A 65961-nucleotide genomic window follows, 5' to 3' on the forward strand; every position below is an offset into this window, starting at 1 on the left:
GATGATGTCTGCCCTTTTTTAGACTCCAGCCTATGCTTCTGAACCAGCTTCGTGGAATTTAACCCAGGATTTTAAAAGATTTATCCAAATTGCCAATAGGGCTGAGGTGTTTGCTGGACAGGTGATTTGGTTCCTATTTCTATGAATTTCTATCCTAAAGAGCCATTTTGTCAGTCTAAACCTCATCCTTGGAGGGCTGCCACTCTGGGGCTTGGGCTGACACCTTCGTCTCCAAGGCCTGGCCCCCAGGGCCTGGGCAGCTTTGGGTAAAGACCTGCAAATGTGGTGGGGGGTGCCTTGGTGGCTCAGTCAGTTAAGCATCTGACTCTTGATTTCCACTCAGGTCATGAACTCAGGTTCATGAGAACTCATGAGATCGAGCCCCACTTTGAGCTCCACAATGAGCATGGAGCCTGCTTAATATTCTTGCTCTCCCTCGCCCTCTGCCCACTGCTCACAGTCCCCCCGCCCCCCCCCTCTCTCTCACACACACACCCCTGCAACTGCAGCCACCAGCTCAATCTAACCCTTCATTCCTGCAGATGGTGCAGGACTGGGAGAGACGGCAGTCTGCCTCCCCACCATGAGGTCAGAGGTCAGGGTTGGCCCAGAAACCCTCCAGCAAAGGGCAGCAAACAGCACGTGTGAAGACACAGATAAGATGCATTCCAGGAGCTGCAGGGATCCAGGTATCTGGGAGATGCAGGCAGAGGCAGGTGAGGAGGGGTCTTTCTTGAGCTCCAAGGAGTCTCCCCCATACCCTCAGGGAGCCAAGGCTGACTTGGGATCTGCACAAGCTCCTGACTTTTCTCTTTGGGCCCCCTGAAGTTCTTGAGGGTGGTTAGTGTTTGAGGTTTTTGGCCTGAGGGTATCCTGCCCACCAGGCAGGCTGGACAAGGGTCCTCGGCCTGACACCCAGGGCTCCACCTTGTCCACAACAGCCCAGGAGGAAGGGGCAAGAAGAGCTGGTCCAGGAGGGATCAGGGAGTTTAGGGAATCTGGCCCTTCCTTCCCCCCCCCGCCCCCCCGCTCCACTCCCCGCAGTGGCCTGAGTACTCACTAATCGCTAGCAACCCGTCCCCGCCCCGCCACCTAACCCCCAACAATTCCAAGAGTGGGCTGTGCTGCCACCTGGTGGTCAAGCCAGGATACGCGCCCCTGGATCCCATTCAGTGTCCAGAACTCACCCCTCCGCCCCAAGGTGAGCTCCCGGCTACCCACTACCTTGTTTCACGGAGCAAGTCAGTTTCCTCCAGGGACCAGAAGCATCGTGGAATAAAAGTCCCTATTTCCTGCAACCCTTTCTCATGCCATCATGGACGTTGACCAACTCTGGAACAGGTTGAGAGAGACGTGGCTTTGCAGAGCTCCCACAGCAAGCGGGTAGCAAACCCACGCTCCAGATTCCCTGTTCCCAGGCCCTCCCGCTGCCAGGCTGCCCTCTGGCTCTTTCCTGCAGGCTCTGGGAGCTGCCTTCAGAGCCCATCTCCGCCCACTGGCTGGCCCAGGGCTTATCAATTAGCCTCCCTGAACCCTGCTTTCTGGGCAGATTGTGGGAAAAGCCAAATAAACCAAATATCTATAGAGCCAAAACTCTATAGATAAGCAGACACGTATTTGTTATTAACTATAACTGATAATCACTTTTTTAATTGCCAACTAGAACTAACTCAGCCTCTTTCCACCTAAAATGGCCTTCTTTGGTGTCATCTAACTCAAAGTCCTCATTCCTCGGAGGGGCTGATATCCCCCGTGGCTTTTCAGAGGGTCTCCCTCGTTTCCGTCCTGGCCAAGAGGATGTCTGGATTCAGGAGCTGGCTTCTGTGTGGGGCAAAGGTGAGGTCTCATGTCTCCTGGTTTCAGGTCATGAGCCTTACCCTACCTTCCGGCCTTCCTGAGTCCCTCCTTCAGGGGTAATAAGGGTCTGCTCTGGGCCCCAGCCAGATTGGGGGGGTCCCCCTGCAGCCCTCAGCCCTGGGGCCACTTGGTCCCTCCTTGGTGGCTGCCTAATGAGCTCCCAGCCAGGGTCCTCCTCCATCTTCTTGTATAGGCATGCGGGGACCCTGAATTCATTCCTTTCTGGGCCACAGGGAGAGCCAGGATCTTGGGGGCCACCTTGGCCTCACCAGCTCAATGGCTCCCCTGCTTGTGAGACTAGCCTCCTCAACCAGCTGGGTTGGCTGCTGGAATTGCTATCATGTCTCTCCCACACCTGACACACATTTGCTAGTGGGGGGGGGGGTCCCTTTCCAGGAACCCTGCTCATCCTTGCTCTATCTGTGGTCACTTTCTCCAGCAGGTCACTTTCTCTCTAGTGGGGACTGACCCAGGCCATCTCCTCCTTGCTCACATCATGCGTTTTCTGATCTAGACAACCTGTGCCTGACTTCCCTTGGGACAGTGGGACTCCAGGCATTGCCTGAATGCCAGGATGTAGGGGAGGACCACAGGCAAATCAGGTCCACAGGTCATGTACCAAGTGTCACACATGCTATGTTACATTCGTTCTTCTGCCTGGCTTGCAGGGGAATCAGTGAGCTCCCCCTCCACCCTCCCCTTCCTCTTTCTCCTTTTCTTTCTACCTCTTCCTCTTCTCCCCTCCCCAGCACCCCTTTCCTTGGGCTTGTGACTGAGGGCCAACTTGGCCAACTCTTCTGACTTCTAGGCAATGCACAGGTCTGGCCTGATCCTTTCCCACCTCCCATCAGGTCTACTCACCTTCAGATAGAGGCCCATCCCTGGACCACAGACATGGTTTTCCCACGGACACCTGAGCCCTTAGAGAATTCTGGATTGGAGTATGGTGTTATATAGAGGTCACAAGCCCCAGAGCACAGACACCTGGGCTACAATCCTGGCAGCACCAATGATGCGGCACAGCCTCGGTCAGGATCCCAGACTCTGCTGAAACCACAGCCCCGTCAGTCAAGTGGGAGTGACCCCAAGGGTTATGAGGCCACAGAATATGCCCATCAGCTTAGGGTCAGTGCTGAGGAAATGATCATTACGACAGTTATGATAGTGGAATGTGTCCCAGTGGGGATAGTGTGACCCAGAAGAGTGAAGGAACTGTACTGAGTTTTTTTTTTTTTTTTTTTTTTGCCTAAAACCCCTGGCTGACCAAGAGCTCGTCACTCCTTCCAGGGGCTCTGGTCCTAGGCCCCAGACCATTTCCAATATTTTCAAAGGGGTAAATCTCCACTTCTGACCAGGGCCACCTCATCTCAGGGCAGGACAAGCTGGCTTTCCTACTGGGAGGGCGGACTTCCTTCCTTGTAGGCCATGCAATGGTTCAAAAGCAAAACATATGCCTCTCAGGCTTCTAAGAAAGTCACCTTCATCCCAGTTGTGCGTCTCCGTTCGGCAGCAAGAACAAAATCACGACACCATGCAGTCCTCGTGTCTGTCATTGGCTATTGCAGGTGTCCCCTGCCCCTCCTAGCATCATGAGGGCGGCGGCCAGCGCCTTGGCAGAATGAGAGCCACCGGGTGGGCAGCCATCCGTGCTGGTTTCAGCCCAGGTTCCACCTCCCACCTCCCCTTTATCTTCTCCAGCTCCCCGTTCTGCGGATTCCTCCCTCCTGTACTCACTCCTGCTCTTTGGCCACACTCTCCAGCCCCAGGACCTCTGCACGGCCTTCCCTCAGGCCAGAGGGCTCTAACCTCAGCTACCCAGACCCCAGCAGTGCCCCCTGCCGGAAGGGGCCTATCCGGGACGTCAGGCAGACCAGGGTCCCACTTTGCTTGACCCCGCGCAATGCCCAGGCCTCTCCTGGACCGCTGGCTCTAATTACAGTGAGTTCTGGATGGCCTGGGGGTGGGGGGCACTTTCCCAAGCACTAACTACAGCAACTTTGCCCCGCAATTATTTTTTCTCCTTTAAACGAACGAGGCATCTGAAGTGGTGAGTGTTACCTCAGGGCGAGTGCGCCTTGAGGAGCCAAGAATGGATTCAGCCATGTGTAGCTCTGGAGTTTTTGGACTGGCCTTTAAAGCTCCTGGTGCCCATCAGCTGAAAAGGGAACGCTCTGGAAGACTCAGAGCACTGCGCTCTTGCCGTAGCTCCATGAGGAGCAGACCTAGAATCAGGCCTCTCACAGGCTGGGAGCGGACAGCAGGGGCTGGCAGATGCAGGGGAGGGAGACTCTGAGAGGAGGCTGTGACCTGGCCTCCAACCCCACCCCTCCTCAAGCCCATGGCCCTAGATCTCTCTCTAGGAGCCAGGAGCAGGGGGAGGAAAAGCTGCAGGAGGTGAGCAGGCAAAGAGGTCTCCCTGCCCCCAGCAGGGTACAGTCGGGGCAACTGTTTCCCTGTGACCGAGGTGGCCCATCCCCCAGACACGGGGCCCTGAAGCTGACTTCGGGGAGACAGGCGATGCCAGTGCCAGCACCCATGGGTCCATTGACACCAGAGCGAGGATGAGGAGGGGGTTCCCTTCACCGCTGCCATCACTACACCGAGAAAAGTGCCCCCACATCCAAACATACCCACCACTCCATACTGGGGCCACTCCCCAGAGAATCTCAGATGTGGTTGAGAAAAGCCTGATGGGGTTATGTTTCCGTCCTCAGCAGAACGAGGCCCCAGGACAGAAATGAGCAAGTGGCTTTTTTGTTTTGAGGGCGTTGGGCTGGCTGGGTCTGGTCCGCTGCAGTAGCCTTGAGCTAGCCCAACCCCACGAGCGGCAGGTGCTCTGCGGGTCATCCTCCCAGCCAGAAGGTCAAGTCCAGGGAGATGGTGGTTCTTGCCAAGCCAGCAGCTGTGATGCCTTTCCAGTCCTGGGCCATGGAACCCCAGGGGGTCCCTGCCCGACCACCAAGTGGGAGAGGATCTTAGGAGAGGGCATGAAGGCTCAGTGGGCAGGCCTCTGCCCGCGACTGGGGCTGGAGGCCACAAGCCCCAGACACAGGCAGAAAGTACATCATGCAGGTGACATCGTCTCACGGCTCTTAGACAGTGGCCTGGTCCTCGAGTGGGCAGCAACAGAGGGTCTCCGGGGAGCAGCTGGGAGCCAGCCTTCCGGGTCTAAGTTCTTCCCAGAGCCTCAGGCTGGCCAAGACCTGCCCACCCGCCCCAGACGCTGCCCAGCTTGGTCAGGTGACGCAACCCCGAATACACTCCTCGTAGGTGGGGACCTGTAGAGCCGCTCGCCACTGCTGGAGGGATACAGCTGACGTGGGGTCAAGGTGGGGCCGTGCCACGGAAGACTGCCTTTGACCCAGAAGACTGTGCTTCCTCCTCATCAGGATGGCCAGGCTGGCCCGAGAGCCACGGAGCCAAGACGGTCAGCCAGCCCGAGCCTCGGAGACTTTCTCTTGATGTCACCAGAGACCCCACCCGCTGGGGCAGCCCAAGTGTGCCCATGATGGGACAGTTAGGGGTTCTCTGCAGGGCAGTGATGGGGAGGATAGCAAGGGAGCAGCAGGGGGGTAGCAGGGCGAAGGCCTGAAAGCCTGGGCAGGTGAGGATGGGTTCAAGTTGCCACTTCCCAGTGGGCTGAGAAGAGAGGCCGGAAAGAACAAAAGGAAGATAATAACATCACCCAGACCCTCCCCACACAGCTCTTGGGATCTCAGGAGGAACTTGGTGTGGGAGGGGAGCAGAGAGTGGGGGGCCTGCTCTGAACCGGGCAGGGCAGGGGGGCTGGAGGCTGGAGGGCGGGGCATGCATGGGAAGGAGGCATGTTGGTGGGGGGACAGGTCAGCGTGGTGGGGGGCCTACCCAGGGGACCACCATGGCCACCAGCTCCTCCTTCAGCCGCTTCCTCCTCGGTCCCCCGCAGCGCCCGTGGCAAAGTGGGCGGTGAGGCCGCACCCTGCTCAGCCCCCTCAGGAGTGCAGGGGGCCACCCAAGCACTTACAAGATGTGCAGCGCAGTGCCCGGGGGCCAGGGACTAGAGGGGGCCACATTATGGGGCAACACTTGAAACCCATTTATTTTGCCAGCTTTCGACAAATGTACAAGGCTGCTGACTGCTGGGCCCAGAGCAGGGCCCCCGGGTCATGGGTACGAGAAACTTCTGAGCGGGTCCAAAGCAGGGCAGCCTGTGGTGCCAGCACAGAGCCTGGCATGCCCTGGAGCTCAGGGAGTGTTTGCTGAATCCATGGTGGGCCCCCGCGGGGAACGGAGACCGGGTGGGAGGGCAGGGGAGGAAGGGGTCGCGGCCCAGAATGTGGGGGCTCGTCCCATCCGCTCCTGCTTGTAGCCCTCTCACCCCGGAAGCACCTCACTGCTGGCTCCCTGGCCGAGGGGCCGCAGATGGGGGGACTTCCCTGAGGGACGGGAAGAGGCCTACCGGCCCTCCGCTCCTTGAGGTCTGGAGCCCCTAGTCCCAGCCTGGCCATGGCCTGAGGTCGGCCTGAGCTGCCTGGCTGGATGTGTCCTGTCCAGGGACCTTGGGCGAGCCAGCCCTGCCCCGAGATCAGTTTAAGGCCTGGCAGGGCTGGGGAGAGCGGAGAGACATGCAGTGGGCCTGGGCCATGTGAGAGGGAGCCCCCCGCCACCCAGGGGCCAGAGTTCTAGGCGCCCCCCACCCCCCACTGGGGCCCTGAGCTGGGAGCCCTGAGGTCCAGGGCCCCCTGGAGAAGCCCAGAGCACAGTCCAGCTCAGCGGGGCCGCTTGCTGTCCAGAATGGCCTTCCAGTCGTCTGCCCACGAGTGCAGCCTGCGGCCGGGGGGCTGCAGCTGCACGTGCCGGTTGTGGCAGGCCGTGAAGAGGATGTGCTCCCAGCTGGGGTTTGGCTCGGCCCCTGTGGGCAGGAAAGCAGCGCTTCAGTCCCCCGAGTACAAAAAGTGTCCTCGTCTCCATCATGAAAGTGGTGACTGAGCTCGCACCTGTCTTGTGGCAGGTGGCCCGGAGTATGGGAGCTGGCCCACGGGAAGCAGGGGGGTCGGGGAGGGCTGTACCCAGCGGAGGCACAGCACACGGGGACTTCTGTGCCAGCCACCACGGTGGCCAGCATCAGAGGCTGAGCCCCGCTGATGCCCGGCCCGTCCCCTCTGGCAGGCTCCGCCTTCCTGCCCCGGCCAGGGCCAGCTCCCGCAGCTTCCCTGCTCTTGGTCATGAGCCCCACGAGCCCCCCTAAGCTCCCATCCCTCATATCCACCTGTCTACACTGGCAAGCCGGTGCTGCTCCTGCTCCTCTCGTTCTGGCCTGACCCCCCGCCCCCATCCCCACCCCCATCCCACTCCCCGTGGCTGGACATAGAAGCGGCTCAGGGCACTGTGCGCCCCATGTGCTCTGACTCTCCTTGTGAAACTACGTGGTTTGGGAGGTCACGAGTGGGCACGTCCATGAATTATCCCCTCTGGACACTGTGACTAGTGCAGAGATGGACATGCTTCCAAAAGCCATTAGGGAAGCAATATTCTGGAATCTTCCACTGAGGTGTCCAAAAGAATTGGATTTATCCCCCAAACTGCTAATGGCTGCCGAGAGGAGAGAGCTGGCCTGCGTACAAAGAAAGCAGAGCACAGTTGGGAGACAAAGAAACTGAATTTAGACTGATGTTGTTTGAGCTCCTAGATTCATCGTGCCCAAAGCCTTCCTACCTCACCTTGCCAGGTAGATGCGCTGATAAATTTCCCTTCTCCTTTCTAAGTCAGTTTAAGTTTTGTTTGTTTGTTTGTTTGTTTGTTGGGAAGGAGTCACCTATAAGGGATAAATACAATTCCAAAACCACCTTCAACTAAAGAAATGAGGCTTTGGGGGCGCCTGGGTGGCCCCAAAGTGGGTTAACCCCTCAGTGGGTTAAGCTTCTGCCTTGGGCTCAGGTCATGAGCCCAGGGTCCTGGGATTGAGCCCCGCATCGGGTTCTCTGCTCAGCAGGGAGCCTGCTTCCCTTCCTCTCTCTCTGCCTACCTCTGCCTACCTCTCTGCCTACTTGTGACCTCTGTCAAATAAATAAATAAAATCTTTTTAAAAAAATTTTTTAAATGATGCTTTGCATTTCCATTTTATACAGTAGGTTCACTCCAAATTGCTCTTGGAGGGGAAATGGCTTTGAGGCTAAAACCAAATGTTTGGAAGCCAGTCTGGCCCTCATTTTACATAAGAAAGGCAAGGCCTAGAGATATAAAGGGAACTCATCCTAGGCCACCCAATGAGTTACCCCAGGAGCTAGGACCTGCTTTTCCTGACTCCTAGGAGCACCCCTTCCAAGGCTGGATGCTGAGAACAGCCTTGTCTTCCTGGTAGGGAAGGTGGTCAGTGCTGGGCTGGAGGCTGGAGGCCCACTACACTGCTGGTAGCCAAGTGGGGACCACCCAGGACAGGGGCCGTGAGGCCAGCCCCATGTGCTGTTTGTCCCGGTGGCTCTCAGCTCCACGCTCACTCCTCACCTGCCGCAGGCCACTTGCCTGTGATGTCTGGCCGGTCGTCTATGAGAAGGTCTGCAGAGACCACAGTCTTGTCTGCGGCCAGCACGACGTGATCCAGAAAGTCAGGGCCAAAGTGCTTCTCCACCCAGGCATACTGGAACACAAACAGGTAGGGGGGAGAAGAGAGTGCCATCAGACCTGGACGCAGAGGGAGCGGGGGCCCAGCCAGGCTTTCTCCAGGAAGAAGGGCCGCTGTCTAGGATCTGTGATGATCCCACTGGCAGCAGAGCAAACGGACACTCTGGAGATGCTGTGACTTGTCCATGGCCCCACAGTTCCAGTCCTACACAACACCATCTGCCCAGGCCTGGTCTACACAATCCAACACTCGTGCCAGGAGTGCCTCCTCCATTCCCCATGTGTATGCACTCTGTTGGGCTCCAGGGACAGAGACAAGGGGGGACGAAGCTTGAAGACACATTGAAGCAGTTCATTAGATGACACAAAGGAGACTGCCGCCCAGCAGTGTGGGGCAGCATGGTGGGAGGCAGTCATGGCCTGGGGTCCGTGTTTCCAGCATACCTACTCCACAAACTCACCTCCCATCACCGTATCTAAGCCTCACACAGCCAATACAGCAGGCAGCGCTCTCTGCATTCCATCCTTATGCACTAGTGCTACTGGGCATCCACTTGGATGTGGGAGCCCATGGTGTGTGGGAGAGATGCTCTCACACAGTCCGCACTCTAAATGCAGGAGACACGGCACAGAAACAGACAACCAAGTTCAGGTGGGATGAGGGCTCCAAAGGAATACAGCCAGGAGCTCTGACAGAGGGAGGCGACAGGAGGCCTCTCTGAGAAGGGACACCTGCCATTGACTGGGCAGGACACGGTGGCGACTGGGTATTAAAGGTCTAGAAAGTTCCATAAAGAGAGAACAACAAATGCAAACGGTGCAGGGCAGGAACATACTTTCATGTTTATCTGAGTGGCTGGAGTGCAGAGAACAGAGCAGCAGGAGGAAAGAGAGAGGAGGGGGGCGCGGGGGCAGGCCAGGTCCCGTGGGGCCTCGCAGGACTTGTGGAGAGAGACCCCTTGTTCTAAGTCTGCCAGGTTATCTATTAGAGCTCCGTTTCACAAACTGCCTATGGCCGAGGACTGGCTGTTTTCTTAATTCCCAATTTCTTGTGGACCCCTTTGTCTGTGAGATATGAAACCCATGTCTTCTGCCCATTTCTTGATTGGACTTTTTGTTTTTTGGGATGCTGACTTTGATAAGGTCTTTTCTTCAAAGAAGACACACAAATAGGTCAACAAGCACATAAGAGAATGTTTCACATCACTCGATCAGGGAAATACAAATCAAAACCACAATGAGATACCAATTCACACCAGTCAGAATGGCTAAAATTAACAAGTCGGGAAACAAGAGATACTGGCGAGGATACAGAGAAAGGGGAACCCTCCTACACTGCTGGTGGGAATGCAAGCTGGTGCAGCCACTCTGGAAAACCATATGGAGGAGGTTCCTCAAAAGGTTAAAAATAGAGCTACCCTACGACCCAGAAATTGCACGACTAGGTATTTATCCAAAGGATGCAAGCATAGTGATTTAAGGGGGCACTTGCACCCCAATGTTTATAGCAGTGATGTCCACAAGAGCTAAAATATGGAAAGAGTCCAGATGTTTATCAACAGATGAATGGAAAAAGAAGATACAGGGTGTGTGTGTGTGTGTGTGGCTGGATACAATGTCAACACACAATAACTACTTGTATTTCTATGCATTTGGATATTGAAATGAAGGAAATAATACCTTTTATAATAGCACCAAAAATATGAAATAGGATGATTACACACTTAGAAATAGTTCAGATGATACATTCCATGTTATACGCACTTTGCCACAATCATCAAACATTTGTGGGTTTTTTTTGGAGATTTTATTTATTTATTGTAGAGAGAAAGAGAGTGTGAGCAAGGGGAGGAGCAGAGGGAGAGGGAGAGGGAGATAATTTCCTGCACACTCTGGGATGGGTGCGGAGCCTGATGTGGAGCTGGATCCCCTGACCCTGAGATCATGATCTGAGCCGAAACCAAGAGTTGGATGCTTAACCGACTGAGCCACGTAGGTGCCCTGACAATTTTTAAAATGAAGAATAAAGCTGAAGAATTCACACTGTTTTTAAGAGTCGCTATAAAGGGGCACCTGGGTGGCTCAGTCAGGTAAGCATCTGCCTTTGGCTCAGGTCAGGTCCTGGAGTTCCAGGATCAAGCTTGGGAATCTGGCTCTCTGCTCAGCAAGAGTCTGCTTCTCTATCTCCCTCTGCCCCTCCCCCTGCTTCTGCTGTCTTTCACTCTCTCTCAAATAAATAAGTAAAATCTTTTTAGAAAGTCACTATAAAACTACAATAACCAAGAAAGAGTGGGTCTCACAAAAGGATAGGCATTTAGATCAAAGGAACAGAATATATTTAAGAAACAGACCCAAAGATGTCAAGGTAATTCAACAGAGAAAGGGAAGGCTTTCCAACAGAAGAACTGCTGGGTACCCATGGGCCAAAAAAATAAAAAAATAAAACATAAAACCACACACATTAAAACATCTATTTTTAACTCCTACCATGTATAAAACGTAACTCAAAATGGACCGTAACCTAAATATAAAACCCAAAATTATAAATGCTGCTCTTCAAAGGCCATGGTTAAGAAAATAAAAAGATAAGCCACAAAAAAAAAAACCATTATCTGACAAAGGACTTGTATCTAGAAAAAAGATTTTCCCCCCACTCAAACTAAGACAAACAGCCCAGTGAAAAAATCAGTCCAAAATGTGAACCCTTTATCAAAAAGGACAAATAAGCCCATAAGAGATGATCAACATCGCTATTTAGGGAAACACAAATCAAAACCACAGTGAAATATCATGAGGAACCCACTAAAACAGCTGCAGTAAAGAAGACTGAAAAGGGGCACCTGGGTGGCTCAGTGGGTTAAGCCTCTGCCTTCGGCTCAGGTCATGATCCCAGGGTCCTGGGATCGAGCCCCACATCGGGCTCTCTGCTCTGCAGGGAGCCTGCTTCCTCCTCTCTCTCTGCCTGCCTCTCTGCCTACTTGTGATCTCTGTCAAATAAAGAAAGAAAAAATCTTAAAAAAAAAAAAAAGAAGAAGAAGAAGAAGACTGAAAATACTAAGTGCACATAAGAATGTGAAGTGGCAGGTGCCTGGGTGGCTCAGTCAGTTAAGCAGCTGAGGCCATGGTCATGATCCCAGCATCAGGGATCGAGTCCCGCATCGGGCTCCCTTCTTGGCGGAGAGCCTGCTTCTCCCTCTCCCTCTGCCTGCTGCTCTACCTACTTGTGCTATCTGTCAAATAAATAAATAAAATCTTTTTTAAAAAATGTGACACAGCTAGACATCCCATGCCCTGCTGGTCGGCATGCAAGATGGGACAGTTGCTTTTAAAACAGCTTGACAGTTACTTTAAAAGCTAAACACACATCTATCATACAAGCCAGCCAATCCCACTCTCACTATCTGCCCTAGAGAAATGAAAGCATACATCCACCCAAAGATGTGGACCTGAATGTTTATAGGAACTTTATTCATAAAAGCCAAAATCAGAGAACACCCCCAAATGTCCATCCATTAGCAGATAAACAAATGATGCTACAGTCATACAGTAGAATTATATTCAGCAATAAAAAGGAATGTGCTACTGATATTTACAGCAACAATGAATGAATCTCAAAAATATTCTGTCTTTAAATGAAAGCCAGGGACAGACTGTGTGAGTCCATACTATATGACACTGTGTAAAAGGCAAAACTGTCACAATGGAGAATACATCAGTAGCTCACTCATACCAACAACACCCAGAGAGGGAAAGCACAGGGAAAAAGGCTGATTGAAAAAGACACAAACGCACTTTATTTTTTTAATTTTATTTTTTAGAGCGATTTCAGGTTCACAGCAACTGAGCACAAAGTACAGAGAGTTCCCATATAATTCTTATCCCCAAATATATACAACTTCCCCCTTACTGACATCCAACAACAGGGTGGGACATTTGTTACACTCAAGGAACCTACACTGACACATTGTTATCACCCAAAGTCCATAATTCATATGGGGATTCCCTCTCAGTGTTGTACATTCTTTGGGTTTGGACAGAGGTAAAAGGACATGCATCCACCATGAATAATTTCACTAATTGGAAAATCTTTTGCTCTCCATTTATTCATCCCTCCCTCCCCACTAGTCTCTGGAAACCACTGATCTTTTTACTGCCTCCATAGTTTTGCATTTTCCAGAATGTCTTATAACTGTAATCATACAGTATTATAGCTTCTTCAGATGGGCTTCTTTCATTTAGTAATATACATTTAGGTTCCTCCATGTCTTTTAATGGCTTGAGGGCCATTAAATGGCTTAGTGTTGAAAACAGTTCACTACCTGGGCATAACACAGTTTATTTACCCATGCAGGACATCTTGGTTGCTTCCAAGTCTTGGCTATCATGGATAAAGCTTCTATACACATCTGTATAGAGGGTTTTTTTGTTTTGTTTTTTAAAGATTTTATTTATTTATTTGACAGACAGAGATTACAAGTAGGCTGAGAGGCAAGCAGAGAGAGAGAAGGAGGAAGCAGGCTCCCTGCTGTGCAGAGAGCCCGATGCAGGGCTCGATCCCAGGACCCCAGGACCTGAGCCGAAGGCAGAGGTTTTAACCCACTGAGCCACCTAGGCGCCCCTGTATACAGGGTTTTGAGTGGACATACATTTTCAACTTAACTGGATAAATACCAAGGGGTGTGATTAGCAGATCATACAGTTAAGAGCAGGTTTAGTCTTGCTAGGATGTGCCAAACTATCTTCCCAAGTGGCTCCACCATTTTGCATTCCCATCAGCAATGAGGGACAGTTCCTGTTGTTCCACATCCTCTCCAGCATTTGATGTTGTCAATGTCCTAGATTTTGGCCATTCTAATAAGTGCACAGCAGCATCTCACTGCTGTTTTAATTTGCAATTACCTAAGACATAGGATATTGAACACTGTTATGTGTGCTTCTTTACCATCTGTAAATCCTCTTGGATAAGGTGACTGTTTAGGTCTTAAGACCACCTTTTCATCAGGCTGTCCATTGCCTTGTCATTGAGTTTTCAGAACGCTTTGTATATCTTAGGTAACAGTTGCCTGTCAGTTGTCTCTTGCCAATATTTTCTCCCAGTCTGTGACCTGTCTTCTCATTCTCTTGACATCATATTTGGCAAAGCAGAAGTTTTTCATTTTAATGAAGCTCAGCTTATCGATGATTTCTTTCATAACTTGTTCCTTTGGTGTTGTATCTAAAAAGCCATCATCATGTCCAAGGTCATCCAGACTTTGCTATACATTGTCCACTAAGCACTGCTTTCACTGCATCCCACAAACTTTGAAACGTTTTCACTTAGTTCTAGTGAAACATTTTCACTTAGTTCTAGATATTTGTCTTATCTTCTATTGAGCTCCTTCTTTGTTATTTTTAAGTGTGTTGTTTAATCTCCAGGAATTTTTGGATTTTCCAGCTATATTTCTATTACTGGTGTCTCGTTTGAGAACATGTATGATTTCTATTATTTAAATTTGTAAGGTGTGTTTTGTGGTTCAGAATGTGGTCAACCTTGATGAATGATGGTGCCATGTGAGCTTGAGAAGAAAATGTATTCTGCTGTTGTTAGATAAAGTAGTCTATAAATGTCAATCATATCTAATTGATTGATGGCATTATTGAATCCAACCATATCTTTACTGATTTTCTACCTTCTGGATCTGTCCATTTCTGACAAAGGGATGTTGAAGTCTACAACTGTAATAGTAAATTCATCGAATTCTCCTGAAGTTCTATCAGTTTTTGCCTCACATATTTTGACATTGTTGTTAAGTGGATACACTTTACACTTTAAGGATTAGCATGTCTTCTTGGAGAATTAACACCTTTATCATTATATAATGCCTTTATTTATCCATGATAATTTTCTTTGGCCTGAACTCTGTTCTGTCCTAAGTTCATATAGCTACTCTCACTTTCTTTTGACAGTGTTAGCATGATATCTCTTTCACTATCTCTATAGTTTCAATCTGTCTATGTCTATATATTTAAACTGTGTTTCTTGCAGACAGCATAAATGCGGGTCCTGGTTTTTTGATCCACTATCAAAATCTTTTAATTTAGACCATTTAGACCATTGATGTTTAAAATGATTATTGATATAGTTGGATTAATATCTGCTGTATTTGTTACCATTTTTGACTCTGCCCTTCTGTCTTCCAGTCTTTTCTGCCTTTTATGATTTTAATTGAGTATTTTATATGATTCCACTTTCTACCCTTTCTTTGCATACCGAGAATCATGTACTTTTTCTTTTTTTACTTTTCTGAGTGGTTGGCCCAGAGTTTGCAGTATACATTTATAACTAACCCAAGGCCATTTTCAAAAACAAGTGTGCTGCTTCACAGACAGTGAAAGTACATTATAATAGCAACAGATTTCTAGTTTCTCCCTCCCATCCCATGAATATATCATTGTTGTAATTCATTTCACTTGAACAGAAGTTAAAATCATCAAATACATTGTTGCTAATGCTATTCTGAAAAAACTGTTAGATGAACTAAAAATGAAAATTTTTATTTTACCTTCATTTATTCTCTAATGCTCTTTCCTCCTTGATGTAGATTTGAGTTTTTGACATATCATTTCTCTTCTCTCTGAAGAATTTCTTTTAAATTTCGTGCAAGACAGGTCTATGGATAATAATCTATTTTTGAAAGTCCAAGAACATATTTATTTCTCCTTCACTTAAAAAAAATATTTTTTTTATTTATTTAACAGATACACAGCAAGAGAAGGAACGCAAGCAGGGGGAGTGGGAGAGGGAGAAACAGACTCCCCGCCGACCAGGGAGCCCCTCGGCTTAATCCCAGGACCCCAGGATCATGACGAGAGCTGAAGGCAGATGCTCAATAACTGAGCCACCCAGGCGCCCCTCTACTTCACTTTTGAAAGAGGATTTTCCTGGAGAAAGAACTATAGGTTGGTTGGGTTTTTTCTCTCAATGCTTTAAATATTCCACTCTACTCTCTTCTTGTTTGCATGATTTCTGAGGAAAACTCAGCTAAAATTCTTATATTTGTTCCTCTACAACTAAGGATTTTTATTCCTCTGGCTTCTTTCAAGGTTTTGTCTTCATCTTTGATTTCTGTAGTTTGAATATGATATGCTTAGGTATGGGTTGTTTTGTTTTGCTTTTCCTATTTATCCTGCTGGGTGTTCTCTAAGTTTTCTGGATCTGTGCTTTGGTATCTAATACTCATTTGGTGAAAAATTCTGTCTTATTGCTTCAAGTATTCTGTTCCTGTCTCTTTTTCTTCTCCTTCTGGTATTCCTATTACATGTCTGTTATACCTTCCCATGGTTCTTGGATACTCTGGAGTTTTAGTTTTGGTTTCTTATACTCCTTTCCCCATTTGCGTTTCAGTTACAGAGTTTTTACCAGGATATCCTCCAGCTCAGAGATTCTTTCCTCAGCTGTGTCCAGTCTATTTAACAAGAACAAAGGCATTCTTCATTTCTGTTACAGTGTTTCCATCTCCAGCATTTCTTTTTTTATTCTTTCTTAGACTTGTTTGCTCTCTCTACAAACTCTGTTCTTTGCCTTTTAGTATGCCTTGTAACTTTTCCTGAAAGCCACACAGGATGTACTACGCAGAAGGACTTGTAGTGAACAGACCTTTAGCAATGTGGTAGTAAGGTGTGCAGGAAGGGGCAGTGTTCTCTAGTCCTGTGAGGAGGCCTCAGTCTGACCATGAGCCCACGCCCCTGGATTCTGAGGTTCACCTGTGTTTCACAGTACTTCCCTCTTAAGTGGGATAGGATAGCTAAACGGGTTGGAGAAAGGTCAGGTAAGTTCTGATGAAATTGCAGCAATTTGGACTTTTGTAAAAGTTTTTCTTGCAGGCAGGCCTTGTTAAGAAGAACAGAATATCCTGGTGTATTTCAAAATAGTTACTTTTTCCTCCCCCTGCCAGAAGCACAAGGGAATTTCTTTTACTCTGAGGTTTACTGTGAGAATCTAGCAAACCTCCTAAAAGCAAAACTCACAACAGTGTGGGTCCCCCTATGACTGGGGCCCAAGAGGAAGCATTTTGTTGTGCTGGGCATTTTCTCTATCTTGACTGTGGTGGTGATTACCCTTTAAGGAAGTAAATTTGTTGAGTTTCAATTATATCTTAATAAACAAATGCAGGGACGCCTGGGTGGCTCAGTTGGTTAAGCAGCTGCCTTCGGCTTGGGTCATGACCCAGGGTCCTGGGATCGAGTCCCACATCGGGCTCCTTGCTCGGCAGGGAACCTGCTTCTCCCTCTGCCTCTGCCTGCCTCTTTGTCTCCCTGTGCTCGCTCGCTCTCTCTCCCTCTGTCTCTGGCAAATAAATAAATAAAATCTTTAAAAAAATAATATAAAATAAACAAATGCAAAAAATACAGCAATAAAGGCAAATTTGAAGGCAATTGAGATCTCTGCTAAATTGCCACCCAGAAAGGTTTTATATTTATTTCCATCAGCCATATCTGAAAATGCAAACATTTACCTAATACTAGTTATTATAATTTTTAAACAATTATCCCTAATAGCAAACAAACGAACGAATAAAAAAACAAAACAAAAAAACGATTGAAGTGTAATTTCTTTCTTAATAAAGTTAAGGGCTCTGTGTGTAAGTTCACTGTAGGTTTTTGCTTTCTATTCACCTCCACAGTCCATTTGTCTCTAGGGTGTTCACTGTTCATTTTTCTCTATGGGTGTAAGAAGCCTCTCAAGTCATCCCCATGGTAACAGTTAAGTCTGTGTGGGTCATTGTCACTGTCTTAGCTTGGGTCTTCCTTATAGCCCATCTGGGTCACTGCAGCAAGCTCTATGTGGCTTCACCGATGAATCCCCTATACCACTGCAGTGAGTGTTCAAAGACATCCATTACAACAGCTTTGCATAAATATCCTTCAAAAGCCTCTCAGATCCTGTGGCCTGAAGTACAAACTCTTGATTACCAAAGGCCCTGACTCTTAGTCTCATCTCTAGCCTCTCCCCTCTCAACCCAACTGCTCACCCCTGCCAGCACCATCTCCTTCCTTCCCATGCCTCTCTGTCCTTACCCCTGCACACCCCATACCCACACCAAGATCCCTGGAATTCCTCTTTGCCTTTGTGCGTGCTGTTCCCACCACTCAGAGCTTGCTCTCCCACTTCTTTGTCTTCTCATCTCCACGACTCAACTCAATTCTTCTTTTCCCCAAGAAGCTGAGCCTAGCCTCCTCCTCTTGGGTGACCACAGAACCTGTGACGCAGTGATAACCACCTATCTTCCTAAAGCAGAGACGGGGCATTTTGTAAGCACTGAAGCAGATTGCTCAGTAAATGTTTGCTGAATGAATGCCAACCAAAAAAGCATTTACACTTTTTTTATTGCAAAAATAATGGCTTATCAAAAAAAAATTTGGAAAATCAAGAAACGTTAGAGAGAGAAACATCTATAGCTGGCTGTACTTCCTTCCTTCTTATTATTTATTGTTTTTAAAACACAGCTGTAATCAAACTATATAGACAACAGATAACTATATACAGAACTTGGAGCCAAGAATGCAGAAAAACTAATCAACCATAAAATTGTTTGACTTTCTGGTTTGAGAAATGTATGTTGAAGTTCATTCTTTCTTTACTGCTGGGCAGAAGCATTTGGGGACAGACAGAAACAAGGGGACGACACCTACTGCTATCAAGCATAGTGCTAGGTGGTTTGTGCAAATTTCTTCTTCGGCTTTGTTTTTTAAATTTATATTTATTGAGATATGATTGGCATGTAACACTGTACAAGTTTAAAGTGTATAATGTATTGACTTGATATATTTATATAATGCAATTTGATTTCCAGTCAATTTTCTTTAAAAATGCCCATGAAGGTATTACTACAACTGTGCTGACAAAGAAGCCAAGTCCCAGAGAGGTGAGTTGAGAAGTTCACAGGTAGGTCCACAGACCCAAAAGTGAAAGTGTGATGCTCAGGTTCAGCCAGGGTTCAGCAGTGTCAGGTGTCTGAGGGGCACCTTTAAGGATAAGTCAAGGCTTGGGCAAGCGTCTTTCATTACTTTTACTAGCTGCTGTTGTGGAAGAAAGGCATTATTCACTAGTCACCTGATCACAACTTCAGTTCCTAAAAATACTTGGGGGATAAAATAGTTTGGCCCAGAGGAATGTAGAGCTATTCAAGTATAAAACTGTGTTGCCATTCCTAAATCAGAATCAGTCAAAATGACTGAAACTGAATCCAAACTACATGTTAGCAAAAGAAACACCAGAAGGATCTCTCAAGACATAGGTCATGAGCAGCAAGCTCATAAAACTGGCCACTGCAGGAGTGAAGAATTCAGTGTGAAGATGATAAAGGGGGGTGCATGGGTGGTGACGAGGCTGGTGCTGAGAAAGGACAGGGGGCAGAACATCCAGGGCAGTGACAGGAGCTGGAGCAGCTCCCTGACACCTCCTCAAAGCCCTCTCAGAGCCATGTGGGTCCACATGGCTCAGAAATGAAGATATGAAAGTAAGACATGGTCCTTGCTCTTCAAATGTTGGGTGGACTTCCCCCAAAGTCCTCCTCTGCTCAAGTGAGCAGATCCCAGGACAAGCCCCAAATGAGGGAAGGGATGCAAATCCTGGGAGATGGTGGGGACATGCCATTACCCAATGACAGGTGTCATCATTACCAGTCTACTTCATTTAGTGGAAGATGTGAAAAATGTTGCCATTAAGCCCAAGATTTTCAGGGAAATTGGCTTGACCCAGGGTCCTGCACAGGTTATCATGCACTTCTGTCCACAAACCCAATTAAGATGATAAAATAACCACATCTAAGCAGAAGAATAGAGTTGGTTTTGGAACTATCAGCCATTTGAATGGCCAAATTTCTTTAGATATAATTCATATACCATAAAATCTACTTATTTAAAGTATATAATTCAAGGGCTTTAGCATATCTGCTATACCAAAACATGGCTTATCTTGCTAAATGTTCTGTGTGCACTGGACTAGAACAGGTATCTACTGTTGTTGTGTGAGGTGTTATATAAATGCCAACTTGGTCCAGCTGGTTGCCAATGCTTGTTCAAGGCTTCTACATCCCGACTGATTTTTTGGGGTGGGGGATGTCTACGTACTCTATCACCTATTAAAACAGATATATTAGTCTCTGTAAAAATTATGAATTTATCTATTTCCCTTTGCAGTTCTATTATATTTTTAAAATTTTATTTATTCAAAATAAAACAAACAGTTCACCCATCTCTCCCACCCCTCACCTCCAACCTCCAACAACTGCCAATCTGTTCTCTGCATTTATAAGTTTGGGTTTTTTTTTTCTTTTGTTTTATTGTTTTTTTGTTTTTATTATCTTTTTTTTTTTTAAGATTTTATTTGTTCATTTGAGAGAGACAGAGAGAGCACAGGCCAGAGAGATACAGAGGGAGTGGGAGAAGCAGTCTCCCCACTGAGCTGAGAGCCCAGCCTGGGGCTTGATCCTAGGACCTGGAGATCATGACCTGAGCTGAAGGCAGATGTTTAACCATCTGAGCCACCCAGGAACCCGTATGTTTGTTTGTTTTCAGATTCCACATAGAAGACATCATACAGTATTTGTCTTTCTCCATTTGTCATTTCACTCAGCATAATACCCTCGAGGTCTATCCATGTTGTCACAAATGGCAAGATTCCATTCTTTTTTATGGATGAAATCACATTCCTCTGCATATAGTAACAAAATTTCTTTATCCATTCATCCATCCAAGGATTCTTAGGTTGTTTCCATAGCTTGGCTATTGTAGATAATGCTGCAGTACACATAGAGGTGCATATATCTTTTCAAATTAGTGTTTTTGTTTTCTTTGAATAAATACCCAGAAGTAAAATTGCAGGATCATATGGTAGTTTTATTTTTAGTCAGTTGAGGAACCTTCATTCTGTTTTCCACCACAGTGGCTACATCAACTTATATTCCCACCAACAGTGCACAATAGTTCCTTTTTCTCCTTATCCTCACCAGCACTTGTTACTGCTTGCCTTTCTGATAACAGCCAAACTAACAGGCGTGAGGTGGCAACTCATTGTGGTTTTGATTTGCATTCCCCTGATAATTAGTGATGTTGAGCTTCTTTTCATGTACCTGTGGGCCTCTGTATACCTTCTTTGGAAAATGTTTATTCAGATCCTTTGCCCAGGTTTTACTCAGATTGTTTGGTTTTGGGGTTGTGTGGTTTTTGCTATTGAGTTGTGTGAGTTCTTTATGTATTTTGGATATAAGCCCTTTATCAGATATAGGATATGTAATTATTTTTTCTCATTGAGGAGGTTGCCTTTTCATTTTGTTGATGGTTTCCTTTGCTGTGCAGAAGATTTTAGTTTGATGTAGTCCCATTAGTTTGTTTTTGCTTTTGTTTCTTTTGTTTTGGTGTCAAGTTCAAACCACTGCCAAGAGCTATGCCAAGGAACTTACCACCTATTTTTCTTCTTGGAGTATTATGGTTTCAGGTCTTATATTCAAGTCTTTAATCCATTTCAAGTTAATTTTGTGCATGGTATAAGGTAGAGGTTTCATTCTTTTGCATGTAGCTGTCCAATTTTCCCATCATCATTTCTTGAAGAGAATGTCCATTCTCCATTGTATATTCTTGGCTCCTTTGTTGTAAACTGACCATAGATACAGGGGTTTATTTCTGGACTCTCTTAGTTCCATTGCTCTATGTGTCTGTTTTATGCCAATACTATACTGTTTTGATTACCACAGCTTTGTAATATAGTTTGAAATCAGGGAGTGTGACATCTCCAGCTTTATTTTTCTTTCTCAAAATTACTTAGGCTATTGGAGTCTTTTGTGGTTCCAAATTTTAGGATTGCCTGCTCTAGGTCTGTAAAAGTTACTACTGAAATTTTCATAGTGATTGCATAGTGAATCTGTGGATTGTTTTGGGGTAGTATGAATATTTTAACAATATGAATCCACAAGTACAAAACATGTTTATGTTTATTTCTGTCTTCTTTAATTTCTTTCATTAATGCCTGATAATTTTTAATATATAGGTCTTTCACCTCCTTGGATAAATTTATTCCTCAATATCTTATCCTTTTTGATGCAATTATGAATGGAATTATTTTCTTAATTTCTCTCACAGTTCATTATTAATGTAAATAAATACAACAGATTTTTGTGTATGGTTTTGTATCCTGTAACTTTACTGAATTTATTAGTTCTAATAGTTTCTTGATGGAGTCATTAGGTTTTTCTATATATAATATTATGTCATCTACAAATAGTGCTAGTTTTACTCCTTCCTTTCCAATTTGGATACTTTTATTTTTTTTTCTTGCCTAACTGCTATGACTAGGACATCCAATATTATATTGACTAAAAGTGTCTTGTTCCTGATCTTAAAGGAAAAGCTTTCAGCTGTTCACCATTAAATATAACATTAGTTGTGCATTTATCATGTATGACCTTTATTAAGTTGAGGTACATTTCCTCTATATCTGCTTTGTTGAGAGTTATTTTAAATTAAAATGGATGTTCAGGGCCACCTGGGTGGCTCAGTTGCTTGAGCGACTGACTCCTGTGTTTCAGATCAGGTCATGATCTCAAGATTGTGGGACTGACCTCCATGTAGGATTCTGAACTCAATCTGGAGCCTTCTTGAGGTTCTCTCTCCATCTTCTTTTGCCTGTCCCCCTGCTCACACTCTCTGCCTCAAAACAAATAAATAAAATCTCTTAATATAAACAAACAAATAAATAAATAACAAAATGGATGTTGAACTTTGTCAAATGCTTTTTCTGCACCTATTGAAATGATCATATAATTTTATCTGTTTTGTTAATGTAATTTATCACATTGATTGATTTGCAGGTGTTGAACCATCCTTGCATTCCTAGAACAAATCCCACTGGTTATGGTGTATGATCCTTTTAAAGTATTGTTGAATTCACTTTGCTAATATTTTGTTCAGAAATTTTGCATCTTTGTTTATCAGGGATATTGGCCTTGAATTTTCTTTTTTGTGGCATTCTTGTCTGGTTTGGGTATCATGGTAATGTTTCATAAATGTGTTTGGAAGAGTCCCTCCAGCCCCCTTCTATTTTTTTGGAAGAGTTTTAGGAGGAAGGGGATTAATTCTTCTTTGAATGTTTGGCAGGATTCACCAGTGAAGTAATCTGGTTATAGATTTTTATTCATTGGGAAGTTTTTGATTCCTGACTCCATATCCTAGGTAGTAACTGGTCTGTTCAGATCTTCTATTTCACCATGATTCAGTCCTAGAAGGTTGTGTTTCTAGGATGTATCCATATCCATTTCTTCTACAATGTCCAATATGTTGGCATGTAATTATTCTTAGTAGCCTCTTATGATCCTTTGTATTTCTGTGATATCAACCACTGTTGCATTAACTCTCTCATTTCTGGTTTTATTTGAGACCTCTTTTTTTTTTTTTTTTTTTTTTTTTTTTTTTTTTTTTTTAAGTGTATCACTTTTCTATACTATAAAAGGCTGCTTCCTTTTATTTCACTTTATAGTCATTTTTATATAAAATTTACATACCATAAAATTCAGCAACTTAGAGTGCACATTTCAGTGTTTTTTTTTTTAAGTAATCCTCTATGTTGTACAACGATTGCCTATCTAATCCCCAAAAGTTTCCATCATCTTACAAAAAAACCCTATGCCAATTACCATGAACTGCAAATTATTTTATAAATAGTAGTTTGAGCCAAAACATAGCATGAGCCCCAGTTTTAGACACTGGGTAGCACACAAAGTGGGAGGTACCACCAGAGGAAGTTCCTGGAAGGCTGGAGTGTGGCTCTCACTGCTCCTAAAAGAATCTATGGTTTCTGCTGGTGGCAAGAGAAAGTGATGCATATTTTAGTGTAAGTCTTAAAAGAAGGTTCAAGTTCTGGGAGCAGCTGGACAGGTTGGTGTGAAATGTGATGAAATTTAATTCATTATCTACATTTTTTTACTTGAGTTTAAGTGGAGAGGCTTGATGATGTGATGGAAATGTTTAACATTTATTCTTTAATCCAAATACAGCATCTGGAAGACATCATCAGGAGACCAGACTTCAAATGAAAAGAACATGTCCCACTGTTACATCCAAGCATCTCACTTAATCCCACTTGTGATCACTCACTTGTGGAATCAGGAAAAGGAACAGTAAAATGTCATGCTCAAGTATGGAGAATTTAACATGGATTTTTAAAAAATCTCTTTGGGGGATAAACTAGTAATATCGTGCAAAGTTCTGAGTGAGGTGGAATCAGAATAGGGGGTCAGCATAGCACAGAAGTGCAGAGCACAAGCTCTGGAGCCAGACTGCCCAACCCTGACTCACCATGTCTTGCTGCCAACCTTGGGTAAGTGATTTAACTGCCTCAGTTCCCTCATCTGTAGAATGGGGATAATAATAGCACCTACTTCACAGGGCTATTATGAAGGCTAATGGATCAATACAGGTGAAGCCCTTGCATATATTACTAACTCATGAGTTAGCTACTACCGAGCCGGTTTGGCTTTAAATTGTCAGTAAGCTCCAGCCAGAAAGAAGGTTCTGATAAAACAAACAGCACTTAAGTCTGACTTCTTGGGTGTAATAAAGAAGCTGAACTCTTAGCAATTAGGCTTCCCTCCTTTGACTGGGTCTCAAGAGGAATCAACTAAGGAGAAAAACTCCCACTTCGGCTGCCCAAGGCTGATGCTGCTCTGGGGGGCAGGAGCGGAGGGAAGAACTCTGTGAGAGGTCCGGTCTTGTGCCCCGACTGAGACCACCATGAGAGCAAACATCCATCTCCAGTTGATGTCCTGAGAACCAGCCCAATACTCCCCCACCACAGGTACCAGGCAAAACAATCATCAGCCCCCATCTACACCCAGCCCCAACTAGCCAAGGACACAAGGTCTACTAGGGATGGGAGGGTGCGTGGATGGTGGGAGAGGATGTGGCTGGGGCTATTTTCATCTCTTCACAAGACACCCTCCGTCTGTCTTCTCCACTGAATTAGTTCCAGTATATGTGGGTCGGGGGAGGTGAAAACATGGCTGGGAGAGACACTTGCAACCCAACCTGATCCCAACTCCACAGGCTCTAAGGCCACCAGCCAAAACAATTCACCCAAAGTTCCTCAAACATACTCCGCATTTTGCTGTCTTCATGTCTTTGTTTGATGTCCCACTTCCTCCACTGACCGACCTGGTGGCCGGTCTGGCCCCTGGGTGGGGAGGGTGCTCGGCCGGCCACCAGCACAGCGACAACAGTATATGCCCCTCCCTGCAGTGTCACGATGTGCCTTCCTTGTGGGAGCCAGGAATTCTATCTCCTGGAATCTGTCCTATGGACATAATCGCACGAAGATGTTGGTACAAGATGACTTCAGCTCTTAGCAATCAAGTTTTTGAAGAATATTTGGGGACAGAAAAAAGACTAAAACTCCATTAAGGAGAAAATGGGTGCTAAGCTACATGAGTTTCAAGTTTTGTTAAAATGTATGTATTATATTTAATATGCATCAAAGAAAAACTAGAAAGAAACACCTCAAAATGCCAACAGCGTTTCTAATGCTAAGTGGTAGGTCTGTAGCTGGGGTTTTGTTGCCCCCCCCCACGCCCCACGTTCGGTCAGGGCATCCACCATCCACTATCACTGTGCCCCTTCCTCTGATCTCAGCACCTTGATGTTTCTCTGCAAAGACCCCTGTCCTTAATGGGACATCAGTCAGGATGCCCACCCTCCCCTGGCCAAGGGCTGGGAGTGTGACCTGAGCTCAGCTGGTAAGCTTCCCTCCTGGGAACGTGAATCCCAGGCAGAGACACCCGAAGATAGAGAATGAACCAGTCTGTGGTCTTCTGCGAGCACGTATGCTTGGGGAGACCGCCTACCGGCTCTGGCTCCCAACCTCCTTGTCAAGGGGCTGCTCCCTCAGATTCTGTGATTCTCTGAGCAAGCCAACAGCGTCCTCGTAAACTCTACTTTTGTTCAAGTTGGCGGAATGCCATTCCTGTTGCTGCATCTTAGGGGTCCCAAGGGATATCCTCTTCCCACGTGTTCACTGGACTCCAAACTCTTGGCAGTGAGCATGCGCAGCTCGTGGGAGGGGCTCAGGGCGCAGGCTCGGGGATGCATGGGTCAGGACGAAGCCCCGCCACCTGTAGATCACTAGACCCAGGAGACCAGTTGCCTTGCCCCTCAGGGCCTCCTTCCTCCTCCATCAGACCAGAGGGGTACTGTTTCACAGGGAACTGCTATACTGATCAGAAAAGTATAAAGCAGGGCGCCTGGGTGGCTCAGTGGGTTAAAGCCTCTGCCTTCGGCTCAGGTCATGATCCCAGGGTCCTGGGATCAAGCCCCGCATCGGGCTCTCTGCTCAGCAGGGAGCCTGCTTCCTCCTCTCTCTCTCTGCCTGCTTCTCTGCCTACCTGTGATCTCCGTCTGTCAAATAAATAAATAAAATCTAAAAAAAAAGAAAGAAAGAAAAGTATAAAGCTTGGCACATCGAAGGCATTGGATAAATGACAAACATTCTTACTAAGATATGTTTGATAAGTGTCTGTTGAGCTAATTAATCTATTCATTTGACAGCATGCCAGGCACCAGGACCAACAAGATAGACATGCTCGCTGCCCTCATGGGGGTTGCAGTCCACTGGGGAGACAGACAGGTAACAGGACAGAGACAGAGATGCAAACCCATTTCAAGTGTTTATACAGGAAACAAGGCTGATGGCTGGAACAGCAAGGCTGTAAGCTTTAAGATACGGTCAGGAAATGGGGCTGGGGCAGCTGAGTGAGGCCCGAGGGATGAGGAGGAAGGAGGTACACAGCGGGCCCCACAGGTTTAGGGGTACAAAGCATGTTCAAGAAACAGGAACATGGAACATCATGAAGGCAGAATCAGGAACTCCGGTGATGCGAGAGGTGGCTGGGAGAGGCCTTGCAGGTTTGGGTGAGGAGTGTGTGTGTGTGTGTGTGTGTGTGTGTTTAAATTCCATTTTAAGTGCAGTGGGGAACTGTTAAAAGGTTTTCTAGTAGGGGGCTGACATGATCTACTTTAGGAAAGACCTTTACTGGCTCTGGGTGGGAATGAAATGATCAAGCAATGTAGAAGGCTCTCTTAGTGGTTCTGGGAAGAAACGCAAAGGTGGTGTGATGGAGAGAAAGTAGGCAGACACCAGGTACTCTGAGCAGGACACACAACTTGCGGATGCACTGGGTGTGAGGGGTAGGAAGGGTGTCACCAGGATGGCTCCCTGGCTTTCAGCCTCAGAGGCTGGTGGACAATGCCAGTCTACCGAGAGGGGAGGGACGGACATGGGACGGGACGTCAGGAGCCCAGGGACAGACGCATCGGGTTCGAGTTGTCCAGAGCTCAGAGAGCAGCCCTGGGCTGAACTGCACATGTGGGATCATGGGCAGAAAGATGGAACCTGGATCCACAGAAATGCCTGGATGACAACCAGCGTGTCTCTCTTCCCTCAACAAGCACGGGCCCCACTACAACCACAGCAGAAGCAGGTGCTCCAGCTCGACAAACACTTACACTCAAAGGTGCACCTGTGGGACTTGTTAAAACACACCTCACAGCTCAGACGTTCCCAGGAGGGTCTAGAGAACATCCATTTCTATCAAGTGTCTGGGGGACGTGGATCCCACTGGTCTGGGGACCTGAGTTCAGATCACTGCTCTAGTAGAAACCTAGGACCAGGGAGGACCAAACCTCAGTCCCCACTCCACACTTACTGATGGTAAGTCGTTAACTCCCCTGAGTTTAGCTAACTCCTGTGACAAGACACAGGAAATGGGCGCGGGAGCATGAGATGACTCAGTGGCCGCCAAGCACCTCTCCAAACTCTCCGCTTTTAACTACTGAGTAAGGGCGAGTCCCCGTTCCATTCAACGCAAACCAAAGGCATTAAACATTGGCGGACTGTGTGCATTTTGTGGAGTTGGAGAGAGAGAGATCATATGAACACACTTGAGAAAACTCATGCCTAGAGGTCTGTGCTGAGAGAGCTCTGCCCCAGTCTCCCAGCCTGGAGAGACTGGGACCCTGAGACCCTCTCCAGAGCAGAGGGGTTGTGGGGCCCCCAGTCCTGCCTTCCTGGACTGGGAAGGCTGCTCCCACTTCCCTTGAACCCACCTCTGGTGCAAATGCCCATCTCCTGGACAACACACCTTTCCTGTGGGCTTGGCAACCAAGGAATTTATGGAATTGGTTCCCAATTTCCATAAAAGCCTCAGTTTTACGTAATTCTATTTCTTTTCAATGAAGATGAGGGCATGAGTGTGGAGCAAAATGCAACATAACCATTTCACCTTTGTTAAAACTTTTGCATAAATAAATTCACGCATAATGTCTGGGTTTGGCTTTGGGTGGCTTCCGGCGCCTCCCGCCACACATTTTCTCTCCTTGCCTCGCCCTTCACAGATGATCCCTCACTACTGTGGGCGTGGACACCTTCCAGAGAACCTGGCATCCTCGCCAGGCTCCCTGCAGAGAACATGCTGGAATGTCAGACTGGTGCTAGCGAAGGTCTTTGGGAGAGAAGAGCCAGGCACAGACAGGAGGGACAGACGGGAAAAGAGGCAGCAATGAAGCCACCCCAGCTGCTGCAGGCGGGGCTGTGAGGGTCCGCACCTCTCCCCCCAGGGCGTGCTGAGCGTCAGCACCCTTTACCCGCAATCCATGGGGTCAAGGTGAGAGGAGGCTGCACATCTTACCTTTTCATAGGGACAATACTTGTATGTCCTCATGGGGCTCGTGCAGATGAAGACATCGGTGCTGTGAGAGAGAGGAAGGAGAGTCAGACTGAGCCCCCACGTCTGCTCAGCCTTCGCCACCCCTGCTCCCCTGCGTCAGGCCCTCCGGGTGTGCGCCCATTACTGGAACAGGAAAACCCACTGCCCCACACTGCTCTCCCAGCCAGACACATCCTGTCCCCCAGCCCTGAGCAGCCGCGTGTGACCTCTCCTCTGGCCCAGCGAGCAGCTCGGGGATGGGCATCCATGCATGGCAATTCTGCATGGCCGGAGCCCGAGCTTAACTGGGTGAAGCACCCGCACTCTCTGGAATCTGAACGGAGAAATATGGAGAGAAAGGAGCATCTGCCGTAAGAGAGGCATGAAAGGGGTGCACAGCAAGTCACTTGTGGGCCTCGTGCATTGCAAAGCAAAGAACCCCGCGAGGGACAGTCTTCTGGTCAAGTGTGCCCGCTAAGCCCACTGGCAGAGGGGCACCTGCCACCTGCCGTCCTCTGCCAAGGCTCAGCGTGCCTCCATCCTCCCTGGGACCCCTGGAGCCCCACTGTCATCCCCCTGCTGGTTCTTCCTCCACTGGGAACGGAAAGAACCTGACTTTCCAGCTTCTTCGACCTGCACCCAAGCAACCACATGATGCTGGGGGGTAAAAACCAAAACCAAAACAAAACAAAACGCTCACATCATCAGGTTTGGGCATTTTCACCTTAAATTCATAACCACAGCCCCAAGGCAAGGGTGCCATCGCCAGGCAGCCTGTCCCCAGGGCCCTGGCATGTGATCGCCTTACTCGTCTCCAGCACAGCCGCCACGCACCACACCCGTGACCGCCACCTTCTCGGTTCTGAGACTCCCTGGCTTCTCATGGTGGAATCTAGAACCACGTCCATGTCTGATCTTCCTTCTACCTTTCCGCTGCACGGAGGAACAGCCATCCCTCCCGGCTGTCAAGGCAAGCCCTTCATTTGTGCGCTGGATTCCATCCCCCCCTCTTCACAAGGAGGAGCTACCCTTCCATATTCCCTTTCCCGGGACTGCTCTTCCCCACAACTCATTCAAACATGTGCTGCTCTCTTGCATCTCAAAACATACATACATACACACACACACACACACACACACACACACACACGACCTTGACCTCATACCCGCTCCCGTGACCTCCCATCTCTCTGCTCCCAAGACATCTACCAAGCGCCCTGCACCTGCTGACCCCACTTCCTCACCTCCTGTGTGTGCTTCGATCCACCCCAACCTGGGGTCCATCCCCTCCACTCCCCAAAAAGTGCCTGTTGTCATCAAGGACCCTCACATTACTGTAGCCAACGCACACTGCCCTCTCCTTCTCTGGCCCACCAGCACTCAAGTCGCCCTGCCCTCCTCTGTGGGAGCTCCTATCCCGGCACACCTGCCTGCCCGTCGTTAGCCACCTCAGCATGATCTCCTGGCCTCCCTGGTGATTCTGAAGAACCACTCAGGGGTTCTTCATCTACAGTTCCTGCTCCGTGATGTCATCCAAGGCTTTACACAAGGTGCCCCCTCCCAACTTACCTTCACCATTCAGCCCTGTACCCAAGGGCCAGCCTTACGTCCTTAATATCCTGCCGAATATCTCTGCGTGTGCATCTCACCAACCCTTGGTTTTTCCAAAATGGCACATGACATTCTCCCTACTCCCTAAACCTGCTCCTTCTCCTGTTGATGGCACTATTACATAGAGCCAGCTGCTCAAGCAAAAACCTAAAGATCACCGCTTTTCTTACCCTTCCCCCAACTCTCAGTATCCATCGCCAGATCTATGGGTTCTTCCTCAACGTGTGTTTCATTCCATCAACTTCCCTCTGTGGTCGCCACCCCAGTCTTAAGGACTGCCACCTCTCATGGTTCCTCTCCTTCCAATTCTGCCCCCGCCAAGCCTTTCTCCACCCAGCATCCAGACTGATGATTTTTTTTTTTTTTTGAGATTTTCTTTTTATTTATTCGAGAGAGAGAGAGAGCGACTGTGTGAGCGGAGACAGAGGGAGGCAGAGGGGGAGGCAGAAAGAGAGAGAATCTGAAGCAGGCTCAGTGCTGAGCAGAGTCCAAAGCAGGGCTTGATCTCACAACCCTGAGACCATGCCCTGAGCCAAAACCAAGAGTCAGACGCTCAACTGACTGAGCCACCCGGGGCCCCTGGACGGATTATTTTTAAACAGCTTCTCTGAGGTGTGATTAACATGCAGTAAACTACACAGGTAGAATGTGGTAAGTTGCATGGGAAACACAGATCTCCACAATCGAGATAATAAATAGTCCCCTAAATTTTCCGGGCCCCCTCCTGTATTCTCTCCACCTGCCCCTCCTTGTCCCTACGCCGACCCCAGGCCCCAGGGAACCACTGATCCGCTCTCTGTCACCACAGACCAGACTGTATGTTCTAGAATCTTATATAAATGGAAACACAGAGTCTATGCTCTTTTTGTCTGGCTTCTTCCGTCCAGTAAAGGTATTTCTGGGACTCACTCATGTTATTAAATTCATCCAAAATTGGTTGTTTTTGTTTTCTTTCATTTGGGGGCAGACTCGTTTTAAAAAAAAAAAAAAAAAACAGTTTCATAGGGGCACCTGGGTGGCTCAATCAGTTAAGTGGCTGCCTTCAGCTCGGGTCATGGTCCCAGGATCCTGGGATCGAGCCCCGAGTCAGGCTCCTTGCTCAGTGGGGAGCCTGCTTCTCCCTTGCCTGCAGCTCTCCCTGCTTATGCTCGCTCTCTGTCTCTGTCTCTCTCTCTCTTGTTTTTTCTCTGTGTCAAATAAATAAATAAAATCTTAAAAAGATAAATAAAAAGTAAAAAACAGGGGCACATGGGTGGCTCAATGGGTTAAGCCTCTGCCTTTGGCTCGGGTCGTGATCTCAGGGTCCTGGGATCCAAACCCGCATCAGACTCTCTGCTCAGCGGGGAGCCTGCTTCCCCCCTCTCTCTGCCTGCCTTTCTGCCTACTTGTACTCTCTCTCTCTATCAAATAAATAAATAAAAATCTTTTTTTTTTAAGTTGGAAAAAAAGTAAAAAAAAACCAACTTCATGGAGATTTAATTCCTAAATCTTAACAGCCGCCCATTTTCAGTTTGTAATCCAATGGATATTACTACATTTGCAGACTTTGACAACAATCACCAGAACATTTCCACGGCCCCAAAAGGAACCTTGCGTCCACTAGCAGTTACTCTGCGTTCTGCCCTTGGCCTTAGGAGAACACCAACCTACTTCCTATCTCTGTTCCGGATATTTCACATACACAGAATCCGATAGTGCACGATCTTTGCTGCTGGCCTCCTTCATTCAGAAAAAAGTTTCCAAGGGTGACCCACACTGTAGAACGTACCCGGGCTTCACGCCTTTTACCTGCTGAGTAATATCCCAGTGCGTGGGGATGGATGGACCTCATTTGTTCACACATGTATCAGCTGATGGGCATATGGGTTGTTTTTACATTTTGGCTATTACGAACAATGCTGCTAGCAACATTCATGCACAAGTTTTTGTGTGGACGCATGTTTTCATTTCTCTCAAGCATACGCCCAGGAGTGCGACTGCGGGCTCATATGGTAACTCCGTATTTACCATTTGGAGGAAATGTTTTCCCAAGTGTTTGCCACAGCAGCCGCACCATTTTTCCAATCCCATCAGTGATGTTCTCCATCCTTGGTAACACGATTGTCTTTTTTTTTTTTTTAAGATTTTATTTATTTGACAGGGAGAGAGAGACAGCGAGAGAGGGAACACAGGCAGGGGGAGTGGGAGAGGGAGAAGCAGGCTTCCCGTGGAGCTGGGAGCCCGATGTGCGGCTTGATCCCAGGACCCCAGGATCATGACCTGAGCCAAAGGCAGGCTGTTAATGACTGAGCCACCCAAGTGCCTACCCACCCCCCACCTTAAAGATCGTATTTATTTATTTGAGAGAAAGAGAAAGAGAAAGTATGAGAGAGGGGAGGGTCGTGAGCAGGGAGCCCAATGTGGGACTGGATCCCAGGACCCCAGGATCATGACCTGAGCCAAAAGCAGATGCCTAATTGACTGAGCCACCCAGGTGCCCCCTCTTTTTTTTTTTTTTTTTTTTTTTTTACATTATTGTCATTCTAGTGGGTGTGAAGTGGTATGACTGTGGTTTTGATTTGCATTTCACAACAGACTAATGATATTCGGGCCAATTTTCATGCATTCATTGGCCATTGGTTATCTTTTTTGGAGAAATACCTGTCCAAACTTATCACCCCAAGCCCATATTGTTTTTAAAACCTAAGTTAAGGGGCGCCTGGGTGGCTCAGTCGTTAAGCGTCTGCCTTCGGCTCAGGTCATGATCTCAGGCTCCTGGGATGGAGACCCACATCCGGCTCCCTGCTCAGTGGGAAGCCTGCTTCTCCCTCTCCCACATTCCCTGCTTGTGTTCCCTCTCTCGCTGTGTCTCTCTATGTCAAATTAATAAATAAAATCTTAAAAAAAAAAAAAAAGAACTAAGTTAAATCACATCACTGCCTCTTCAGTCCACCAGGGCCCTGTCCGTCCCATCCCTGTCAAGCTCACTGAACTCTAGCCATACTGGTCTCCTCCAAAATATTACTCAAGTAAGCAAAATCCTTGCCCATCTAAGGACCTCTGCACCCTGGCTTCTTAATAACTAGTTCATCTTAACATTAAGTTCTGAAGTCCCCTGTCACATTCTCAGAGACACCTTTCCACCCCGCCCAAAGTAGCCCTTTCCCCCATTTAGTTTCAACCACATCGCCTATTTCTTTCATGAAGCTTGCTGCAAACTAAAATTATCTTTCTTCTTACTTGCCAGCCCCCCCCCCCACACACTTCAATGAAAACTCCTCAAGACCTGAGACCTTAGGTTGGGTCTCTTATTTACAAATAGATCCCCAGGACTAGCACAGTGGCAGGGACATAGTAAGTGACACAAAACAGGGTGAATGAATACATCGCCTGCTACACCAGGCTCCTGTAGGCGGGCTGACAACACTGACTCCATCTTGTTCCTGTCCACATAATGACCTCCCTTAGGGATACGTGTTCCAGGCCTCTGGGAGGTTAACATGTGCCCTGACCGGAACACGGGAAGGCTTTTTCTGATCTCCCTAAAGTTGTTTAGATAACTAGAAGAGGTAACATAGTTTCTTCCCCACCCTCTTTCAGCACACAGATGGCACCATGAGATCTGTCAAATATTTGACTTCACGATCCGCTCTGTACATCCCCTTGCTCTATAAAATCTGTGGCTTAAGATCAGGACTTTGCAGAGAACAACAACACAACCCAGGATCCTCAGCCACCTGATCCCCCATCAGTGTTACCCTGAATGAAACTAGTAAACTGTATGGAGTCCCCAGCGCCAAAGTACTTGCTCAGGGCACCCAGGGGGCTCAGTCAGTTAAGCGTCCACCTCTCGCTTTCCGGTGTCATGATCTCAGAGTCATGACCTCAGGGTCATGAGATCAATGCCCTCATCAGGCTCTGATCAGCCGGGAGTCTGCTTGGGGAGTCTCTCCCTTGGTCCCTTCCCCCACTCGTGTGCACATGCTCGCTCACTCTCAAATAAATAAATATTTAAAATAAAAGACTACACTTATGGGAATGAGCCTGAGTAACGTATACAATTGTGGACTATATGGCCCACCTGAAACTAAGAGAACTCATGTGTTAATTATACCTAGACAAAAATTATTTTTAGCGAACACATATTGTTAAGTAAAAGAGAGAAAGCAGTGTCATCCTATAGACGAGAGCAATCCTATTTTATAAGCAACAACTATGATGCTGTGATGTGAATGTCTCTTCAGCAGATGCCTGAGTGTGTGCCACATGCCAGGCAGCACTCTAGGGACCAAATGATCCCTCAGGGAGCTGACATTTGACAGAGGAAGGGACAAACACACACACACACAACTTTGGCTTAGCCGGGGGCGGGGGGTGTTGGTTGGTTGGGGGGAGTGCGGCAAAACGACTAGCTGGGGACAGCAGCGCCTTTAGCTACGGCAGGATGGCCTCTCTGAGATGGTGACACACAAGGTGTTCAGAGCGGAAGGATTAAAAACAATGTGGCCACGTGCCAAGTACTCGGGGAGAAACATTCCAGGAAGGTATGTCAGGAACAAAGGCTGTGAGATCAGAAAGGAGCCTGGCGCATCCACAGGCAGAAACTCAGCCAGCGTGGTTGGAACAGGTGCAAAGAGATCAGAGGGTAGCTCGGCCAGGTCGCAGACCACCTTGCAAGCCTGGCTGAGTTCGGGTTTTATTGGAGTGTAAAAAAGAAGCCAAGAGAGAGTTTTAAGAGGGGACACACATCAGCAGAATTCCGTTTAGAAATATCACTCTGGCTGCTGAGTAGAAGGGATAAGTTTACAAACCTACAATACAAATACCTATGTAAATGCATTTGAGAAGGTCTGGAAGCACGTGCCCTGCATTGCTCACCAGGACAGGAAGAGCAGGATGGGGGGAGATGTGCATGGGGAGAGAGGGACAAAATGGGCAACTCACATTTTTTTCACGTATGTTCCTACTGTTGGAGTGTTTCATATGAATACACTCGTATATACTGAATAAAGGGTAGTCGCCCCTGAAGATGTTCCAAGGAAGCTCTTGGACATTAGATGAGGCCCAGGGAGACACAGCCTTGCACTGAGTGCTCCACGAGCCGGTCCACAGCCTTCCAGGGAGGCGGTTATAGGACAGCGGGCAGATAAGGTGTTTGCTCACTGTTCCTCTCCTACCGGGAACCCCTTTGCCTTCTCCACCTGGCAGATCTCTTTTCATTGTTCAGCACAAGGGCTCCAAGGTCCCTGCCTTCCCCCCGCCTTGGGGAGCTGCCCTGCCTGTCTCCACCCGCATACATCTACCACATCGCTTTTGTATCTATGTTCTAGTCCTTGGTTTCCTAGCGAACTCCTCGAAGGCCAGAACTGTGTCTTATCTACTTCTGTATCTGCGGCATCTGGTAGAGGGTCCCGCCCATAGCAGCTGCCTTACAAATATGCCTTCAGTAACATTTTAAATCTTGGTTTCCAGCTACATCAGCACCAGACACAAAGCTATCCACTTAGTTACAGACTAGACCTCTGTCTCTGTCCACACTTTGGGCGTGAACTGACCTTGGGAAGCCACCCCGTTGAGAGCCAAAATGGAGGTAACAGACTGCTGGTATGGTCTAGACTTGCATTTTCACAAAAGGGTTCACAGGGAAGCTGTGGGAAAGAGAGTTCTGGACTAGAACTAGAACTAAAACATGTGAAGAAAAGCTTCATCCTCTGCTTGTGAAGAATCACAATGCATACTAGCAAACCTGTAAGTCCTGTGGTAAAGAAACCTTCTAATCTAATGTCCCTCACACTGTTATACTTAAAGAACGCTTTTTTGTTGCAGACCTATTAAATCTTGCAGAATACTAACAACTGCAGCTAATGTTTACTGAGCACCTACTATGTGCCAGGTGCCATAGTGAGGCTTTTTTTGTTCCCCTCATTTCACAGTTGAAGAAACTGAGGCCCAGAAAACTTAATAACGTGCCCAACATCTGAGGATTAGGTTCTAGAAAATCCCAGGCTCGAGCCTGGGCAATCTCACTCCAGTTAGGACATAACCTCTACCACTATGCCATCTAGCGCCTCAGGATACAGTTGGCTGAATGTGGTCCAGGAAATGCTAATCTAGACACAAATAGGGTTTTGAAAAGCTGCAGTGCAAATACACTGATTTGCCTCTCTGGGCTCTTCCTGCAGCTGCAAAATGTTATACAAAAATACTCCACTATAAATCAAGTTCAAATCCTAAACCAGAATGAAACAGACTACTCCGCACGGCCTGACTCAAGTCTAAAAAATAAATTGCTGAACAAGTCCACAATTCAAGTCAAACTCTAAGCATTTTGTGTCCCACTGATGCCAATTTATTAGGTCAGAACTTTGAACGCTTATGATTTTTGGAGGCATTTATATGACACAATAAAGACCAAGCCATACCTTATGTTTCATTGGTGTTTCAGATTGGTAAATTCAAGCAAAACTGTGACCAATAAAAGTACATACAGACCTAAAAATAAATTCTAACATTGATGGGCAGTCCATGTTTGCCAAGGAAACCAAAACAATTCAGTGGGTGGGGTGGGGGTGGGGAAGAGTCTTTTCAAGAAATGGTACTAAAAAGTGGGTCTCTACATGCAAAAGAATGAGGTAGGATGCCTTCCTCACACCATATTGAGAAATTAACTCAAAACAGTTCAAAGACCTGAATGTAAGAGCTAAAACCATAAAACTCATACAGGAAAACATAGGAGCAAGTCTTTGTGACTTTGGATTAGGCAAACAATCCTTAGATATGAAACCAATAATACAAATGACCTAAGGAAAAAAAAAACAAACACAGGGGCACCTGGGTGGCTCAGTCAGTTCAGAGTCTGCCTTTGGCTCAGGTCATGATCCCAAGGTCCTAGAATCATGCCCCGTGGCAGGCTCCCTGCTCAGTGGGGAGTCTGTTTCTCCCTCTCCCTCTGCCTCTGCCCCTGCTCATGCTCTCTTTCTCAAATAAATAAATAAAATCTTCAAAAAAAAGAAAGAAAGAAAGAAGAGAATGCCTGCGTGGCTCAGTTGGCAAGCATCTGCCTTCTGCTCAGGTCATGACCACAGGGTCCTGGGATTGAGTCCCACATCGGGCTCCCTGCTCAGCAGGGAGTCTGCTTCTCCCTCTAACACTACCCCCCCATGTTCTTTCTCTCTATGTAATAAATAAATAAAATCTTTAAAAAAGAAAAAAAAAACACGTAAATTTAACATCCACATGAAAACTTTGGGTTTCAAAGGATACCACAAAGAGATTAAAACAACAATCCACAGAATGAGAGAATATATTTGCAAGTCATATATCTGATAAGGGACTTATCATCTAAAATATGTAAAGAATTCTTCGTGTGCATGGGTGGCTCAGTCAGTTAGGTGTCTGCTTTCAGTTCAGGTCATGACCTGGGGGTCCTGGGATCAAGTACTTCATCAGGCTCCCTGCTTCCCAAAGAGTCTGCTTCTCCCTCTGCCCCTCCCCCTACTCATTCTCTCTCTCTCAAATAAACAAACCTTCTTAAAAAAATAAAATATATAAAGAGATCTTAAAAATTAGCAATAAAAAGATAAATAAACCAATTGAAAAAAATAGCAAAAAAACGATAATTCTCCAAAAAAACAAAAACAATGGCCAAAAACACAGAAGAAGATGCTCACATCATTACCCATCAGAGAAATGCAGATCAAAACCATGATGAGATACCCCTTCACACCCACTAGGATGGCTAGAATAAAAAAGACCACAAGTGTTGGCAAGGGTGTGAAGTTGGAACCCTCACACATTGCTAATTAGAATGTCAGATGGTACTGTCACTTTGGAAAACAGCTTGGCAGTCCCCAAAATGTTAAACAGGAATTTATCACATGACCCAGTGATTCTTCTCCTAGGTTTATACAACCTATACATGAAAACGGACATTCATAAAAAAGACTCATACATGAGTGCTTACAGCAGTATTATTCTTAATACCTAAGAAGCAGAAATAAACGCAGTGTCTACCAACTGATGAACAGATAGACAACAATGTGTCATGGCCATACAGCAGAATATTACTCAGCCATGAAAGGGAATGAAGTACAGATTTGTGCTATAAAAGAGATGACCCAGAAAACACAATGTTGCAAAAAAGAAGTCAATCACAAAAGACCACATAGAGTACTATGTGAAATGTACGTGAAATATACACAATATGTTCAGCACAGGCAAATCTACAGAGCTCTAAAGAAGACAGCAGCTGCCTAAGGCAGCAGGGGAAGGAGGGGGAAGAGGTAGTGACTGCTCATGGGTACAGGGTTTCTTTTGGGGCTGTTGAAAGTTTTTGGAAAAAAACTTAAAAATCACTGAATTGTACACTTTAAATGGGTGGAGGGTATATGAATTATATCTCAATATGGCTGTTGTTTTTTATGTCGTCCTCTGGGAAGCACATCATCTGTAACTGCTAATGGGTTTTAGTGAACAGTTATGGAACTGGGGCTTCAGCTCCCAGAAGCAGCAACTTCACTAGAACGAAACAGAAATACCTCACACACTGCTCCTTCAGCTGCGTCCTCACCATGTGTTGTTAGGTCTTCTGTTAGACCTCATTGTACTCCTTCCTCTGTTCCTTTTCAGCACTTATCACAATCCGTGCTTATCTTTGCTTGTGAGATTCTTTGTTTAATGTCTGCTCTGTGAGCTCCATGAGGGCAGGACCACTTTGGTCATCTCTGAATCACTTGTGTCCTATAGCATCTAACAGTCGGTTCTCAGTTATTTGCTGAATAAATGCATGTATGGCACCCAGTCAACCAGGTCCAGTTAGACTCAATATTTTCTCCTGTTACCAGATCAAAACGCCTCACTTGCTTACCAGCTGAGTCCGTTTCACTCAGGGTTTTACCAGGTTGAGCACCAAAGGAACAAGCATGGACCTGTGCAGGGGTGAAGAGAGAGGAGCAAGGGATGCGGTGGAGGGGGGGTGCAAGAAGCAGAAGAGTAGGGTAGGCGCTGACAAGAGGAAGGCACAAAAGCACAGGCAGGAAGACAAACTTACTTTTCTAGGTTGGCCATCTGCTTCACAGCTTCCACAGCCCCTGGGAGAGGCTCCAGGTCAAGAAAAAAATTTTCTGATTCCCATATGCTAATGGCCTTCTCCTAAGAAGACGAGAGAGAAGTGGGTGACCTCAGGGGATTCCGCACATTGCCTCACCACAGAGACGATGTCACAGCTGGGAAGAGCTGTTGACAAGAAGAGTGTGAGCCTTCCACATTCCCCTCCTGCAAACACACACACACCCAAGGTCGTATCCTGGGGGGAGCACCTGTGTGTTCCAGCCCCTCTCCAGGGGGTCTGACTTCTGCAAGGATCCAGCAGAGACCAGGTAAGGGATCAGGAGCTATGGATTCCAAAGCCTGCTCTCCTTTAGGCATGGCTAGAGCTGTCTGGGACCAAAGGCAAGTCATCGTGAATTGTGTGCTTGCTTGATTCTAACGGCTAGAGGCATCTCACTCAGGGCCTCTGAGGTAGACCAGGTCTTGCCATGGCTCTAGAGTCCTTAAGTTCAAGAGCTGGAGAAACTCAGAGATTCTTAAGAGCCCTGTTGTGCCGTGTGGGGTAAGGGGGGCCGGGGGCCGAGTGGCAGGCCAGATGAGCAGAACTCTAGGTTCCTCCCCCACATCAACTGGAACAGCTCTTATATCTGTCTTCCGCATTGGTATATCATTAAGTACTTTGTTTAAAAAGCATTCTACTGCTTTTAAAGTCTGAAAGCCAAAAACCCAGGCCCTCATTATTCGTATGAGAAAATCAAGGCTCTGAATGGGGAAGGGATTTACTCAAGGCCACACGGCAAAACACTGCTTAGAGCTGAACACCATCTCCCAGCTACGAAGCTACAAGGTTCTGCCTTATGTCACTGGGCTAAAATTGAGTTTGCAGAATGTTACACTTTTCCAGGCCCAGGACAAGGGGAGGGAAGACAGACCCCCCAGACTCCGAGGAACGGGACCTAAATCCCATGTGGGCAGCTGGGGGTGTCTCTGCCAGGCCAGAAACCGCACACTCTGGAACAAGCACCACCACCATGTCCCCCTTAGAGGCGGAGTGCCCTGAGATCACACTGGCATTATGCCTGCGAACTATGTGGGCTGAAGCAAATGAGCAGTGATAGCTAATAGACGGTCTCTCTTGTTAGGCCGTCACCTCCCGCAAGGGGCAAGAATCACTATCCCAGTTTACTGATAAGGAAAGAGGCTTACAGAGGATTGTTTACAAGGCCGCTTACCGGTGATACTATCAGAACTTGACTCAGGGCTTCTGACTCACAGGGAGGCAGTGGGACTCAGGGGAAAGCATACATGATGCAGGATTAAGTCGGGTACTGCATGGCCCCAGCTGCATGACCTTGGCCTCACCGCCTTGCCTCAGTAATCGGTGTCCCAGCATCCCCTCTCTCCCTCTATCACTAACTTGGCTCTGAAACCCTGCTTAAGGCACTTCCTCCCTCTGGGCTGAATTCCTCAACTGTCTTAACACTGCGGGATTCTAAGTCGGTTAAAATGAGCTTTGCCTTCCATCTCCGCTCTCTTTACCTTTCCGAGCCCTGAGAAGATCAAAGGGGATACCAATAGAGTGGTATTTTGTAAAGCAGAAATGCCTTTATAATTTAGGTGGGTTGGTGCATCAGCTGTTTTTAACTCTAGGTGCTGGGCCAGCTCAGCCAAGGGGAGACCCAGGGACATCTGCTGGGAGCTTTGCTGGGAACCAAGGGGATGTGTTCATCTATGAAAATCTTGCAATGTTCCCAGGAGCAGAACTGCCTCCTTCATGTCCCAGGAGCCCCTTTCCTTTGCCTCGCCCTTAGAAAATGGTGAATTGATCTCCTTAGATGTGGAGCCTGCATGTCTGTACAAAGGACTACAAAGACTTCTGTCCTTTTCAGAGTTGGGGTAGGCTTTATGTCCTCACCTCAGTATACTCCTGGGAGGGAATGAGGTGCCCAGACTGTCGGCACTGTGTACTGTCTATACACCAACACCCACACGGAGCAGGGGAGTCTGTTACTGAGGCTACAGAAACCACGAGGGTATTCTCTCCAGCTTGAAGTTGGTAATTGGGTGTTAGAGTTGGGAGAAGCAAGCATGCAGAGCTCTGGGAAAGTCACCTTCCTCAAGTACCTGGTGGTGAGGAAGAGCCGTGGCACTTGATTTTCTGTTTCACAGCTGCCAATTATGGTTAAGTTACCTTTTTTAAGTCAAAAGAAATGCCACTTGTTAGAGCAGGACAGAGAAGAGGACTTTGTGGGTGGGGAAGGCTAAATGTGCTTGGGCAGGCAGGCAGACAGGTTGGAATCCTAGCTACGGGGCTTGGGACTAGTTTCCTCATCTGCATAATGAAGATAACAATGTCTGCCTCACATGGGAGACCATGCAGTCAACCTGTGGTACAAATTAGGCTCGAATATCATCATCATCAAATTTCTGGTGGTGACCCTGGGTAGGCAAGCAAAAGATGCCGGAAAATACCCCGCCTCTTTAAGTTTGTGCAAGGCAAAATTCCGTTCCTTTCCCGAAATAGTTTCAACTAAAAAACTAAGCCATCTGTCCAGAAACAAGCCTGGATATTTCCCCTCCATCCATCCTGGACTTGGAGAGCAAAGCACAGCAGGAGTCAGGGGGATGTGATGGGCTCAGGTTCAGCAGGGCCACCCAAGCAAGGGGGTAAACCAAGGAGTTGAACCCTCCCCATCTTGACTATTGACTCATTGTGTGATGTCCAGAAAGTCATTCAACGTCTCTGGGCCTCAAATACCACTGGGAGCTATGCATTCACGGAAAAAGGGCAAAAAAGAACGGCAAAGACACTCATCAAATTCGTGAGGATGAAGAAACGGGCGTGTGACTGTGGCCGGGGTCAAAGAGGACTTTACTTGTGACGTTTATTTCATTTAAAGAATTTCAGGACTTGCGGCCAAAAATTAAAAAGTCAGCTAAAGACAGAGTTCGTATTTTACGCTTCGCATTCTCCTGACTTTTGAGAAGCCCTCGATGACAGCCAACAGTTCCCGCGCGTGGGGCTGCGCGGGGCGCGGCGCCCTGGGTCCTCCCCGGACCCCTCCCCAGGCCCCCCTGTCTTACGAGAGGACCACTCCGAGGCTCGGGGAGGTGACCCAACCAAGGTCACGCGGGCTCCCGGTCCAGGACCGGGAAGGAGGGCCGCAGTCCCGCCGGGCTCGGCGGGGCTCGGGGCCCCGGAGCGAGAACGGCGGCCCCGCGGCGGGCGACGAGCGGGGCCAGGGCGGGGGATGCTCACGCTCAGGCCGGGCTGCAGGCGGCCGTACTGCTCGGACAACCAGAAGCCGCGCCGGTCCTCCAGCGCGATGAAAGGCTGGTCGGGGAAGCGCGCGCGGAACTTCCTGAGGAAGCCGCCCTCGAAGTCGGCCAGGACGCCGTCCATGTCCACCAGCACCCGCAGGGCGCGGCCGCCCGCCCGGCCCGCCGGTCCGCCTGACCCCCAGCGCTGCCCCGCCGGGCACGCCGCGCTGCGGGGCCGCCGCGCACACCAGCCGCCGAGCCGGATCATGGCCCCAGGAGGTCGCTCGACGCGGGCGCCGGGACCTGGGCCGCGCCACCCCGCCGCGCCGGGCCCGGAGACATGACAGCGGTGGGGTAAGAAGGGAAGAAACCCCCGCCGGCCGGGGCGCGCGGGGAGCGCGAGGAGCGCGGGGGGGCGCGGGGCGCGGGGCGCGGGGCGCTCGGAGCGCGAGCGCGCAGGCTCTGGCACCAGATCGAGGCTGCGGCACGCGCCCGGGCGGAGGCGGGGCTCGGGGGCGTGGCTTTGGGGACTGTCCACAGTCCCAGACTCTCCACTAGCATCTTCTGCCTGGACCGTGGACCTGGGCTCCCTCCTCCCACTGCAGCAGCGAGGCTGCGGGAGCTGTGCCCGCTGATGGAGCAAGGCTGTGTCGCTGAGCACTTACCGTATGGGGCTGCCGACAAAACGGACAAGTTCCTGCCATCCTGGAACGTCCCTCTTAGAAGAAGAGACAGGCGGGAAGCAACCAAGCGTACAAAACAGGCAAAAAAGATGACAGTAGTATGAAGGAACGAAAACAAGGACGAGGTTCACTCGGAGAGCCTCCCTGCTTTATAGTGAACATCTGGGGAGAGACTGATACTAGTAGGACAAATAAATACCTTGCAAACATCATGAAGCCTCAATAAAACTGGTGATTTTCAAATAAATCTATAAACATATTGTTTGGTACCCTGGTATTGATTGCTTTGAGTGCCTTCTTCTTTTTTTTTTTTTTTTTTTAACAGAAAAGAAAAGAAAAAAACCAAAAAGCAGGATGACATGACCTTGGAGAGGTGGGGAGACAGGCAGGGCGCTCAGGGAAGGCCTCTTGCAGGAGAGGATGCTGGAGCGAAGACAGAAATGGTGAGAAAAGAGGATGCAAGAACCAGAGAGACCTAGGGGTCCAGACAGCTTGAGCAACAAGCCCCAAGGCCTCAGAGAGTGGAGAGGCCAATGAAACCACAATTTTCATTCTTATATTTCTTTGGCGCAGACTTGCTGAACATTTCCTGTGTGCTCGGTGGTGGATATCAAACGGTGAACAAAGTCCCCACCCTCATGGAGGGACAGTTTTGGATCTGTCTGAAACTATGGTGAAGGAAGGGTAGGGAGGTGCACTCTCAGGCCAGAGAGATAATGAAGGCCACAAGAAGCAGCGCAGCACAGTTTGAGAAGTATTTGGGGGTGCCTGGGTGGCTCAGTGGGTTAAGTCTCTGCCTTCAGCTCAGGTCATGATTCCAGGGTCCTGGGATCCGGCCCCACATCAGGCTCTCTGCTCAGCAGGGGGCCTGCTTCCTCCTCTCTCTGCCTGCCTCTCTGCCTACTTGTGATCTCTGTCTGTCAAATAAATAAATAAAATCTTTTTTTTTTTTAAAGAAAAGTATTTAAGCTGTGGTGTCCCACGGACCCATGCTCCAGCTGAAGCACACAGTAGGTCCTCAGCACCCTCACACAATGGTTACTCTCATGGAACCAACTGGATTCAAGGGAAGAGACCAAGTGTGATTCATCCCTGCATCCTGAATGAATGAAAAAATGAATGTGATTCTGGAAGGAACCTTTTCTGGTTATTCTCTGACCACCTAGCTAAGACTCCCCACTGTGTTTCTCTACCCTGATTTTATTCTTTAATTATGTCACCTTGTTTTTCTTCTTAATTGTATTACGAAAGTTTTCACACAGATGAGTTGAAAGACTTGTATGAGGAAGATACGTGTACCCACCACCTGGATTCTGTGGTGAACAGTTTGCTATATTTGCTTTACCATACATCAGTGCATCTCCCGATCCCTCCATCAGTCCATCTTATTCCTGGAGGCATTTCAAAGTAAGCTGTAGACATCAGTATATGTTACCCCTAAGCACATCAGCCTCTATAGCTTAAAGTGAGTTCAATGTATTTATTTTTTTTAAGATTTTTTTAAAAGATTTTATTTATTTATTTGACAGAGAGAGATCACAAGTAGGCAGAGAGGCAGGCAGAGAGAGAGGAGGAAGCAGGTTCCCCGCTGAGCAGAGACCCCAATGTGGGGCTCGATCCCAGGACCCTGGAAACATGACTTGAGCAAAAGGCAGAGGCTTAACCCACTGAGCCGCCCAGGCACCCGAGTTCAATGTATTTAAACGTAAATTTTACAAGTGAAATGCAAAAATCTTAACATCATCATTCTGTGACTTTTGACAATGATCCCCAAGGGATGCATCCTTAGGAAGATGTGGAACAATGCTATCCAGATACAGTAGCTACTGGCCATATGTGGCTGTTGAATAATTAAAAGGTGCCTACTGCAGCTATGGGACCAAGCTTTCCATTTTAGCTAACTTTAAATAATTTAAATAATCCACATGTCTGGTCAGCATGTCAAACAGTGCAGCTGTAGAACATCTCCATCTTCCCAGAAAGTTCCATCCCGCTTCTTCTCCTTCAGCCCCATCTCCCACTATTCTAATTTTTTTCACTGTGAATGAGTTTTGCCTATTCTAGGACTATAAGTGGCATCCTATGCTGTGTACTTTTTTGTGACTGACTTCTCCCACTCCGCATGTTTTTGAGTCACTCGTGTTGTTGTATGTATCAGAAATTTCTTTTATTGCTGAGTTCTATTTAAATGCGTGAATATATGTCAGCTTGTCCATTCTCCCATTGATGGGCATCGAGCCATTCCTAGTTTTGGACTATCATGGATAAAGCAGCTATGAATCATACAACTCTTTGTGTGGATTTTTTCTCTCTCTCTCTCTTTCTTTTTTTTTTTTTTTTTCATAAAACAAACTTTTATATAACTGAAGGATCCTTCCTGGGACTAGTTAATTGCCTTTACAAAAAAAAAAAAAAAAAAAAAAAACAGAATAGAATGAAATTCCAGTGTTCCAAATCAACTTGTTACACATCAGTATAAACCCACAGTGTCCTGGCAAACAACATGCTTTCATTTTGTCTCATCCTAGAGTTCAAATCCTGATTCGTTTCAGCAGAGACTCCACAGGCAACAGGAAATATTGTGGCATTAAAATATTCATTTATACTTTTGTGGTAGTTCAACAGTGGTCTTATTTCTGGGCAAGCTTGCAAACCATACAAGGTTGGAAGCATCATAACTTAAATGGGTGCTAAGACTCAAATGAGAAAAAAATAAAGAAAAAAATGAATAGAAAGGAAAACCTCTGAGAATAGCCAAGGCCTTTAAAAAGAAACCATAAGAATGCCAACAATATTGAAACCCCCTTTTTTAAAAAGGGGAATTTTTTTTGACTTAAAATATTTCACTATAAATGAATTTATGTCAGCTGTCAATGAAAGAATGTCACTAATACACTGTGGACACCTTTTGCAATGTAAATCCATGCCCCCCCCTTTTTTTACATGGTGAACTTCAACCTAGCAATTATTACAACAAATGTTATAGTCTAAAGCTCAAACACATTTTAGCAATTTTGAAATTGAATTGCGTACAAACCAAATAAAATGTACATCGTGACACATATTGCCACCTAAGACTGTGGGGACACTTGAGCCTTCCGCATCGATCTCAGCGCCTTTTCACGCAGGTGCTTTTCTAAGTCGTCGAGGTTGTCTTCAGGCTCGCTTTCGGTCTCCTTCTTAGGCTCGGGCTCTGCCTCCAGTTCCTCCTGTGCTGATGTGGTCGTGGGGGCAGTAGGGGCCACAGGGGTGATAGCTGCTGCTGCTGCTGCGGCTGCCGCCACGGCCTTTTCCTTCTTGTGTTTTTTGTGTTTCTTGTCCTTTTTTTTCTTCTTCTTCTTTCCACCTCCTTCTGGGTCTGAGTTCCTCGCTGGAGATGGGCTTGGTGTTGGGCTTTTAGCCTTTTTGACTGGTACCGCTAGTGACCAGTTGGTTGAGGGGGACTGGGACTGGACAGGAGACTGAGATGCTGGGGGCTTTTTAGCTGCTGGCTCAGGAGATCCTGAGACAGATCGGGAGGATGAGACCCTCCTTACAGACTGAGGGCTTAGTGAGGCAGTCTTTTTTGTCTTTTGGGGTTCCAGAGTCCTGGAGACTCTCCTAATGGGCCTAATACTTGGAGAAGGGGACTGCCTTCTTTGGGGTGATGACGACGCTCCTCTTCGAACAGGTGGATGGCTTGAGGAGGTTTGAGGAGCTCGAGGCCGTGGTGAGGGCGAATGCCTTTTGTTTGGTTGTGGTGACCGGGGCTCACGTGCAGACCGGCTCGGGGAAGACCCTTTCCTATGCTTTGATGATAATGAAGGCGAACGTCTCTTGGTGACTGAGGAGCTTCTTTGTTTGGGAGGTGGAGAATGGGAGACCTGACGCTTTGGTGGTGGAGATGGTGATGCCCTTCGTTTAGGAGGGGGAGGGGGAGAAGCTGTTCTTCTCTTTGGAGGCGGGGAAGGAGAGTATCTCCTCTGTATTGGAGGAGAGTATCTTCTTGGAGAAGGTGAGTGCTGGCGGGGTGGTAGAGGAGTCCTTCGACGTGGTGGCGGTGTGGGAGATCTGCGCCTACGAGGAGGAGGAGAGGCAGGAGAAGGAGAACATTGCCTTCTGGTGGGTGGTGGGGAGGGACTCCTCCTCCATCTACCGCGAGGGGAAGTCTCCTTCTGGCGCTTTCAAGGTGATGGAGAGGCACTCCGGGAAGGGGAATGTCTCCGCCGCCTGCCTACCTCACCATTCTTCACATGGGACCTCTTGGGTCGCTCATCTTCTGAGGAAGAAGAGGAGCCAGAATCAGATGAAGACTGCTGGTTCTGTCGTCTGTACTGACGTCTCTGCTGCACAGAATCTGCTGCAGCCATTTTGCCACCTTTATCTTCTTCCGATTCAGATAACTCTACTTTTCTAGGCTTAGGTGCTGGTGAAGGGGACTCTCTTTTCTCAGTACCTTTATGTTTTGTCACTTTACCTGAAGGTCTCCCTGGAGAGACAGAAACACGACTTTTTCTTGTACGGTTTGACTGCTGGGGTGTTGGGGAATGACGAGTTTTTGGCAGTGGAATTGCTGGAGGTGATGGCCTATGCCTTCGCCTGGGAGGACTCGCTGAAGGAGATAACCTACAAGTTTTTCGAGGGGGGCTGGATGTCCTCTTAGGAGGCCTCTTTGGCGGTGACCAGGAACGAGACGAAGAGGATGATGAGCTACTTCCAGACAAGGATGCTGATGAACGCCTTCTTCGTCTCACTGGAGATCTACTCCTTCTATGCCTGGGTGGAGGTGGCATTCGTCTTGGTGGGGTTCTTCTTCCAGGAGATGGCCGCCTTCTCAGACTTGGCCTCCTTCTAGGTGAGTATGATCTTGATCGGGATCTATGACGTCGTCTAGGTCGAGTATGAGAAGGAAAGCGAGACCCTGTCCGGGATCTTGATTTGGAACGTGACCGAGATCTTGGTCGGGTCTTCTCCTTCTCCTTTTCTTTTTTGGAATTTTTCTCTGGAGAAGGTTCTTTAGGCTCTGGTACAGGTTCAGGTTTAGGAACTTTCAGGATGTCACTAGTAGAAGTGGCCTCTTGTACTGAAGGTTCTTTTACTTTCACTGATGGTTCTGGGAGCTCTGGAGTTTTTTCCTTCTTTTCTGGAGCAGGGGAAGGACTCCGGCTCTTGGTTCTGTGACGGGGAGATCGAGAATCACTGCGCTTTCTCTCTCTCCTGACAGGGGAAGATCATCTTCTAGGGGAAGGAGATCTGGATTTGCGTCTTCTTGGGCTTCGAGACCTCTCCCTGTTTTCTCTGCTGCTTTCTTTTTCTTCCTTATCCCTCTTATCCTTGTCTTCATCTTGCTTTTTCATAGAAGCCAACTTTTCTTGTTCAATTTGTCTCTGTTTTATTTCTTCTTTCTTCAGTTCTAGAAAAGCAGAAGGGATTCCAGCGATGTTTTCTTGTGCACTTAAGAGGAGGGGCCACAGTTCTCCCATAAATTCTCTAGAATTTTTTCCATTCAAAAACCCAGTCAGGTTGATTTGCATCATTTTGGAGTCTGGATTCTTCACTTCCAGCTGGTTGAATATAAACTCAATCACAACATCATCTTCAAACCCAAGGATTTCCGTTACTCGTTTTGTTATCCAAGGCTTTATAATCTCCAAATTTACTTTGCTCATGTCCACCTTTTTTTCTAGGCATTCTGCAAATTTCAGCTGCTTCAGTAGCTTCTTCTGTTTATTGCTGAACCGATTATCCTGCTCTGCACTTGTTCCGCGGAAGAATCCCGCGTCCATCTTGCTGCCTCACTCGGAGATCGCCTTTTTTTCTCTCTTGAGTAAATACCTAAAAGTGAGATCATTGAGTCCTAGAAAAAGGTTATGTGTTTAGGCTTTTTTTTTTAAATCTTATTTATTTTTTTGACAGACAGAGATCACAAGTAGGCAGAGAGGCAGGCAGAGAGAGAGGGGGAAGCAGGCTCCGAGCAGAGAGCCTGATGCGGGGCTTGATCCCAGGACCCTGAGATCATGACCTGAGCTGAAGGCAGAGGCTTTAACCCACTGAGCCACCCAGGTGCCCTAGAGATTATTTTAAAATAAAATCTTAAAACAAACCTGGCAGATATTTTTCAAACCAATTGCACCATTTTACACACTCACAGGGAATGTATAAGAGTTCTGTTTGTCCCATATACTTGCCAACATTTGATGCTGTCAGTCTTTTTAGTCATTCTGGTGGGTGTGTTGGTGGTATCCCATTCTGTTCTATTTTGCATACATCGCCATGCTTTTTATTTCTAAAGTGGTTTGCTTTAGGGGTGCCTGGGTGGCTCAGATTGTTAAGCGATTGCATTCAGCTCAGGTCATGATCTCCAGATCCTGGGATCAAGCCCCACATTGGGCTTCTGGCTCAGCTTCTTGCTCCCTCCCTCCCCCTCTCTCTCTCTGTCTCAAATGAATAAATAAAATCTTTTAAAAAATAAAATTATTTGCTTTATTGTTTACTCATGGGTTTTTATTTTTTGTCTCTACTTTAGAATGTATGTTGCACAGGGATAATGTGTGTTGCATGGTGTGTTTGGTTATATGTCCCTAGTGCTTAGAACAGGGCCTGGCATACAGTCTGTGTTCAATAAATTCATTCGTGTAAGTATTCAACAAATAATTTTTGTGTGCCTTGAACACAGCAGATATTGCTGATCTCATTTGACAGGTGACAACACTGGGACTAAGGGACAAGAGGTACAGCCATGTTTGAATAGCTGATAATAAATGGTAATCAGAGCTAACATACAAATGCTTACCTACTCTTGTGTCAGGCACCATCTAGGCTCTTTGTGTGAATTGTCTGACTTAATTCCACAAAGTTGCCATGAAGAATACTAATATTAACCCATTTTAAAAGATAAAAGCACTGAAGCACTGAGAGATTAATAATTGCCCCTTGGTGTGGTCATTTGAAACAAATGATTTTAATATTTTTTCCTTCAAGAAATGGAGCCGAATTCCTGTGCCCTTAGATATGGGCTGGATTTACTTCTGATTAATACTATGGTGAAAATGATGGTTTGTGACTTCCAAGAATAGGTCATATAAAACATTGTGACCTCTCTCTCTCCCATTTCTCTCCCTGCCATGCTTGTGGACACTCAAGGAGGCCCATGGAGAGGTCTTCATGTTAAGGAACTCTGACCACTTGCCAACATCCAGAGAGGAACGGAAGTTCCCCTGATGGTCACATGAGCGAGCCATCTTAGAAACAGACCCTTCCACCCCAGTCAAGCTTTCAGATGATGCAGCTTCAACTGGTATCTTGACTATACCTTCCTGAGAGACCCTGAACCACCCACTTCATCTGCTCTCAGATTTATAACTCAGAAATGGTGAGATGGTAAATGTTTGTTGTTTCAAGTCTCTAAGTTTGGGGGTAATTTTTACACATCGATAGCTTGCAAATACACTAAGTCACCAGCAAGCATTAGAGCTGGGATTCAGTTCAGTCCAGTCAGACTCCAAATGACACAGTGGACATAAATGACGTCTACCCTTAAATGAGTTTCTCTCATGCACCAGGTTCCATGCAATGGTCTCTCTGTATTAGTGACTTTGATTGGAGCCTGGCACCTGATGTTTGCCCTGCAGTGCAGTGACTGGGGACTGCAGCCTCTGGACTTCAACCACCTGTGTTTTAATCATGATTCTGGCACTTTGACATGTCTTTAAACAGATTTCCTCATTTACAAAACGGGAATAATAATAGCATCCATTTCCTAGGGTTCTTGTGGAATCACATGACTTTTTACACTTACAGCATTCACAACAGAGTCCTGTACAAAGTAGACACTCGGTGTCTATCATTTGTGTCACCTTGAGAGTTGTTGATCTTGTGTTACCTGATACTTGATTTCTATCAAATGTGATGACCTACACACAGCATACAAGCACTTTATTTTGTTGTATCTTCACGATGACCCTATGAAGTAGGCATCATCATTTCACAGGGTAGACATAGCCTCAGAAAGGTGATGTAATATTTCCCAGGTCACACAGCTAGGAACTAATACATTTGACCTGTGATTCAAGCCTGTATGAATTCAAACCAACCCTTCCCATCACATGATCTTCCAATCTCTGCATTAACCTAGATTTTCTGCTAACTGGTTAGGGTGGAACAGAGAACTGCCAAGAGTGCCTGGGGGGAGGTGCAGTCAGTTAAGCATCTGACTCTTGATTTCAGCTCAGGTCATGGTCTCAGGGTCATGGGATTGAGCCCAATAAGGGGCTCCATGCTCAGGGGGGAGTCTGCTCGAGATTCTCTCTCTCTCTCTCTCTCTCCCCCCCTTGGCCTCTTCCCCCTTCTCTCTTTCTAAAATAAATAAGTAAATCTTTCAAGAAAAAAAAAAAAGAACTCACATTTATTGAGGACTTGCTGTGTGCCAAAGGCTTTCCATATGTTCTCTCTTTCACTCACAGGCCAAAGCTGTGATTCACTACATACTTCCCCAGGTTCCTTCCTATGCTTGGCACACAAAAGGCATGCAAAAAGTTCTTCTTGAATTAAAAATAGCCCAGAGTGTACAAGAGCTGATTTTTATAATAAAAAGGATTATTTCGCCATATTGGTTGAGGACAAAACATTGTCTTTGGATAAAATAGATAAAGATATCCTTAAAGATAAAGATAAAGAACAGCCCTACCCTTGAGCCTGTTCTTCTTCCAGGGTCCAGGCTACTGTTTACTGGGGAATCCCACCCTGCCAACATGATATCCACAAGAAGAAAGCTTAATGTCTCTTTGGTGGTAGCAGGGCAGAAGCTTGGATCTGCCCACTGTTCTTGCTCTCTCCACAGGGTATAGCTGCTTGTACTTGCCCCGATCCCTAAGTTGGTCTACCCTGAGGTGCATGTGACCACCTTAGCCTTTTGTGGTGGTCTGCTTGCCCCAGCTCCTGAAGATTGTGGTCCTGGCCTTTTGATTCTTCACAAAGTCCCCACACTGCAGCCCCCATGTTCTAACCACTCTGCTCGCAGCACTGGGCATGTGTGAGTCACAGCATAACCTGTGAAAGATACTATCTCAGGTCCACTTAATGCTAGAGACACCTCCCCTGGATACTGCAGGCCTGCCAGTAAGGGTCTACATTGACCCAGCACTCAGTTCACATGATCTGTCTCAGAGAAAGCTTAAACTCTTCCGTGTTGATGCCTGGGGAGCTCTGGGAATGCTGTGGTTTCTAACCGACTTGCCCCTTGAGACTTCTGACTCAGGGTGAGAAGCCAGGGCCAACATCTGACTGCTTCCCTACCTAACTTTCTTCTCAAGCTCCTGGTTCTGGAAGATTTCCCCATAGCTCCCTAGGTATCTAGAAACTCCCTTTGTATGGAGTTCTCTCCAAAGCATAGGACACATTCTTTTCATTTGATATATAGAGAGAACTTTTAGAATTTAGAAATCTTAACCTGGCTAAAGAGGGAGAAGCTAGCTGACTGAAAAGAAAAGGGATGTTAGGGTATATTTCAAATATGCCCTGCCCAAGAAAAAATAAAGGATGTCACCACAATTTTATAGCTTTTGTGCTTCAAAAGGGTCTACCAAGAAAGTAAAAAGATAACCCACAGAATGAGAGAAAATAATTGCAAATCATATATCTGGAATAGGACTTTCATTCAGAGTACATGAAGAACTCATACAACTTCAGAGTAAAAAGACAAATAACTCAATCATAAAATGAGCAACATGCATAAATAGACATTTCTCCAAAGAAGGTATGACCAGGAAGCACAGAAAAGACACTCCACACCATTGCTTATTAAGGAAATGCCAATCCAAACCACAGGGAGATACCACTACACACCTACCAGAACAGCAAAAATTGAGAAGAATGGAAATTCTGAATGTAGCAAGCACATAAAGCAACAAGAAATCTCACACATTACTGGTAGGCTTGTAAAATGGTACAACAGCTTTGGAAAACAGTTTGGCAGTTCCTTGAAAAGTTAAACTTAGTTATCATTTGACCCAGAAATTCCATTCCTTTGTATAAATCCAAGAATATGTAAAAACTATATTCACACCAAAACTTACACAGGGATGCCCTTAAGAGCATTATGCACAATAACTAAAAGGTAGTAACAAACCCAAATGCCTATCAACTGATGAACAAATAAACAAAATGTGGTATATCCATGCAATGGAATAGTATTCAGCCTTGAAAAGGAAGGAAATTGTGACATGTGCTACAACATGGATGAACCAAGAAAACATGCTAAGTAAAATAAGCCAAACATTAAAGGGTACAAATTGCATAATTTCAATTTGTAATGTCCAGATTAGGCAAATCCATAGAGATTGAAAGTATTAATTGTTGCCAGGAGATAGGAGGATGTAGGAGGGAATGGCGAGTGACTACTAATGGGAAATCAATGTCTTTTTAGCGTGAAGAAAATGTTCTGGAATTAAGTAGTGATGATGGTTGCACAGCCTTGTAATATACAAAAACCAGCTGAATTATACAACTAAATTGTGAAAGGGCGAAAGATTATGGCATATGTGTTATATGTGAAAAACTAAGAAAAATATACTATGCACTGAGTATGTATGCTTCATAGTTTCCTCAGATATGAAATAAGTAGGAGATACCATGATATTCATTGTCCAGTTGTTTCTTACATAAAAATTGAAGGCTCAAAGATTTTATTTTGTTTAAATATTTTATTTATTTATTTGACAGACAGATCACAAGTAGGCAGAGAGGCAGGCAGAGAGAGAGGAAGGGAAGCAGGCTCCCTGCTGAGCAGAGAGCCAGACACAGGGCTCAATCTCAGGAACCTGAGATCATCACCTGAGTCGAAGGCAGAGACTTTAACCCACCGAGCCACCCAGGCGCCCCAAGGCCCAAAGATTTTAAATATCAAGATATTTGGGAGTTGATTAGCTGTTTTGTTTTAGGATTTTAAAAATTATTTTTGCCTTTTTCCTCATCTTGGGAGAAAGAATTCATTTTTTCACCATTATGAATCATGTTAGCTATGAGCTTTTTGTAGGCACTTTTTAAAAATCTGATTAAGCAGTTCCTTTTTCTATGCCTAGTCTTCTGAGAGTATTTTTTTTAATCATGAATGCATGTTGAATATTGACAAATGCTTTCTCTGCATGCATCAGTTTATATGATCATATAGTTTCTCTCCTTCAGGCTGTTAATATGATGCGTTACACTGATTTTCAAACAACGAACAACTCATGCATTCCTGAGATAAACCCCGCTTAGTCATTGTATGACTTTTTATCTATTGCTGAATTCAATTTGATAATATTCTGTTGAGGTTTTATGTGCCTATGTTCATGAATGATATTATTCTGTAGTTTTCTTGGAAGTTTAAGTTGTTGATTTAAGAACTTGTTTTATAATACAATGTCCATACTATTTTCTCTAAGCACTGCTTTAGCTGCATCTCAGAAATTTTGATATATTATATTTTAATTTTCATCCAGTTCAAAATATTTTCTGGTTTCCCTGGAGACTTCAACTTCAACCCATAAACTGTTTATAAGTGTGTTCTTCCATGTCCAGGTACTTAGAAAGTTTCCAGTTACCTTTTTGTTCTTGATTTCTTCTTTAATTCCATTATTTAAAGAACATGCTTCGTATGATTCCAGTTTGTTCAGATTTGTTAAGACCTGTGTTATGACCCACTATATGGTATGTCTTGCAGAATGTTTCATGTGCATTTGAAAAGAACGTGTATTGTGCTCTTATCAAATAAAGTGTTGTATGAAATACCAATTAGATAAAGTTGTTTGATGGTGTTATTCAGTTTTTCTATTTCTTTTTTTTTTAAGATGTTATTTATTTATTTGTCCAAGAGAGAGAGCACAAGCAGGAGGAGTGGTAGGCAGAGAGAGAGGCAGGATCCCCATCGAGCAGGGAACCTGATGTGGGACTCTATCCCAGAACCCTGGGATCATGACCTGAGCTGAAGGCAGAGGCTTAACCCACTGAGCCACCCAGGGACCTCCAGTTTTTCTATTTCCTTGCTTATTTTCTGTCTATTTGTTCTATCAGTTACTTACAGAGCAATGTTAAAATCTCCAACTATAACCATGGGTTTGTCCATTTCAACTTTTTAAAATCAATTTCGTTCATATATTTTGAGGTTAAGTTTATACACATTTGAGATTGTTGTGTCTTCTTGATGAATTGACTCTTTCAGCATTATCTTTATCTCTGTTAATTTTGCTTGTAAGATACATCACTACAGAATCTACAAATACGGTAAGGGTAATAACAGAATACTATGTACAACTCTCTTTACACAATTTTACTATGTTTGACAGTAATACAGACACCTCCAACTTTCTTTTGATTAGTGTTTCAAGGCTTATCTTTTCCTACCCTTTTATTTTTTTTCTTTGCATTAACTTTTAGGTGAGTTTCTTGCAGGTAAATTATACTTGGATCAACTTTTTTTTGTAAGATTTTTTTTTTTAAATTTAACACACAGAGAGAGAGATTACAAGTAGGCGGAGAGGCAGGCAGAGAGAGGGAGAGGGAAGCAGGCTCCCTGATGAGCAGAGAGCCCGACGCAGGGCCCGATCCCATGATCCTGGGATCATGACCTGAGCCGAAGGCAGAGGCTTAACCACTGAGTCACCCATGCGCCCCTTGGATCAGCTTTTTAATCCATTTGGACAATATCAATTCTGTAATATGTATGTTTAAAACATTTATATTTAATGTAATTGTACATGTGATTGGATTTAGACCTACCATTTCATTACTTGTTCTCTGTTTGTTTCCTCTGTTTTTCAATTCTCTGTTGTTTTATTTCCCACCTTCTTTTGGATTATTTGACATTTTTATTATTTTTCATGTTTCTATTGAGGTTTTTTTTCACTTGTTAGTGGTTACAATATATACTCCAGGATTACAATATTTATTTAACTTTTCATATATTACTAGGAATAAATATTTTACCCCTTCAAGTAGAGTATACAAATCTTACCACTATTTGGTCCATTTACCCTCCCCTTTTCCGTTGTGGTTGTCACATTTTACATATACAAACACTGGAAACCCCATCAGACCTTACTATACATTTTTTCCATCATGGTAAATACACTATTTAATCCCCATCACCTATTTCCCCCATCCTGCAACCAACCTCCCTTCAGCTAAGGGTCTATTTCTTGGTTTCTCTCTTTTTCCTTTGCTCATTTGTTTCTTAAATTCCACATATGATTGAGATGATATGGTATTTATCTTTCTCTGGCTGACTTCCATAGTACAGCATTATACTCTCTAGCTCTATCCATGTTGTTGTAAATGGCAAGATTTCATTATTTTTATGGCTGAATAATATTCCATTATATAAAATATAACACAACTTCTTTACCCATTCATCTATCAGTGGGTACCTGGGCTGCTTCCAGAGTTTGGCTATTGTAAATAATGTTTCAATAAGCATAGGGGTGCACATAGCCCTTTAAATTAGTGTTTCTGCATTTTGGGGGCAAATACCCAATAGTGAGGTTACTGGATCAAAGGTTAGATTTATTTTTATTTTTTTGAGGACTACCCATACTGTTTTCCACAGTGGTTCCACCAGTTTGCATTCCAACCAACTGCGCAAGAGGGTTTCTTTTCTTCTACATTCTTGCCTACACTTGTTGTTTCTCGTGTTGTTGATTTTAGGCATTCTGACAGGTGTGCAGTGATATTTCATTGGAGTTTTGATTTGCATTTCTGGGGTGATTAGTGATGTTGAGCATCTTTTCATGTGTCTTTTGGCCATTTAGATGTCTTATTTGGAGAAATATCTGTTCATGTCTTCTGCCCATTTTTAAATTGGAGTATTTGTTTTTTAGGTGTTGAGTTGTATCAGTTCTTTATATATTTTGGATACTAGTCCTTTATCAGATAGGTCATTTGCAAATGCCTTCTCCCATTAAGTAAGTTGCCTTTTAGTTTGGTTGATTGATTCCTTCATTGTGCAGAGCTTTTTATTTTGATGTAGTACCAATAGTTTGGCTTTGCTTTTGTTTCTCCTGCCTTAAGAGACATATATAGAAAAATGTTGCTATGGCTAATGTCAGAGAAATTACTAAATGTTCTCTTTTCTAGGATTTTTATGGCTTCAGTTCTCACATTTAGGTCTCTAATCCGTTTTGAATTTATTTTTGTGTATGGTAGAAGAAAGTGGTCCAGTTTCATTGTTTTGCATGTAGCTGTCTAGTTTTCCCAATACAATTTTTTGACTGTCTTTTTCCCATTGTATATTCATTCCCCCTTTGTCAAAGACTAACTGACCATATAGTTGTTTATTTATTTATTTCTGGCTTTCCATTTATTTATTTATTTCTGGCTTTTCCATTCTATTCCATTGATATAGGTGTCTATTTTGATGCTGATACCATACAGTTTTAATTACCACGGATTTGTAACTTGAAGCCTGGAATTGTGATACCTCCAGTTTTGTTTTGGTTTTTCCAAGTTGTGTTTGCTATTCACAGACCATATTATAAATTTGGTTTTCAAACATTATATATATTTTAAAGAATCTAAGAAGAAAAAATTTAAAGCATTTAAGAAAAAAAACAAAGGCTTTACCTAGATAGTCACCATTTCTGTTATTCTTCATTCCTACCTTTTCAGGTTTGCCTCTGGTATCCCTCATTTTCCATCTGAAGAACTCTTCAGATTTCTTTTTTTTTTTTTAAGACTTTATTTATTCAACAGAAAGACAGTGAGGGTGGAAACACAAGTAGGGGGAGTGAGAGAGGGAGAAGTGGACTTCCCACCAATCAGGGAACCGGATGTGGGGTCAATCCTAGGACCCTGGGATCATGACCTGAGCCAAAGGCACTTAATGACTTAACGACTTAATGACTGAGCCACCCAGGTGCCCCTCAGATTTCTTTTAGATCAGGTCTATATGTGATAAATTCTTCATTTTCTTTCTTCCAAGAATGTCTTTAGTCTGCCTTAATTCTTGAAAGGTATTTTTGTGGGATGTAGAATTAGGTGTTTGCAGTTCTTTTCTTTCAGCACTTGAAAAATGTTGTCCCACATCTTCTGATCCCCATGTTTTTTGATGAGAAATTTGGAATTATTTTAATCACTCTTTCCCTATACCTAGTTCTTTGTTACTCTGGCTGCTTAGAATATTGATTTTGTCTTTTATTTTCAGTTGTTTAATTGTGATGTGTCTGGGGATGGATCTGTTCATCCTGTTTGGATTTTGGTGAGTTTCTTCAATCTGTAATTTCAATCTGTTGCCAAATTTGGAATGTTTCAGACCATTATTTCTTCAAATACTTTTTACACATAGTGTTTTTCCTACTGTCTTTCTGGAATTCAAATGACATAAACATTAGACCTTCTGGGTATTGTTCTATAGGTCCTTGTGACTTTTTTTGTTTTTAGTTTAGGTTTTTTTTTTCCTCTCTCTGTTGTTCAGCTTAAACTGTTTTCATGTTCACCAATCCCTTCCCCCTTATCTCCATTCTATTAGTCATCCAATCTAGCTTTTTTTTTTCTTTCTTTCTTTCAGTTATTGTGTTCTTCAACTCTATAATTTCTTTTTGGTTCTTTTTGAAATCTTCTATTTCTCTGCCAAACCCGTCTATCTTTCCATTTGTTTCAAGTGTACTCATCCTTTTTCTTGGAGCATGGTTATAATGAACTTAAAGTCTGTCTGATAATCCCAACGTCTGTGTCACCTCTGAGCTGACATGATGACTGTCTCTCCTCTTGTTAGAATTTGACATTTTTGGGGTGCCTGTGTGGCTCAGTCAGTTAAGCATCTGCCTTCAGCTCAGGTCATGATCTCTAGGTCCTGGGATGAAGTCCTGCATCATGGCAGGGAGCCTGCTTCTCCCTCGTGCTTTACCCTCCCTCCCTCTCTCTCTCTTTCAAATAAGTAAATAAAATTTCTTTTTAAATAATTTGATATTTTCATGGTTCTTAATATGCAGGCAATTTTGCATTGTATCCTGAACATTTTGAATATTGTGTTATGAGACCCTGGGTCTATATAAATCCTATGGGAAATGTTGATTTTGTTTGTTTGTTTGTTTGTTTGTTTTGCTTTGCTTTGTTTTAGCAGGCCATTGACCTGCTCTACATGTTAGTTCAATTCTCTATTTTCTACCAACTTTTTGGGCACTACAACTTCATTAGCTCAGTTTTCAAAGCTGCTACAGTGCTGTTCAGATCTTCCTGTATGTGCACCACCTAGTTGTCAGTCTCAGACCTGGGAGGTTGTCTACCCCATAGTTCAATTTCCAAAATTTTGGTGTACAGTTTAGGGTGAAATTCACACATGCAGTACTTGGAGGTGAGATCATGAATTCATATACAGCTTAATGGGATCACTTTTTTGGTGTCTATGATTTCCTTAATACCTTCCAGTCTCAGGGGGATATCCCTTGGTGTAGTTTGCTTCATCTATTTTGGGTTTAAGGTTCATTGAGCTTCTTGAATCAGTAGGATTATAGTTTTTATCAAATTCAGAAAGTTTCCAGCCATTTTTTTTCAAATGTTTTTCTGCTTTCTGACCAGAAGGACCCTAACCCTATGTTGTCAATTCTATTGTTGTCTCTATGTTATGCATGATTGGAGTCCTTTTGGTTGGGGAAACAAGGACACATCATAACCAAATTGCTTAAAACTAGTAATAAAGAGAAAATCTTAAAAGCCTCCAGAAAAATAAAGACACATTATTTACAGAGGAACAAAGATAAAGTTGACAGCAAGCTTTGTGTCAGAAACATTGCAAGTGACATTTAAGAATGGGAAAATGATATGAATAGACATTTCTCCAAAGAATATATACTGATAGCCAAAAAGGATATGAAAAGATACTCAGTATCCCTGATCATTACATAAATGCAGATCAAAACCACAATGAGATACCATGTGAGAGCCATTAGGATGGCTATCACAAAATTTATTTTTAAAATATAAAATAAAAAATGTTGGAGAGGATATGAAGAAATCAAATTTCTGTGCACTGCTAGTGGGAAATGGTATGGTAGTACCTCAAAAAATTAAAAATAAAATTACTGTATAATCCAGCAATTCCACTTCTGGGAATACATCCCAAAGAATTGAAAGCAAGGACTTGAACAAATATTTGTACACCCATGTTTAAAGAACATTACTAATAGTAGCCCGAAGGCAGAAGCGATCCAAGTGTTCATTAATGAATGAGTAAATCAACAAAAGGTGGTATATCCATCCAATGGAGTATTTTTCAGCCTTTAAAAGGAGGAAATTCTGACACCTGCTACAACATGGATGAACCTTGAAGACATTATGCTGAGTGAAATAGCCAATCACAAAAGGCCACCCAGTATAGGATTGGGTTTACAGCAGAAAATAGGCAAACCTACAGAGATGGAATGTAGATTACTGGGTGCCAGGGGCTGGGGGAAGGTAGAATTAGGACTAATTGCTAATACATATGTGGTTTCCTTTGCGGGTGATAGAAACACTCTGAACTTAAATAATGGTGATTGTTTGCACGACACAGTGAATATACTAAAACCCACTGACTAAATACACTAAAATAGTGAATTCCATTAAATGAATTATATATTTGTCTTTAAATGACTATAAAACAGATAAAAGAAAACAGCTTCTTATAATGTATAAAGCTTCAAGGAAAAATTCACAATTATTGTCAGAGATTTTTAAATATCTGTCAAAAACTGATAGAACAAGTAGACAGAAAACCACAAAGGATATGAAAGACTTGAACAGTGCTATCAACCAATTTAACCTAATTAACATTTTTATAACACTCTACACAAACAACAGTAATGTATGCATTCTTGTTCAGTGCGCATGGGACATTTATCAAGATAGGCCATATTCTAGACTGTAAAAGGATCCTCAACACATTTAAAAGGAACCAAGTCATACAAAGTGTGTTTTTTGAACACAGTGGAATTAAATTAGAGCTCTGAAAAATCTCCAGGTATTTGTAAACTAAAAGCACACTTCTAAATGTCCACAGAGCAAAGAATAAATCAAAAGAAAAATTAGAAAGTATTCTGACCCAAATGAAAATTGAAATACAACATATCAAAATTTATAGAGTACCATTACAGCAGTGGTGATTACTGAAACAGATATTTCATTCAAGAAGATCTATAGATGCCAATATGCACACAAAAAGATACTCAGCCTCATTCGTCATCAGGAAAATGAAAACTAAATCCACAATTAGATATCACTCCATATCCATTAAAATGGCTAAAATTTTAAAAACTGGCTATAGCAAATGTTGACAAAGGTGTGGAAGAACTGGAACTCTCATACACTGCTGGTAGAGAAGAAAAATTGTACAAACACTTTAAAAAACCTTTTGGCAGTTTCTTAAAAAGTTAAACATACAACTATCTTACTATCCATCTATTCCGCTCCTGGCTTTGGACCCAAGAGGAAAAAAATATGTTCATATGAAATTTTGCACATGGATATTCAGAAAAGCTTTTTATGTAACAGCCCCAAAATGGAAATAACCCAAGTGTATCCATCAACATTGTGCTACATAAAATGTCGTATATCTATATAATAGAATATTATTTAGCACTTAAAAAGGAACAAACTAATGACAAATGTAAAACATGGGTGAGTCTTAAAGTTATTATGATGAATAAAATAAACCTGACAAAAAAGAATATGTACAGCATGATTGCATTGATATGACATTCTAGGAAATGCAAACCAATCTATAGTTATTGAAGCCAATTAATGATGGGGAAGAGAGAGATTACAAAAGGTCACTTTTGGGGGTGATGGATATATTTACTCTCTTCATTGAGGAGATAGTTTTGTAGGTGGGTACATAAGTCAAAATGTTTTATCAATTTTTATTTGTTTTATCAGATTTTTGTCAAACTTTAAATGTGTGTAATTTTTTGCAAAGTATACCTCAATTTAAAAACAAAAGTTTTATCCAAGAAATGGAAAGTAAGAAAATGTAAGTGAAATGGAAACAATATTCAGATTGTTATTCAACATTGCCAAGTATTGTTGTTGTTGTTGTTGTTGTTGTTATTGTTGTCATTGTTGTTGAGTCTTCAATTAGTTCATCCCTTGAAGTTCCCAGGGACATGGGCTGGTAAATTCCCTTCTAAAATTAAAACAGCTTAAATTCTGCTTTCTGTCACTTGAGACTCAAGAGTGCTAAGTAGTACAATCCTAACCTCTGAAAGAATAAGATACAGCCTAGAGAAATTAAGAAAAAAAATCCTATTTACAATTGCACCCAAAATAATAAGATACCTAGGAATAAACCTAGCTAACAAGATGGGAGACCTGTCTTCTGAGAACTACAACACATTGATGAAAGATATTCAAGACAACACAAAGAAATGGAAAGACGTTCTATGTTCATGCATTGGAAGAATAAATATCATTAAAATGTCTATACTACTCAGAGCAATCTACACATTTAATGCAATCAGTATCAAAATACCAACAGAATTTTTTTAATATTTTATTTATTTATTTGTCAGAAAGAGAGAGAAAGCATACAAGCAGGCAGAGAGGCAAGCAGAGGTGGAGAGAGAGGCAGGCTCCCCGCCAAGCAAGGAGTCCAACATGGGACTTGATTCCAGGACCCTGGGATCACGACCCGAGCTGAAGGCAGCGGCCCAACCCACTGAGCCACCCAGGCATCCCCCAACAGAATTCTTCACAGAACTAGAACAAACAATCCTAAATTTTGTATGGAACAACAACAGATCCCAAATAGCCAAAGCAATCTTGAAAAAGAAAGCTGAAGACACCACAATCCTGGACTTCAAGTTATATTTCAAAGCTGTAGTAATAAAAAAGCTTGATACTGGCAGAAAAATAGACACATATATCAACAGAACAGAATAGGAAACCCAGAAATGGACCCATAACTGTATGGTCAATTAATCTTTGACAAAGGAGGAATGAATATCCAATGGGAAAAACACAGACTCTTCAAGAAATGATGCTGGGGAAGTTGGACAGCAATATACAAAAGAATGAAAGTGGACCATCTTATCACACTATACACAAAAATAAATTCAAAATGGATTAGAGACCTAACCGTGAGACCTGAAACCATAAAATTTCTAGAAGGGAACACAGGCAATAACTTCTTTGACATCAGCAAATTCTTTCAAGATATGTCTTCTGAGGCAAGGGAAATAAAAGCACAAATACACTATTGATATTACACCAAAATAAAAAGCTCTGCACAACAAGGAAACAATCAACAAAACTAAAAGACAACCTACTGAATAGGAGAAGATATTTGAGAATAATGTATCCAATAAAGGGCTAGTATGCAAAATATATAAAGAACTGATATAACTTGGGACCCTGGGTGGTGCAGTCCTTTGGGCTTCTGGCTCTTCGTTTCTGCTCAGGTCATGATCTCAGGTAGTAGGATGGGGCCCAGGATGGGCTCCAAGCTCAGGGAGGAGTCTGCTGGGGTTTCTCCCTCCCTTTTCCTCTGCCCCTCCTCTCTCTCTCTCTCAAATAAATAAATTATTAAAAGAAAACAATAACAACTGATACAGCTCAACACCTAAACAAATAATCCAATTTAAAAATGGGCAGAGAACATGAACAGACATTTCTCCCCAGAAGACATCTAGAAAGCCAACAGACACATGAAAAGATGCTTTTCATCACTTATCATCAGGGAAATGGAAACCAAAACTCCAATGAGATATTATCATGCCTGTCAGAATGACTAAAATCAACAACGCAAGAAACAACAGGTGTTGGCGAGGATGCGGAGGAAAAGGAACCCTTGTGTCCTGTTGGTGGGAATGCAAATTGGTGCAGCCATTGTGGAAGACAGTATGGAGCTTCCTCAAAAAGTTCAAAATAAAATTACCTTACAATCCAGCAATCACACTGGATATTTATCCAAACAATTCAAAGGTATACAGGTCTCCCCAGTTTCCCCCAGAACCACATGGATCTCCAAGTAGAAGTGGAGTATGTGGATAGTGCTTACACAAGTGCCTGACATTGCTTTTCTCAGTATTATTGACTATTCCTTTCCTATTTATTTATTTATTTATTTATTTTACTGTTCCCTTCTTTGAAGTTACTTCACTTGATAAAGCTATTTCAATGAAGGGCATGTGGCTGGCTTAGTTGGTGAGTGACTGATCAAGTGACTCTTGATCTTTGGGTTGTGGGTTCAAGCCCCACATTGGGTGTAGAGATTACTTTAAAAAATTAAATATTTTAAAAAGCCATTTCAGTGATGAATTTGCAAATATCTACTGGAATTGAAAATGCTTTGCAAATTGAAAACACTAGACAAATCTCTGAGATTATTACTATTGTTATAGACAAGCAGTATTCAACTGAGACACACCAGCATCTTCCTCATTCACCGTATTTTAGCCACAGTGGCATTTTTTTTCTTTTCCAGAAACACACCAAGCTTATTTAGGTATTAAGAAAACCATGTTTGTTTCTCTTTCTTTTGATTTCTATTCCCCTGGATTTTTTTTTAAACTGGCTCCTGTCACCCTTCAGACTTCAGAATATTTCCTAACCTTTCTATGTTCAATCACTATGTGACTTTCTTCATAGCATGTGTTATCTGAAATTATTTTGTTCATTTGCTTGTTTAGTGTCTTACTCTTCAAATCAGAACTTTGGGTAGGCAAGGACTTTCTGTCTTGTTCACAGACATATCCCCAGCATCTAGCACAGGACTTGACACATATTTGTGGTTACAAAGGAGATGTGTGTTCAAAGAGAGAAGAAACAAATGATTAAATGTAACATCTCCACCAACTTCTGGGCCTCTGTTTGTTGTAAGGTGTATCTCAAGTAATTGCCAGATTTTACAAATGACTAGCTTTTAAAAAGACACAAAGAACATATTCAAGGCTACCCTTGTAAGCACATCTCTTCTAGTCACTTCATTCTGGAGAGGAAGAAAGATGGGTAGAAAGTTTTAGGTGTTTTTGAAATTAGTGTAATTTGTCTTGTGGCTTCTCTGTTTCAATTTAGCATGCATCGAATTATCTGCTTATTTACCTCAGATTACAGGGCACGACCTCAGAGTTTCTGGTGCAGTAAATCTTGAGTGGGGGTTCAAGGATTTGTATTTCTAAGAAGTTCCCAGATATTGCTGATGCTACTGGTTGCAGAACTACGCGGGGGAAGAGCTACCACAATATAAATAGACAACACATTTTAAAGTAGGATTAGTATCTGCGGCTATTTTAAACTACTGTAGTGCTTTACTCCTCTGCAACATTTTTTGACTTTCACTAAAATCCATGTACATACATAGACGTGTGTCCTATAAGTCAAAATATCTGTCTTGTGTGTTACAAGATCAAAGATTAAGGACCAAATGCTGCCAGAGAACATTCAGGGTCATTTCCATCTTAGAGTGCATGTGTTAAAGCCATTCATCTAAATATGTCCCAAATTCACCAATTTATTTCAATCCATGCTTTCAAGATACAATTATTATTATATTTCATGTTGACTACTACAATATCTTCCTAAATGGCTCTCTAACATCATCCATATGATGCCAGACAGCCTTTTCTAAATACAAATCCAACGATTCTACTTGTTTATATAAAACTCTAATTTCCCAATCTTCTCAAGAAGTCCTGTATCTTTAAGACAGCTGACTTAATGTGGTCACTGTCTACCGTGTAGCCCCATCTCATACCTCTCCCTTCAACTCTCATGAGCTCCTTTCAGTTCGTTGATGTCAGATAGCAAACTGCTTCCCACCACAAGGTCTGACCATACACTGTTTTGCAGGAAAATTCTATTTCCCTTACATTACTAACTCCTAGTCTTTTTCTCAGAGCTCAGCTGGTATCATTTCTTCAAGAAAGCCTTTCCTATTGTTCCCAGGCTAGGTCAGTTTCTTCTGTTGCATGATCCTACAGAACTTTGCTCCATTCCTTCAGAGCACTACCCCCTTTTTTTAGGTCTCTATTTGTTCATTATCTTCAGGGAAGAAGGATCATGACTGTTTTTACTCACCAGTGTATCCCTAGCACCTAGCACAGCACATTGCTTATGCTTAATAAATGTTGGATTAAATTTATTTATTTATTAAAAGATTTTATTTATTTATTTGACAGAGAGAGATCACAAGTAGGCAGAGAGGCAGGCAGAGAGAGAGAGAGGAGGAAGCAGGCTCCCTGCCAAAGAGAGAGCCCAATGTGGGACTCAATCCT

The 65961-nt window shown here is 44.9% G+C and overlaps 2 protein-coding genes across 3 annotated transcripts; both read right to left on the reverse strand.

Annotated features, from left to right (window-relative positions):
* Window positions 1-5895: 5895 nt before the first annotated feature.
* NT5M (5',3'-nucleotidase, mitochondrial) lies at window positions 5896-42519 on the reverse strand. Of its 2 annotated transcripts, none has more exons than XM_059149273.1 (5): window positions 42082-42519; window positions 38824-38924; window positions 28167-28227; window positions 8341-8473; window positions 5896-6748 (listed from the first exon to the last, which is right to left on the reverse strand). In XM_059149273.1, exons 1-5 carry the CDS (start codon window positions 42349-42351, stop codon window positions 6606-6608), a joined length of 708 nt encoding a protein of 235 aa, XP_059005256.1. In that variant the 5' UTR covers window positions 42352-42519; the 3' UTR covers window positions 5896-6605. The 2 variants fall into 2 exon arrangements, with proteins under 2 accessions (XP_059005256.1, XP_059005257.1); XM_059149274.1 differs by having other exon boundaries at window positions 8359-8473; window positions 42082-42516.
* A 2567-nt stretch (window positions 42520-45086) lies between these two features.
* LOC131816502 (serine/arginine repetitive matrix protein 1-like) lies at window positions 45087-48549 on the reverse strand. The gene is given in 1 exon segment (XM_059149306.1): window positions 45087-48549. A coding segment is annotated over 1 exon segment (2694 nt). The 5' UTR covers window positions 48532-48549; the 3' UTR covers window positions 45087-45837.
* Between the last annotated feature and the right edge of the window lie 17412 nt (window positions 48550-65961).

This window comes from Mustela lutreola, chromosome 15 (genome assembly GCF_030435805.1).
Source record: "Mustela lutreola isolate mMusLut2 chromosome 15, mMusLut2.pri, whole genome shotgun sequence".
Lineage (NCBI taxonomy): Eukaryota > Metazoa > Chordata > Mammalia > Carnivora > Mustelidae > Mustela > Mustela lutreola.

Coding starts and splice junctions, on each gene's coding strand:
- NT5M (XM_059149273.1), bottom strand. CDS start 42,351: ATGATCCGGCTCGGCGGCTGGTGTGCGCGGCGGCCCCGCAGCGCGGCG. Junction 38,925..42,081: donor GCCTGCAGCCCGGCCTGAGC/GTGAGCATCCCC, acceptor TCGTCTTCTTAG/GAGAAGGCCATTAGCATATG. Junction 28,228..38,823: donor CAGATGGCCAACCTAGAAAA/GTAAGTTTGTCT, acceptor TCTCTCTCACAG/CACCGATGTCTTCATCTGCA.